Source organism: Cydia fagiglandana, chromosome 2 (assembly GCF_963556715.1).
Source record: "Cydia fagiglandana chromosome 2, ilCydFagi1.1, whole genome shotgun sequence".
In the NCBI taxonomy this organism is placed as follows: Eukaryota; Metazoa; Arthropoda; class Insecta; order Lepidoptera; family Tortricidae; genus Cydia; species Cydia fagiglandana.
The window spans coordinates 20,378,770-20,450,858 of record NC_085933.1 but is presented as its reverse complement, the minus strand read 5'-3'; the positions used below and the strand labels follow the sequence as shown (position 1 = coordinate 20,450,858).

The window sequence follows — 72,089 nt, the reverse complement described above, 5'->3', positions numbered from 1 at the left end:
TGAGCTAATAAATTAAAATGACATGATTTAAAATATTTGAACTGAAATTTTATTTCCTCGGGTATGATAGTGTCGAGCTGGGTTAAATCCCTTTTATTTTATAGATTTACTTCCCCTTTATATTTATTTTATGACTGATATTTAAGTCTTAAATACCTCTTATTTTTGTTGCGAGCGTTTTGCGAGTGAAGTGCGACTGTCGGAGTTTGACTATCATTTCCGACTTTTGTATTGCTTTAATGCAATGGGTCCCATATATCACGATCGATGGATACCATAAATGAAAATTTGTCATCTAGCCTATAGGTACTCGTATCTATGATCATGCAGATTCATTGAGTGAGAGTGTACCTACACACATGTAGGTACACTTATTGGCTGTCAAAGTAAAGCTGAGTCACATGGCAGGTCTGTCATTACTCTGCGGTACTTTGGCGGGGAAATGACAGTCGCAGGTGCTCCCGTCGCAGCTGCTAATAGCTTTTAGACAGCAGCCTTTTGATAGTGATGTCATGGCTTTTTATCGATACTTTTTTAGGTACTTATAATTTTTGTATAAAAAATATATGAAAAATGCTTTTGCTCGATGGACAACAGGATCTTTTATCGTTGAGATTTTTGTAACATTGTTTTATACAAAATAATTTGTTATGTTGTAAGTTAAACAAGCGTTATTTATTAAACAGCGGTTTAATAACAATATTTATTTTTAATTATTGTATGTTTCCATATTTATAACAGTCACATAACTTAGGTTAGTAATTACACTTGCGTCAAAATAAACCACAGTTACAAATTCAGCTTTCACAAGCATAACACTACTGTCATCAACATACAGACAGATAAAAGAAGAAGTGAAAAAAATTACAGCTTAAGCAAATAATTAAGCTTGTAATTTTTTCGTTCGAATGAGGTGTTCTTGCTACAAAATGAAAGTTTTTTCCGATCTATAACTGTATGTACCCGGACCAATATTTTTTGAAATACAACAGTGTAATTGTCGACAAAATAGCATCTAAAAATTGTGTGATCTGTAATTAAGCACGTTATAGTTTTATCGATATTTTTATCTTAGAAATGTATCGATAAAAATACAACCCCCTGCCTATGCGATTACAAAGATGATGTACAGTAATGGCGTACCAGCTGCTGCAACACACGAGAATTAGCTAACGCGTGGCATCTCGCTAAACTCCCTACCCTACTCTCTACAACGTTACACTGTAGCACAGGCAAAATTCCATATTGTTTTTATAGTCTCTGACATCGCATGCTTGTTAAGTATCACTGATATTTGTCTCTTTTAGCTTTTATACAAATTAAGAAAATTAATAAAGATGGTATGAATATTCTGATCAGGGCTGTAAAAAGTGTTTTTTATTGAACACGATAGATTAGGAGAATAAAATAAAATGAAACAATAATATCTAAATAAAAACTAAACTAGCATTCAATATAACTACTTAAAAATTACACTAATTCTAAATACCTAAAACGAATACTAAAAGATATAAGTACTATGAGCTGTAAAAAGAATACCCCTTCTAAAGGGGCCCACTGATTAACAGTCCGCCGGACGGTATCGGCCTGTCAGCTAGAACAAAATTTTGACAGTTCCGAACAACTGACAGAACGATACCGTCCGGCGGACTGTTAATCAGTGGGCCCCTTAAAAGATCCGCATGCGGCATTGACCCCATGACGCTGGCAGTAATTACATTTTTTAAAGTCCAAAGTAGAGAAATTATAGTTTTATTATTTATATTGGTCGGCGCGGCTGGTTGACACCACAGGGGACCCCAGGGCTGGTGCGTACCTCTCTCAACGTATTTCCCTTGCGATACAGAGAGGTAAAGCCGCCAGTGTCATGGGGTCCATGCCGCAGTCCGACCTGTTGGACGGGGTGTTCTTTTTATAGTTTGGTTTTTTGTAGGTAAGTATATTTTATAGTTTGTATTTTTTATTTTATTTCTAGTTCTAACTTTAGTTTTAATTATAGTTGGTTGTCAGAAGGTAAGTTATTATCAAATTACAGAGTAATTTGAAGCAAAAATCATTGAGAAGGACAACCAAAATAATATGTCATAGAAAGATAGCTGACAAAGAGAAATAGCCTATGGGATCAAGGACCCAGGTACGAGATGTAATGTTTATAGTCGCCATATCTCACGCTGGTTTTGAATCCACTTGAATTGAGCTCCGTAATGCTACGGAAGTACCGAAAGCGATGTAATTAAATTTTATATTAATTTCCTGCAGAAATTGTGTTGAGCGTGTGAGAATTGATGTAAATATGACTCTAGGAAGAGCTTAAAACCATTTCTACAAAATACATTCATGGATACACACTACACTAGAACTATTGGACAATAAAATTACAATGGTAATAGGTATTACTTTACTGTTCGAAAATATTATATCTAATTTAATTCGGTCAAGTTATGTCCTAATGTCCCATACATTAGGACGTAACTTGACCGAATCAAAGTGGGAAGACAAATATTTATAGACAGCATGAAATGAATGTACATAGTCACAGAATAAATAATAGCACTAGGTACAGAAGACGCACTCCCTAACAAAACGCGTCTGTTATGATCAGCAAGCCTATTATGAATCGCTTTATCCACATTTATCCACGTGATAAAACAACTGTCACTTTTTAACTCTGCGGGATAGAAAGAGACGGACACCGTTTTATCACGCTGTCACGTAGACAAATACGACCATCATATCCGTACAGCACAGATATGGCCGCTAGGTGGCGACAGCGCCACTCGCGGCTTATGGCCAACCCCAAAATTGGGGCCGAACGGATGTACTTTTTGCTACCTGTAGCAAAGCGATGAAATCGCGGAGTGAGCCACGTCTGACATAGTATGATACCTTTGTGTATGGTACTAGCGTCTCCTCCCCTTGACGAAACGACACATAATCGTCACTCCTATGTATACTTGTATAGTAAAGAATTGATAATAAAATGGAAGATCATTCTAACAAAAATATACACTTAATATTAAAATTAAGCGTACTTAGCTGAATTAAATATTTTACCTAGTTAGCTTACTTTTATTCAACACGAGCGTAAAAGAAGGTCCGAACAGTTTTCAATTAAGGATCTAAATGTTTTTTTTAGGGTTCCGTACCCAAAGGGTAAAAACGGGACCCTATCGTCCGTCTATCTGTCTGTCTGTGGCAACCGTGACTAACTATCACGGTTCATGAGTTACAGTCTGGTTGAAATTTGTTGAAAGTTGAAATTTACAAAGATGATGTTTTTTGCGCTCTTATTGCGCTCCAAATAAGAACGTGTCACATATTTTTGCGGCCCTAGTCGTGTAAGATACTATTGCTGATGACTGTACCTACGGAACCCTTTGTGCGCGAGTCCGACTCGCACTTGGCCTGTTTTTAAAACATCAAAGCGCTCCTCGAGTTGCGACGTCGCCGTCGAAACATGGCATCTTGAGCAGTAACACGATCTCTTTACTTGAGTGCTGTAATCTACGTGTTACCTTCGCATAAATCCTAGTTATCTAACTAAAAAATACATATAAACTATTATTATAAGAATAAAATCCACATTTGGTTCTTATTCGTCCTCTACACTCTACACGATGGGCCAACGCCGGCCACTCCAAGGGACGCATTTATGCTTATAGTTAGAGGAACAAGTGATATTGCTATCTCATTCTACCATATGGCTGCGTCCCTTGGAGTGGCCGGCGTTGGCCCATCGTGTAGAGGAGCCATAACGAATGTTAATTCGATAACTCATTCAATTGTTCACCAAACCCTATTCTGAGTTTAAACTGATTATCCGATGTCAACTGACGGTTGATATGCGTGGTTGGCTGTTCTATTATGCCGGGGTCACACTAACGGGAAACGCCGTTGATTATAGCGATAATCGCATCATCATCATCATAATTTAAGAGCCAACAGGAGTAATCATTTCTCCATACAAACGTACTCGACTGTTTCCTCCGTAGGTTTTGACGCTAGAGCAATGATTTTTCCAACACAGATTAATATTATCAATATCTGTGTCGGACCCTTTTGCTTTTTTTGATATTTTTGTTTTCTAAGGCGCTAGAGCCCTTCAAAAATGGACAAAATGGCCTCATTGACTATGCCGCAATGAGAGGCGTAGTATTCAAAACTGATATCAATTAGACAAAAAAGCAAAACGGTCCGACACAGATAATTTCATAATCATTTAGATTTCCAAGTTACGATTGGTTAAGTTTTGGTGGAGGAAACAGTCGAGTATGAAACCTCGATTTTTGAGATTTTTACGTAGGATTTTTCGCCTTGTCCTTATCGCACTAGTTTTAGGAGCCGCTTCCGTTAGCGAGACGGGTATATTTACTTTAAATATTTAAAACTCAGCTCCTGTTTCGTCTTAAGAGCATGGCTCTTTTCGGTGGAGAATGCGGAAGTTTTCGCGGTCCTCGGCCAGGTTCTTTACCTCCCTGTAAGACAAGACCACCAATGCGTTGGTCAGACCTAGTCAAAAGTGCATTCAATGAACCACTCCATGAATGTACAAGAAGGGCTACAGTACGGGAGGAATGGCGACGGATTGTGAAGCTTGCCACCGGCCCTGACATGACGACCACGACCACTCTGACAAGAGTGTGACGACAAAGAAGAAGAAGAAGACACGACACCTGCTTTTGTTTTTAGTTGTTGTGTATAGCTTGCTCGTGGTTTTCCTCTTCCTCTCCTAGCTTCGATCTTGCCTTCTAATATAGTTTTAAAGAATGTGTCGTGTCTTATCATCTTATCAAGTGACCTATCATTTTGTCTCGTCTATTCTCTCTGGTCCTCAGTAGGTTCGTTTTTTTCTCCGTCCAACATATACATATGATAGATTATATATTATATATAATCATCAATACATACCTTTTTATGCACATGACAATTAACGCTATATTGAATAAATAACTAAATGACCTATGTACCTATACTCAAAAGTTAAGATAGCAAAAACTTCAATATAAAGTGACCGTTTTTATTGCTCTTAAGTGTATAATTAATTTACCGCCTTATTTAGCTGGACATAATTATTCGGCACCATCTTACACATGTAACAATCACCTTTCAGGTAAACATTTCAATTAGTTACTGCTATCACCAAATAAAACTGAAATTCGTAAATTGTTAAGCTAGGTACGTTTGTTTCCGAGAGAATGGCAATGAATGTGTTAAACGAAGTAATAATAAATAATCTCCTAACCGGAACAAGCAATTACCATTAGCGGCAAAGGCGGTTACCACCAAATTAAATCACGCCATCAAGCGGAATTCCATTTTCAAACATTAAAAAAACACGCTCGTGGGAAAGCTTCAGAGGTTTCAGTGCCCTCAGTTCGCTCCCAACCGCCAGGGGGACCGCGCGCGCGCTCTCACCAAAAACGCGGGAATTTTCTTGACGTGAAACTTAAACTTTCTCAACGTTATGTGACATTGATTATTATGATTATGATAGTTCGGGCGTGAGTGTAATTTGAACAAAATGGATGTACGCTTCTGGATTCTGTTTTCGTTTGTTTTGTTTACTGGTGAGTTGAAGAAAATTTTTGTTTTTTTGTTTAGCAACAAGCAGCGTTGTTTTGACACGTTCTTTGATATTTTTGAGACGAGAAATTTGTTGTATAGGGTTCCGTAGTCGATTGGAAACCTTTATAGATTCAACGTGTCCGTCTGTTCGTCCGTCCGTGGCCTAGCTCCGTGATCAATAATAGTAAAAAGCTGCTATTTAACCAGGTTACCTACCTGTACATATACCTACATATATATCAGGGCAAAAACCCATTTATAATTAACCTCTAGCCGCCCAGAGACCTATAAGGTCTTCTGTTACATTCTAATTTGAACTTTGTTTTGACAAAATAAAATTTATATTTGCTTGGCAAGGTTTGACGTATGGGCGGCTAGAGGTTAAAACTGTCTGTTACCTGCAACTCTTTGGTGTCAGCGCATTTTCATTAGTAAAATTAGTTTTCCGAAATTTCTTACTTAAAATTACTTTTTTACTGAGAATATCAGTCAAAAGTAATTTTCGCAAAAGTGCTTTGGTGAAAACTAGCTTTGACTAGCAACTCCGTGGTGTGTAATGTCGTTAAATGTGTTCTCCCTCCTCAAACTTATAAAAAAAAATGATAAGATGGAGAATTAAATAAAACCCCTCTTCAAAGTATTGTCAAATATTCGCTTTACAGACTATTATTCACTTACTAAGTATTTTTATTATTCCTTTATTACGAAGATTCTTTAGTTAAAAGAATGTCAATAGCAATGTTTAATTGTTTGCCTTTTTGTACCTAATGCTATAGGGGCTGTATCTAAGTTTTTGACCTGTAACTTGTTGATTCTATTATGAGCTCGTAATATACAAAGTGGGGGTAAATATCCTAATGGGGTTGTTTACGCCTCGTTACGGTCTCTGGGGCGAAAAGAACTGGCACTCTTCCAACGTATGAACTTCAAAATATATCTGGAATGAAAAAACATTTTTTACAGTTTATGAGTCTAAAAATGAAATGTTTAAAAAATGAATTTTAATAGATGAAAAACAACATAGTGTAAACTAACAATAAAAAGTAACCTAAAATTAAAACTGCCTACAAAACTAAAACTAATACTTAAAAAACTAAAAATCTGTCTAAGGCCCCTGGGGCATAGTGCCAAGGATACTATGTGTAAAAAATAGTTTTTCCAAGAGGAATTCCACTTTTTCGTTTGTGAAACCATAGAGAAAAAACTACATAAGAGTGCTCACTCCGTACATCAGTTTTCGTACCAAAACGACTATTATTTTCCTAGTCGACATCTAGCATTGAGTAGCGGAATTATCAGTACTGCTACTTTACAATAAAAGTTGCAACAACCGAAAAGTCTTTCTCAATAATTTTCAGCTAATATTTATAACCGGATTAACCGGAACTCTATTTTCAACTCCTTCTGCTTTTAAATAAGTTGTAAATTGTTGTTCTATACAATTTTCCTGAGTCTCGACACTCGAGAATTCTAGTATCAAGTAGCGGTACTGATAATTCCGTTATTCGATGCAGTCGACATCTATGTCGACTGCGAAAATAGTAGTCATTTTGGTAGCAAAACTGATATATGGAGTGAGCACTCTATTCTTACTATATTTATCTATGCTAAAACTAGAGTTTGCACGACGGATCCGAAATGTATGGGAGGATCCGCGGATTCGGATGCAGATCCGGATAATTTTATACATTTCGGATCCGGATTGCAAACCTTAGCCAAGACCAAACAACTTGAAATATTCTACCCCAAAATGTGTCCCACATTCTAGCCGCATGCTCAGTGTTTCTCAAACTGCTGCCAAGACATGCACACAAGTTTGGCTGCCATTGAATTCGCGTTGAATGGCCGCGGGACAGATGTAGCCTAGATAGCTTTTTTAATCTTCTCAGACGATGTTTCTTTGATATTTACGGTGTTTTGGTATTCTCTTTTAGGTTACTGCTGATTTTAGTAAAAGAATGGATTGGTTTATATACTTATATAGCAATGCAGATCTATAGGCCTACCACTTAACTGGTATTGGTAAAGAAGTAGCGCGGTGATTTCTAGTAATTGTCTAGTAATTTCCTAGTATTAATAATTTTGCCTAATATCCCATGAGTAATCTGTCACAAACAGAAAAGTATATTATTCCTATATTATCATAAATTACACCATAGGTATATAGTAGAACTAATATACGGTGAACTTTTCAGCTAAGGCCAGTGGAGTGACAAAGTCCGCTTGATATTCCTATTTACTACGTTATTCCCTAAAATCAGCGGTATCACGATTCACTAATAAGACATCTTAAATAGGTCCCTGGAAGTTTCCTGAAACGAGTACCTAATCTAAACTCAAGTACTAGGGCGGAGACATATAAAAACCACCACTAAGCGTAATACGCCATAAAACACAGGGCCGCACTCGAACCATAATGAGGCGAGTTTAACCGATTGAGCCAACTTGGCGACGTCATTAAAACTTGGCCAATTACCAACTTGGCAAGAACGTCACATGTCATGGATGCTAGTGATGTGGAAACTGTTGACTTAGGTAACTAGAGCGTTCGCAGGTATAGGCTTTATAAGCTTTCAGAATGGTATACTTTAGTAGTCACCAATTTAATCAGAAATATGACATTCTAAGAGGCCAATGTATAAAAAGCTTGAATATTATTGAGGTTAGGCATTAGATTGTGAGATTTGATTTCAGAGAAAGCCGTTGCAAACAATGTGATTTATTTTATTATAACAGTATATTCTAGTAATTGGTACTTCTACAAGCCTGAGACCAGTTTATAACATACACCTAACCAATTTTTATAAGGTCGAATTTCTTAAATTTAGACTAAATTATTTTTTGTTAATATTTCTCCATAGTGTTAACCGTACCTAATGACCTAGTATAATATATTTGATACTATTATACCGCTTCTTGGAGGACCCAAGTTTTAAAATCGAGTCGAAACTCGTAGCGTCCTCGCGACTTAAGCCACTCGAGTTGAATATACTCGTAACATAGGGCCGCCATTGCTAAGAGGCAAAGTTTTATTATTATGTTTGATTCCGTAAGTTGACTTTATAAAGTTATTCACTTAGGGATGGGACTTATATTTAAGTCTACGAAAGTTTAATGGTATATTTATTATATTTGTGGTCCTAAACAAAATGTTATTCAGTGTTACTTACATATTTATCTAGCAAAAAATACCCTATACCTATCAAAGAAACAGGTTCTGGGTAAGTATATAAGCCATTTCAAAGGCGAGTATTATCGAAAACACAGCCGTTGAGCAACACTGCAGCCATGTGAATACAGCGTGAAAATAACGATGCTCTGAGTCCGTTTCTGTTGAAGATATCTTGTTTACGAGTCCTACCACTACCACTTGGTGCTTTACTATATTAAAAATGTTTATTGCCAAAAAATATAACGGCGTTATAATCTATACTGACACCCACACTAAAGAAAGGACGCTTAGCGCGAGGAATTTCGTAGACTGACCTGCCCCTGTTCCTAATATCTCTATCGCACGCGCAGTGTTATATTAATGTCGCGCTCGCTCAGTCAGTGGCGGTACTTCCATACAAGCCCAAAAGCCGGGCTTGCCTTAATATTTGCCTTAACGAAATTACGTAGTGATAAGATCAATATAGATTATTTCTAAACCGCGCGCCAAATGAACCCGTATTATCAAGCAACAGCGCGCGGACCGCGGCGCCAGCGTATTGCAAATTTTTGCCGCTGTGGCGCCTCGTCCGCGCGAAAGAAATCAGGCGTAGAATGTTCTAGCTATCCTGCTCGCACTCGTTGGCTTGCAACCGGACTTGCTTTTTCGTCCCGCTCTAGGCGCTCTTAGCCTACAAACCGCCATAAAACGATGTAACTATTTGTTGGCATGTATAGCCATTTTATATGGCGATTTAAGCCTGGCTTTTGGTGTGAAGTTTGCTGCATAAGTTCGCACGGGCACGCGTTTACTTCAAGTGTATTATTATTTAGTAGAGTCGGAAGTAACGAAAGCTCAATTTATTTAAGTGAATTTGAATTAAGTAGCGAATGTGGATTTGTTTGTTTGTTGTGACGTTTATAAGTGATAACAATTGATGAAGTTGTTCCTTGTGACGGTATGAGATGCGTCCACGTATTACTCAACGAAGGCAAGGTAAAATCGTTAAACTTTGTAGAAAAACGGGATATCATGTCAGCGCCAAAACCAACACCAGACTTGTGTATTCTCAGAAAAGTCAGTCGCATTGAGAGAAAATTTTGTACAGCCGTTTATAAAACACAAGGATTGTTGGTTTACTCCAATTAAGGCGTAATTAGAGTAACAGAGAAAGCAGGTACGCCCTCTGATATGTTTGTAAAATTATATCTAGTAGTTATAGTAGTACCTAGTATGCCTAGCTCGCCGCGATACTTACGCTAGCAAATCCATTCATTCTTCATTTGAGTTCAAAGTGAGATTGGACATTTATTACGAAAACATATCTTTCGGCTTGCCTTACTCCGAAACCGTAGGCACGCCGCTGCGCTCAGTGTCATTAATCGCCGACATCATGGGCGAGACAGCATTTAAATTACGCGTGTGCGATAGAGATAGATAGGTCAATGTACGAAATTCCTCCTTAGCCCGTCCCGTGAGGAATATAATAATTACGAACTACAGAAAGCCATTCGCGGCTTTGGCATTGCCAGTAATCGAGGACAATATTTAAGTATTTATTTAAAAATCCCTCTTCCGCTTTGGTCAAACTGCATATTATTACAACAAGCTATTGTCTTCTGTTACAGATGTCACCTCTTCTACGAAGAAGTACTCCTATCTAAGCCAATATCCGGAAACCTTTACTTTTCAGAGGTAAGTCGGTAATGACGAATAACTAATACACGGTGGCCAAAAAATTAGTGCATTCTCGTTGCCAGGGAGGTTTTGGGTAACATTCCATTTCCAACGACAACTGCACTACTGTCAATTTTACTATGGAAATTGACAATAACAGCGACGCGTTTAGTACCGGTAGTGCAGCTGCGGTTAGAAATGGAATGTTACCATTTGGGATTATACTGAGCAACTTTTACTATGGGACCAGCCCCGAAACCGCGAATTGACGACTACTGATCTGTATGTCATGTTTTTTTAATGTGTTTGTTTAATGTGTTTGTTTAATGTGTTTGTTTACTTTCAGGTACATTTACTAGTTTCAATTACACTGTATTATTTTAGCCACGATTAAACGAGTACGAGCCCCGATGCAAATGATTTCGTCTAGTTCCGCGCAACAATTTTGTTTATTTTAATAAATTTTACACATGAACATATAATGAGTTAATGACCCAGTAATGGGAACCATAATAGCAATGTTTAATGTAGTTTATTTTGATCGTATAATAAAATTGCATGAGACTTTTATTGCTGAAAAAAAGGAGTTTTCAAAAACGTTGTCCAAATCATATTGTCCTCTCTTACAGCACTGCTGCATGCATGGGCTCGAAACAAAATTTTCAGTACATTGGCAGAGCCTTACTGCTTTCCCTGGTAATAGCCCTTTTCACATATGTTGTAATCCTACCCGTCAAAAAATAAATAAAAAATCATTATTTTTTTTCTTTCAGTACAAACTGTATTTCTTGTATTTGGATTTAGTTATTGCAGAGTATTACCATATAAAATTAAATTACATTAGTATAAGCATTAAATATTAGTAATTTTTAAACAAAAACATTATTTTTGAACAAACGCGAGAACCTCAAAAAATGGGGTCACCTGACGAAAACATATGCATCAGGGCTCGTATTATTACAAAAAGGGCTTTGATCATTTACGACTTGAGTTGCAATGCAAAGAGCCTTGTAAACTATTTAGCATAGTTTCTGAAGTATGTTGTAGTTTGAGCAAAATTGGTGACTGAGTAGAAACTAATTTCGTTGGCGATGGCGCTGACAGTTTGGAAACTTCCTTCTGGCTGGGAACTACTAATGAGCTTGTAAGTAGGACGGCAAATACATGCATTTGAAAGCAAAACGATGATCTTTGAAGGTGACATTTGGATGAAGACTGCAAAAGCAGTACTAAGTACTTATTGCAACGATGCTGCAGTATTGACGCTGATATAAAATATCTGTAATTGGCATAATCTATACCAACAGATATTATAAATTACTTCAAAAATCTGTTTCTATTTTGGTCAATCCATCTAATTTAATTTAAAGATTACACGTGTATCAAACCTTAGAAAGCAAGTCAGTTTTCCAGTTATTAATGTCGTGATTAATTAAGTAGTAAACCCTATTAAAGCCCTTAATATTCTTGACATTATTACCCAATTTCTGAATATACAATTAATTAAGGATAAAATTAAGAACGTCCACTGATGATTTTATTTGATTGCTAGTATGTTTGATTCTAGGTTATAACTATGACTAATTTGGGGTCAAAATTGTAGGTAAATATCTATCAATAGGCGTTATATATTACTAGCACTCATTTCGAACCTAGAAATGTGTCTGTGCGAACGTTCACTAGGAAATAGGTCAAACCTGCAGAATGCGCACCTGAAAAACCGAAATGTAGGTATAGTTCCACTGGCTGAATATTCGGCGGCCGGATACCGGATATTCGGCTGATTGTCAGGCCGAATATCCGGTATCCGGCCAAACAACTATCCGTTGCATCTCTAGTGGAAACGCATGTCTGCCATATAATTTCAAAGAAAGGCAACTGGTTTCACATAATTATATGCAATGAAATAGCTCATAATTACGACGTTTTACGATTCCTAACACTTGATGCTGGAAAGTCAATAAAGGGCAATCATCCGCCTCGCAATGATAAGTGGTCGTAAAGGAAAGTACGAACCCCCTCGGGGTTATAACTTCCACCCCTACCACGGGGCGTTGGTAAAACTTTACGACCGTGAATTCTATTTATAAACGTTTACATAGTCGTAACTTTGCAGGTATTTCAAATTAAACAATGTTAAGTGTAACGGCGGTTTTAAAGGCGCCTTTGGTAAAAAAATATACTAAAAGAAAATTAAGTATCCATAATAAATAAATTTAAGGCGCCTTTGCTAAAAAAATATACTAAAAAAAATTTAAGTATCCATAATAAATAAATTTCCATATATTTAAATAGAATTAAAACTGCCGTGAGACATACCTACTAACATTTAGCTAATTTTACGGCTACCTACTTTTTTACAATGTAAATTAAACTTTGCCACAATCTGGTAAACAAAAATACAACGATAAATGTAGAAAGTAATTCAAATTAAAATCAGAGTTAATTCACAACCCTTTCTCGTGGTAAGGGTGCCGGGAAAATAACGACAGACGTACAGAAGTTTTATCACAACAATAAAACAAGTCACGTGAACCACACTTCCCAACATAAATATTGCGAAGTAACTTCTATATCTGCTTATACGAGAATACTTAGGAACACAAGCTCTGTTTCTTACACGATGGCTCATTGTTATTCAGGTTGAGCTAGATTAGTGACGTAACTCAAGACTTGTCTTTATTTTTCTTTGGTAAAATACCAAAATCAGGTACCTAATTATAGTCCTTAAGGACTATAGTATAGCAAAGCTCAACGTTACAAGCAAGAATGAACGTTAAAAAGTGGAACGTTTGGTTTTAGGTTAATTTTGAAAACTTGATAGCATGACGTCATGCCGTCGATCGTCGTCGAATGTTTGTTCGTAAATATTTTGAACGCATTCAGCAGTCTCAACACTTGTAATTGTCAATTTGCGCTGCAGATATTTTGGCGATTTTTTCGAGTTATTCCCATTCTTAAAAATAGAAAAAAAGTACGTATGTGTAAACACATACGTACTTTTCTAAGTAAAAGCTTGTTTAAGTAAAAGCGTGGCCGGGGTGAATGTATAAAAGACAAAAAAAATAGTAGTTAGAGAGTACGTTCCTAAGACTATAGTAAAGTCCGTTCAGGGCAAACTTTCCCCATAATCTTATTCCTTTGAAAAAACGTTCTTGAAACCTCAGCTAAGTCCTTTCATAATCTCCGTTTTGTCGCTTCACTCGGTCCTTTGATGACTATTTCCATACTTCAACCGTTTGTCTTTATCCTCGGAACTTACTTCAAAGGCTGCGAAGTAAGTTGCCGAGTCACTGAATATCCGATAAGTTATTTGGGATAGGGCATTTAATAGCAATTGAAGATTATTTTGGGCCTACTTTAATATCGCGAATAAGTGATTTAAGTCGCAAGATGGACAAAATGTTTATTGAAATATACCTAATATATTGTTGTTTTTCATATGGTCTTCTACATACTTAGGTAGAATAGAACACACTTTAGTGAATATGTACCTATGTAAGTGTCAAACACGAAGGAAGACTACAGTAATTCGTGAAGGTATCACTTTCAAAACAAACGATTTAGTTTTATAGAAATGTACCTACCATTGTAACTTTCTTTGAGTAAAATTGAATATCGTTTAAATTATAGGAGTTGCTCATTTAACCATGTTATTTTTCAAGTTAATAACTATAAAGTAAATGTTCAAAATAACTAGGTACATTTTAAATAAATATGCGATTAATTATTGTCATAAATAATGCCAATTAATGTTTCTGGGTATATGTTACTTGTACGGTAACAAACGACGCCTCGTTAATTGTTAGAGAAGGGTATGTTTCAGAGAAGCGCAATTTCTATGAAATTTATCATCACTGTAAAATATATTAAACTGTACTTTAGAAAAGAAGGAAATTTAAAATTTTGCTCTATATATCTGTTTCTGAATGTTTATATTATACCGGTCTTGTCAGTTTTACTCGCTTGTTATTCATTTACAGTTGAGTATTGTTTCATTACAAATTCTCTGACCCGTTTCATTGCGATTTAATCGATTACGCTTTTGTACTGATTAACTACCGTAAAATGGGAAAATGGGGTGAATAGGGATTACGAGGGCAGTTGGGTTATGAACGGGATGAGGAGGGATGGTACCGGTGAGATGGTATTTTTAGACCAGAGTTATCACATACCTAGCTGATATGACGAAAAGTATAAGCGAATGTCAATTGTTTATGCCTTTACACCTGTGTTTTGCTATTTCATAAGTAAGTCATACTCATATGATCACATTTTTATAGAATATTTTTTGTTACAGATCATTATTTAACCCGTCTACAGTTGGTAAGTCATATAATAAAAGTTTTGAAAGGCTGAAGAAGGTTAAGTGATGCTATTACTGTTGACAGTGTAAAATAGAGTCCAAGCACGCTAAGTTTTCATGCAAGTCAAACGTCAAGTATGATGCTCTTATGGAATAAGAATACATTGTCTCTGCCAAGTCAGTGCATACTTAGCGTGGTCCAAGTCTAGTAATATTTTTTGGACTTTGAACAATTGGATTGCAAAGAATACATGACAAGATTTACCTACTAATAGAAATAGAAATAGAAAATATTAAAATACTTTATTCATTTAATTTTAGATTTAAGCTAGTTATTAATTTCGTTTAGTTGTACCACTGTATATATACAGGGTGATTCATGAGACGTGAGCAGGACTAATCCTGCATACTCAGTAACTGATAATTGATCGATCACCGTCGTATTTAGGTGAAACAACCACACTTTTTCCAATTTTTTAACTTTTTGGCGAGGGCAAATTTAATTCTCTACAATCATGGTCACCCCACAAGACCTAATTAATAATAATAAAACCTCTTTAACCGTAATGACAGCATTATGATTACAAAGAAATAAACTGTCAAATTTGAGTGAGATACGAGTTTTCAAAAGTAACCAGACCGTGATGACATTCAATTTGACACAGAATATCGGTAGTTTAGTATTCTAATTGCAGGGTGACCATGCATGTCGTAAATAAATTAATAAGTTTTTTTTTCAACACGACTAGAAAATTAACGTTAACCCCACTAATACTGATACGAAACAGTTGCTTATAATTTACGAAATGCGTAGTGTTAGTCCTGCTCACGTCTCCTGAATCACCCTGTATATTGTATGTATGAAAATATTTATTTGGCGTAAAATTAAAATTTCATTATTTGCCTCTCTACTATTTGAATATGCAAGAGCGATATAGAGGCAGCTAGAGACAGACCAAGCTAAGTCGGCAGCGATTTTGATAGTGATGTGTAAGTGTTAAGGATGACTCACGCTAAACCGGGACATGTCATTTTCTATTACAGCTGATCGGTGATCACGTGGTGCTTTCCATTGAAATGGAAGCTACGGACCGGCCACGGCCCGGTCTAACGTGAGCCATCCTTTAAGCAAACGCCATAACTTCCTAGAAATTTGATATTTAATAATGAAATTACGATTTTTGATTTTTGCGGTAGGCCCTATGAGCGGCAATATTTGCACTGCTTAGTTCTGTTTATATTTTCTCATCCAAAATTTTCCGCAGACTCGAGAACAATGAGAATTCGTAGGAGCATTTCCATGACCATGTCGCAGCACTTCGGTGAAACCACTGTGATGCCAGGAGCTGACGTAAGTCGACTTTGTTAGGAGTTTGTTTATCCAGATACTTACTAGATACTATGTACTTACGTTATTCTTAGTAAAATGTAATTAATTGACAACTGTTATTAGCCATTTTTTATGTAAGCATTCCTATGAAAAACTTTTATTTGCGGCGGTTCTTGTCCTAAATATCAATAAAAAAAAATAAAAAAAACCCACATCGTGCGATGGCCAGGGTTAGGGGGATGGTTAGGGTTTAGCTACAGACAATTTTGGTTTAACCTTTTTTTCCTATTAAGACTGCGTTTCGACCTGAGCTGTGTGAGGATGCGTTGCGAGGGATGTGTTTGTTAAGAACAATATAATTACTTCATTTGTTTTTCTCGCTCAGCGTACAGTGATTCTATTGGTTCTTAAAAACATATCCCTCGTACATCTCTGGTTGAAACGCAGCTTAAAACCCAAACAGAACTTGATAGAATCAACATGCGATTAAATAAAGAGTTGATATGATGTGGATGATAAATCTCTGACAGTTTTACATCTCAAATAAGGTCCCTGATTTAACTAATAAACAAACAGCATTTGAACAGAGAAAAAAAAACAAGTGACACAATATAAACAGGGGTGGCCTGTCGGCTCAAAGTAACATGAATTATTTACGATACAAGTCCCTAAGGGGTTAATTTGGGAAAAGAATTTGCTGGCATTACCAATTTATCACCTTTCTTTTTGGGCCCTGGTACATTTTTTCCTTGTCTTGTCGTTGTCTTGTTGTGAAACTGTGTAATATGCTTTAATAAGTTGTCCTACAAAAACTAGAGGGTAAAATGTAAGAAGATAAAGTTAAAGTTTATCTACATTTAGCTTTAGAAACTTTTTAGTAAGTACCTTAGTTACGTTGCGTTACTTTACCGTAAGTCCGAATATACTTTTAGTTCGGATTCGGACTAATAAGATAGGTTACCTATACGTTTTGAAAACTACGGTAGTTACTTCAATTCATAAACGAATAATATAAGCTATTCAATTTCTTTGAATATTATAAATTACACAAAAACATTTAATTATTTTCTAGTTTTTAACAAGCAGAAACATCTGCGAACGATGCTATTAAGATATGAATAAATTTAAAAGTGGGAAAAATTACTGTCTTGGGTGAGACTTGAACTCACGATCACTGGATCGATACTCCAGCGCTTTGCCATCTGAGCCACCAAGACCATCCATAGCCAGTTACAATTCAAGACATTAAAAATAAAAAATTAAAATATTTTCAAGTTTTTAATTAATATTAACGTTACCTAATGAATGCTAATTACTTACCTCTTTTTATCGAAGCAGTAGATAATAATAGTAAAACGTTTATGTACAGATACACCTCCAGTGCACCGTGAACGGACAGCATCCGGGGAAATTCATCTGGGAGAGGGACGGCATACTCATCTCGTCAAATACAGACTCGAGGTGAAGTTTGCATGAGCTTTTAACCTTTTCTGTTAACGTATGTAATGTAAGGTGACATTATGTACAGAGGACTACACAAAAATGAACCCTATTTCAAAGCCTAAAATTATAAAGACTGGCGCCCTTAAGACTTAACAAAAATAATCACTGTACTGTGCTCCAATAGGTTTTTTTAAACGGTTTAAACTGATAATACAAAGAAGAGAAAGAAAAAAAGTCAATTAAATATAGTATATTATGCAAATGTGTGCAAATGAAAACTAACTTTTAAAACATTAAAATTATTCTACTGTAGTTTCTCGGTAGGAAGAAATATTTACCTGATACATTATATCAAATTGTATCCAGTTACTAACTAGCTGAATTACAGTCCGTTTTTTTAGCATTAGAAAGAACTTCACAGAAGTAAGCTTGTGGTTCCAAATCCGGCACTTTTAGCGGTAATAATTTGAAGTAAATTATATGTATTGACCTACATTAGTTAATTCAATAATTATTAACAATTAAAGAGCCTGATAAAAACTGCACGCTTGCTTCTGTGGAGTTCTTTCTAATGCTAAAAAAACGAACTATAGACAACCTAAGTTATTTCAGTTATTTGGCGTCATTACTTTGTAGTCCCGAAGGTACATTAGGTAGGTACATACTAACTAACTTTATTACGTAAATCTTCAATCACATCAACCGGACGTTCATTTAATATTAAGAGAACTGCACTAGAAGTTAATTTGAAACTTTTTCATTTTTCTTATTTAATCCGCCGTCGCTCCAACGTTCATTTGTTTCTAGTGGCAATTTAGTCTTGTCTTGCGTCGAGCAAGTCTCGGTACCTACTCTCAGTCGCGCTGCGAAATGCTGCCAGTTGTGGCACAATTTATGGGAGACATTTGTATTTGTTTATTTTCAAATTCAAGGACAAAGATAAATTGATAAAAAATAGGACAGTGTCCATGACTTTAGCTCGTAAAATTACCTACTGATGTCCATGTTTACTGTTAGCAACAATTTATGGTGACTGGTAAATGATCTAAGTTGCGTTATAAGGATTGGAAGTCTGGGGAAAGGCTTTGCACAGCAGACATCCTCTGTATTGGGATACTTTACAGGCCCCAAAGAATCAAATTTTAAGAAACATCAAAGCAATATTATAAAGAACTTCACTTACAAGAAAAGGTACCTCACTTATGATGATAATATCATAAAATTTTTAGCTTACATCAATTTCATGATCATAAGTTCACCGCGGAAAATTTCTTATTTCTATTTGTTAAAAATAGTTACCAATAATAATATAATTATTGCAAGGGCCGCCGTGTTCTTCTCTTACATTTTGTAACACGCTCATTATTAATTTATTTATTGTAACTCATTGGATTAAAATGAATGAAATTAGAACTTTACATGGTAAATATTCCGTGCTCTATGTAACTGTAGTCATACGAAACCAAACCCGAAATAAACGAAACAATCCTATTATAACGAGACTATCTTTCACACGAAACACATAAATAAACCCACACATCTCAAAGCCTTATAGTGTCACATTTTTCTTGTGAGTGATGGTAAATTTTGTTGCCTCCCCTATAGGCCAGTCAAATTAATTTTTTTCCAGGAATTAATTCCCAGCAAGCTGGAAATTTGTGTAATCCGAGTTTGCTCCATTCTAGGAGTTGTGGAAAAATATTTGCTGTTTTTCAGTTCCTTGCTTGTAGTTCAAAAATGGTACGTTCGACGGAAAATTTGCTCTAATCATGATAAAAATTGACATCTAATTCGTTGTCAAAGATTGTAAAAAATGGCCGCTACTTTGAATTTTTTTTTGGTTAAATCGTGTTAAAATCTGAAAAATAAACTATCAGTGTCTGATCCACAATAACCTTTCTTGGAGTGACATTGTAATTGACGGTAGATTCTTCCTACATCGAATAGTTTTGTCAATCCAAGATAAAATAATATTTTAAAAATACATCTTCCAAGGCTCCCAAAATTTATCCACACCTCCTCGGATGGGGCAAACTCAGATTTTACGCATTTAGGACCAAATGAAGGTATTAAAATGATTTCTAGCTTGCTGGGAATTAATTCCTCAAACCGCTATTTTTATCAATTTGAATGGCCTATGCCTACTATATCAAAGCGTCCTATTATATTGCCACGGAGATGCAACCGTCCGTAAATCAGAGTAGGTACGCCGCGCTACGTAAAGAGATTTAATGCATGTATAAAAGCGCTAATAGGATCTTGGTTGCATTTTAAAGTACAAAGAGAGTAAAATGCTGACTGTTTTGTAAATGCAAGCGATTTAAAATGCTTGTGCATATTTGCAAAACCCTCGTTTTGTTATGTTACATAGCATAAAATATATTATGTACCTACTACCTATTTTGTGCGATTGTTTTAGTACTAACTAAAAGGAACCTAAATTAAAACTAAAAACTAAAACTAAATAAAATAAAATATAATTAAAAAAGGTTTAGGTTTATTTTATAGATAAGTTAGTTTATTTTTATTTTTAACGTTTGTATCTGCCTTATAAATAAATAAGTATATCACTAAAAGGAACATTATATTTATTGTATTAGATATGTAAAGTCGAAACAAAAACTCATGATTTCAATTCGGCAGTTAGTTAATGTAATGTTTGGCACTTATAATGGACGCTGGACGGCTTTACCTATACATTTCGATAAGCAGTAACTTTCCATCAATGAATTTTTAGTTTTGAGTTATAAACAATCTATTTCTTCTATATATATAAATGCAAGTGTCCTGACTGACTGACTGACTGATTCATCAACGCAGAGCCGAAACTACAAAAGCCAGAGAGTTGAAATTTGCACACCAGATTGCATTTATAAAGTGTACAAGAGATAAGAAGCGATTTTGAGAAATTCAACCCCTAAGGGGGTTAAAAAGGGGATGAAACTTTGTATGGGGTTAAAGTTTTCTTTTAAGCTAGGAATTTGAAACTTCGTAAAAAGATATATTATTAAAATACAAGTAAACTAATTTCAGCGTTTTTGAAAATTCATCCCCTAAGGTGGTGAAATAGGGGTTGAAAGTTTGTATGGATATCAAAAAAAATTTCAAGTGGTGGACTTGAATCTTTGTATTTAGGGATATTATTAGAAGACAGGAAAAGTAATTTCAGCGTTTTGTAAAATTCATCCCCTAACAGGGTTAAAAAGGGTTTGAAAAATTTAATCAATTACAAATGCTTTGAAACTTCGTAGAAAGGCATAATAGCCGATTACAAAAAAAGTGATTGCAACGTTTTTGGAAATACAACCCCTAAGGGGGTTAAAAAGGGGATGAAAGTTCGTCTTCCGGTGCAAATTTTATTTTAAGCTAGGAACTTGAAACTTTGTAAAAAAGTATCAAATTCAAATACAAGAAAACTAATTTCAGTGTTTTAGAAAATTCATCCCCCAAGGTGGTGAAAAAGGGGTTGAAAGGTTGTATGGATATCAAAAAATTTTTCGAGCGCGGGACTGGAATCTTTGTATTTGGGGATATTCTTAGAAGACAATAAAAGTGATTTCAGCGTTTTGTAAAATTCATCCCCTAACAGGGTTAAAAAGGGGATGAAAGTTGGTATGGGGTTAAAGTTTTCTTTTGAGCTACGAATTTGAAACTTTGTTAAAAGATATATTATTAAAATACAAGAAAACTTATTTCAGCGTTTTTGAAAATGCAATCCCTAAGGTGGTGAAAAAGGGGTTGAAAATTTGTATGGATATCAAACATTTTTTCGAGTGTGGGACTTGAATCTTTGTATTTAGGGATATTATTAGAAGACAGGAAAAGTAATTTCAGCGTTTTGTAAAATTCATCCCCTAACAGGGTTAAAAAGGGGTTGAAAGTTTGAATCCATTACAAATGGTTTTGAAACTTCTTAGAAAGGCATAATAGCCGATTACAAAGAAAAGTGATTGCAACGTTCTTGGAATTTCAACCCCTAAGGGGGTTAAAAAGGGGATGGAAGTTCGTCTGCGGGTGCAAATTTTATTTTAAGCAAGGAACTTGAAACTTTGTAAAAACGTTTTAGATTAAAATACAAGAAAACTCATTTTAGCGTTTTTGAAAATTCATCCCCTAAGGTGGTGAAAAAGGGATTGAAAGTTTGTATGGATATCAAACATTTTTTCGAGCGCGGGACTTGAATCTTTGTATTTGGGGATACTATTAGAAGAAAATAAAAGTAATTTCAGCGTTTTGTAAAATTCATCCCCTAACAGGGTTAAAATAGGTTTCAAAGTTTAAATCCATTACAAATGCTTTGATAATTCTTAGAAAGGCATAATAGCCGATTACAAAAAAAAAAGTAATTGCAACGTTCTTGGAAATTCAACCCCTAAGGGGGTTAAAAAGGGGATGAAAGTTCGTCTTCAGGTGCAAATTTTATTTGAAGCTAGGAACTTGAGACTTTGTAAAAAGGTATTATATTAAAATACAAGAAAACTAATTTCAGCGTTTTTGAAAATTCATGAAAACGGGGTTGAAAGTTTGTATGGATATCATGCATTTTTTCGATTTGAATCTTTGTATTTGAGGATATTATTAGAAGACAATAAAAGTGATTTCAGCGATTTGTAAAATTCATCCCCTAACAGGGTTAAAATGGGGTTCAAAGTTTGAATCCATTACAAATGCTTTGAAACTTCTTAGAAAGACATAATAGCCGATTACAAAAAAAAGTAATTGCAACGTTTTTGGAAATTCAATCCCTAAGGGGGCTAAAAAGGGGATGAAAATTCGTCTTGGGGTGTAAATTTAATTTTAAGCTAGGAAGGTAATAAATTAAAAAACATGAAAACGAATTCAAGCATTTTTGAAAATCATCTCCCAAGGTGGTGAGAAAGGGGTTGAAAGTTTGTATCAGGTATTTTGTGAGTGCGGAATGCGGAACTTGAGTCTTTGTATAAGGGCATAGATACCTATTATGAGCATACATCGTTATCGCGGGAGCAAATATAAATTTATTAAAGAAGTGGTAAAACAGACTGCCCGTTTAGTAAAAACAGACCTTTCTGCCTACACATTATAAGCCTCCAAGAAGTTCATCATACATAGCACGAAGTTTTTGTTGCATAATGTTCATAAATCTTGCTTTACACTCTGTTAGTAAATAATGACCCGGAATCGACATATCAAATAAATATTCATGATTTATTTTGTACAACATTATTTAATTTTTGTTGATCTTAAGTGATTTTCGTAATATACGACATAAATTTTCTCTATGTTTTCTACTCTTAATCTGCGGCGTCGTGCAGTAAATATCCATTTTAATTGGCTAAATGATCTTTCGACTGCTACTGTTGTAATGGGTGCGTTTTTAAAACGACGGAAGTAATCAAATGTAGAACGATATATCGTTGAATCTAGTACTATCTCCTTCTCCGATATCAGTTCACACATTTTTTTCATAACTTCATATCCGGCATTTTTCTGCAAAACCACTTTGAACTTTTTTAAAATCTGTTTTCCATCTTTATTCAAAATTAATTTGGATATATGTTTGTATGTATTTTGTACTATGGTCAAACTTTCACTAAGAGATAGATTTTGGCACTGCAGTTTATTTATAGCATCTGGTATTACTTGCAGATACTTTGCTATGAAATTTACATCTTTTCGAACTTTTGCACTGAGTAAAGATTTTTTTGCTTTGACGATGCACTGTGCGTCTGAATTACGAAATGTGTCTATAACGCTTTTTATTTCATCAAAATACTTGTTGTAGTAAGTGGTAGCCTCGATCCATGTTTCCCAGCGAATAATTGTTGGGTTTGGAGGCAAAGGAATTCCATTAAACATTTCTCTTAATGCTTTTACTCTTTTCGGAGATTTGCGAAATACTTTCTTTACATTTGAAATTAATAGGTTAACTTCTGGAAAAAGAACACGAACTTGATCGGCAACTCTGTTAAGAGCATGGGCTAAACATGTAACATGGACAATGTTCGGAAAAAGTGTTTTCAAATTTCTGCCAGCTTTCAACATATACCCCACACCATCAGTCAATAACAACAACACCTTGTCATGCTTATTGTGACCAGGGCCCCACAAATCATCCAGGGCATTTTTTACAGTATTAGTTATACTGATATTGTTCGTTTCATTTAAACATTTGCTTGACAGCACGTGTGGAGTTCCAACATCATCTTCAAGCATAGCACCTACTATAACGTTAGCGATTTGATGACCTATAGCATCTGTGGTTTCATCAACACTTACATATATATACGCGTCTTTTAATTCGTCTCTAATTATATCCATCTCTTTGTCGTATAATTCATTCACGCAAGTCTGCCTCAGCAAACATTCTGAAGGGACCTGAACAGTTTTTTCAAATTTTCCAGATACACAATCTTCAATGAAATTTTTAAATACAGGGTTCTCTATTTGAGACCACGGTATGTTACAGCTTACTAGAAATTTTGTCAGTTCCAACCTAAAATCTTTTTTGAGAGAAGTGTGTCTTTCAGAGTTAAAATGACGTTTCACGGAAGATTTAGTTTTACAAAAACTAATATTGCACTTCGAGCAAAATAGATTTGTATCGCGAGCCTCTAGCTCAGGATAATCCTGTATAAACAACCCCACAAATTCATCACATGTTATTTTCCTTCGAGGCATTTTAAAGGCAACTTCTATTTGATTATGTTGTTACAAATAAAGATCAGTCAAGATTGACAAATGTCTAAATTGACTGATAAGGTTGCGTACCTAATAGGTAATCTTTTTAAGTACCAATCAAGTCAAGTATGGAGGTAAGATAGCATTGATATTCAATAAAATAATTATACATTTTAAGGTCGTAGGTATAAACGTTTCTCTATACGAATGTCATTTCTGTTTTTGACTGTTTTTTATAATCTTTCAGTATTGTCAAATCGTATTTGCTCCCGCGATAACGATGTATGATTATGAGAATACAAGAAAAGTAATTTCAGCAACCAACATCAATCCACTTGACTTAAAATTTCATACAACTTCCAAAAAAAGAAAAGTACTTAATTTCAACATTGCTTGGATATGAAAATTATAGGTACTACAGATGTAAAATGTTGAAGATTAGATTCCACGCGGACGAAGTCGCGGGCAACAGCTAGTCTATATATATATATGCAAGTGTCCTGACTGACTGACTGATTCATCAACGCAGAGCCGAAACTACAAAAGCCAGAAAGTTGAAATTTGCACACCAGATTGCATTTATAAAGTGTACAAGAGATAAGAAGCGATTTTGAGAAATTCAACCCCTAAGGGGGTTAAAAAGGGGATGAAAGTTTGTATGGGGTTAAAGTTTTCTTTTGAGCTAGGAATTTGAAACTTCGTAAAAAGATATATTATTAAAATACAAGAAAGCTCATTTCAGAGTTTTCGAAAATTCATCCCCTAAGGTGGTGAAAACGGGGTTGAAAGTTTGTATGGATATCAAAAATTTTATCGAGTGGTAGACTTTAATCTTTGTACCTAGGGATATTTTTAGAAGACAGGAAAACCAATTTCAGCGTTTTCTAAAATTCATCCCCTAACAGAGTTAAAAAGGGGTTGAAAATTTTAATCCATTATAGAATAGAATAGAATATCATTTATTTCAGTAAGTATAAGTACACAGTTATACAATACATACACAGAAAGAAAGGAAAATAAAAAATAACACTTATAACTAACTTGTACACTGTAACTATACCTACACTGAAAAAGGTGAACACTCAGCATAATGCCGGGTCCTACTGAAGTAGTACCTGACGCTGGTCTTCCGTGAACACCTGTAGGGAGCGTAGTTGGGCGCAGCTACCGGCTACAGTAGAGTTATTAAGATAAAACTATAGGTAACTAATAATTACGACAATAAATAGCGAAGCGACAATGAAGCAGTTGACATCAAGGGATAGTATGACTAGCATGGCCTACAAAGTGTTTCTTATATACATAATACAAATAAATAATATATACTCATCCTATTATAAATGCTTTGAAATTTCTTAGAAAGGCATAATAGCCGATTACAAAAAAAAGTAATTGCAACGTTCTTGGAAATTCAACCCCTAAGGGGTTACAACTTTCTCAACCGTTTTTGGAGCAACTTTCGCAACAGTTTAATATAGAGAGCCTTTACAAGCTGGTGTGGTGCAGAACTGCAGATATTAACCATACGTACAATTGTACATTATATCGTTAGATATATGTATACCTTCATGTCTACCCAGTTCCTTCCACGTATATCCCTGGGGAGTGGGGACAAGTACGGAGTATGTTCGTGCCACAATGCTGTGAATATTCGAGCGCTTTATCCGAGACTCCTTCTCCTAATCCACGACTGACTGAGTCGTAAAATTATAATTTTATGATGAAGTCGGCATCAGATATATTATCTGTGTTTTATTAATGCATAAAATATCTGGACATGTACCTACTGCAAGGCTTTGATAATTGAGATGCGACTATCTGTTGCTAGTGCATAAAAGGGATATTAATAATTATTTTATTTTGTCGTTTTTGAAGTCTGTTTTTTATCCACAGATACGGCATCAGCCAAACGTTGTCTCCCAATGGCGGGGTGACGTCACAACTGAACATATCACATATTCGGGTAGACGATGGAGGCCTGTACGCGTGTGTTGCTCACCATGGAGAAACTCAGTTGGCGCACCATGACCGGATAAATGTATATGGTCAGTATATCTATTTATCTTAAACTATTCCACCTAAAACAAAGTATCTATCTTTGAACGATGGCCCTCGACGGTGTAGTGACGTCGAGATTGAATACCAATACTAGTATGGTCAACATTGCGTTGCTCATTATGAAGAGCTATTACAGACAGTTGATCCATCATGACGGCATTTATTACCGTAGGTATTGATACCGAACCGAGCCTTCTCTTGGAACTGAACATGTCCCTATTAATGTTGTATAATTAAGTAAATATGTGTGTATGACGAAAGCTTGTTTACGTACTTACCTATATGTGGCTTTCCATAGATACCCAAGTTCTGATAACTGACAAAAAAAAGACGACTTTTTTTTTACTTTTTTTTTTGAAAAGACTTTTTGCGTCAACATGCCTCACAGATTTCAAAATATGGTAGTCAGAACTATGCATAGATAGTTGTAGATAGACTATTGTACGAAAGTTTCCCTTCCCAGGCAAACTTACTTCACAAGATAAATAAACCTAAAACTTGCAGTATAACTACAAGGCACGATCGATCATTCTCGATAACATAGGGAAAGCAACACAAAATCACCTTTGTATGCGTGATATAAAGTCTAAATTCAAGCGTACGAAGTTTAGATTTGTGCTATTTTACTGCAACTGGTGACGCTGAAGATTGAATATTTTAGACGCGGAATGCGAAATGTGCCTGTTTGTTGCAGATAAAATGTACCACGCATACCCATATTATTGCGATATATTCAAAATAATCTAAATCGTTTTATCGTAGATAGACCATCTATATTTATAAAGAAATGAAACTATATTTATAAAGAGATAATGACGCACTCGGGAATACCTAGGTACTACTGTAAAAGCATTCACAGAAAGTTGTGTTTCTGTTGCTTGTCATTTCCAGTGGTCATTTCATAACTGCACTCGAGTAAACTGATTTAAGTACTTACCTTCTAGTTGTCTATTATTAACGAAACTCCTGATTTATTTTATTTATAAATTCGTAGGTTAGTAACGTGTTTAATATTAAGCCGTCAAATTATAGGTACCTATATTACCCTTGCAATGCTCAGGGTCGCCTGAACTACACCGCAAACAGACCTACAACGGATAGTCATGGGTCATGATGGCACTATTCTGTTACCTGTTGAATCCTTTACGGATATGATGGTCGTTCTTGTCTACGTGACAGCGTGATAAAACGGTGTCCGTCACTTTCTATCCCACGGTGTTAAAACGTGACAGTTATTTTATCACGTGGATAAAGATGGATAAAGCTATTCATAATACGCCGGATGTTGTGTCTATTATTAGCCACGGAACGTTAAAAATAAAAAATAGATCTTGTACAACACATGTTTGTTACAGGTCCCCCGTATATCCGTACGTTGCCCCCATTCAAGGTTCAAAGCGGGCAGAGTGTCACTCTCAGGTGCCCTTACTACGGCTACCCCGTGAGGTACCTTTTATCATGTATTTCATTTGTAAAAAAGGTTTCTGGGTTGTATAACGACAACGAGAAAAGGGTCGTACATTTGAAGTATAAAAACATTCTAATTTGCCATATATATCTGATGTAACTTAATGTGATCATGTGATAAAATTTCACTAATGGTGAAATATTAATATTTTTGATTTCCGTTAATTTCAAGGGTGCATTCCTGAGCTTAAATCAAGTAACTTTCTCAAAGACACCGATATTCTAATTAACTCCATTTCGGAGATAATCAATAATTTATTTTTTTCCTATAAGGCCTCTACAAGCGTGTACACTTGCCTTAGGGCCGGTTTACATATTGATTAGTGTTTAGAATGAGTTCATACATTTGCTACTAAACTTAAGTACAATCTCGGTCGATCAATGTTCGAAATAACATTGATATGTCACAGATTTCAATTGTTTGGTTGAGTTAAATGTAATGCCCGTGTTACAGCAACGCTATTTTAGGTATGCTACATTTAATTAATTTATAAACTTATTTTTTTTTTCACAAAAAAAAAGAAAAAAAATATTTTTTTTTGAAAATTAATTACCTATGCCATTTAGTTCTCTTAAACGTACTTAACCATACCCCGAAGTTAACGGAATTCAATAAAAACACGGTGTATAAGTAAATAGGTACTTAAACTCATTTTGATTCCAGAGAAATCACGTGGGAATACAAGGGCAAAGAAATCAAGCCCGACATATCACAGTCCAGTCGCTACCGACGCTCCGTGCCCTCCAGCATAGAAATATTTGGCAGAAAACCCAAGTTAAGAATCAAAAGAGACGCTACAGTAACAACCGATGGTGTATTAAACATAGCTAAAGTAAACAAGAATGATAATGGTGGTAGCTATGCTTGCGTCGTGAGGAGCCCTTCAGGGGAGATGGCTAAGAGATCTTTTGAATTACAAGTCGTGGAAGCACCTCAGCTGGAAGAGATTTTGCTGGCATCTGACTTGCAAGAAGGACAAATAGTGCAGATACATTGTAATTTGAAGAGCGGGGATTCTCCTGTGTATTACTCGTGGTTAAAGGATGGGAAGAAAATACCGAATCACCTAAAGGTGATGTTATATTTTATAACACATTTAAACTGTGTTACCTACCTATTTCATCGTTTATATCATATTCCTGATAAGGAAAGCCCTTGAAATTATTTCATAATAATAGTTCTGCTTTTTATTACAAGTTTTTATTTAGTTTCACCTGACCGTTGTCTGTCTGTATGTAATCAAATCTTGCAAGTTAAATTTGATCCACTTCCCGGTTTCCGATTGAGCTGAAATTTTGGATGCATGTATAAATCCACATATAAATCGGATGACAATGCAATATTATGGTACCATCGAGCTGATCTGTGATGAAACAACGCAACTTAATTGTGTTTGGGGTTTTTAGAATTGTCTCGATGAGTATTAGTTGTCTGTCGTAAGAAAAGTACAATCAGCGATAATAGCTTGCACCAAAAATGAAATTTATGCCAAAAAATTTTGCTTGATAAAAATGTTAATGGAACAAATAAAAACAAACGAATTCATAAACTTCCTCAAAACATAGCTTAACCGAGTTGATTAGCTCGCTATTTACTATTGTCTTCTCTTTTTATAACACAAATGCTGTGCACTTTACGACAACTAGAGAGGTTTGCCAAGATTTAGTAGCACCCAGAGTAACTTTATTAAAATAATAGCTTCAGACAAATTTTATACTTATTCCGCACTTCTGGTGCCAAGAGATAAAACTCAGAGCCCTTTGAATACTCGTAACACCCCTGCTTCTTTGATAACAAGTCACAATCAACCTACAAAATAAAGTATGCAGTATACCTATATCACTATCAGTATTCAAACTTTTAAAATCTAATTTTGATATGAATATATTACTCAGATACGGTTATTTCGTTCGCATTGCGCTCAAATCTACGATATCTACATGTAGTCTTGGAGAAAAGTATCTAGCCCATTTCATGCAAATCTCGAGATTTTATTCGGCTAGATAAGTAACTATATTAATATCTATATTAAATATATTAAGAACGGGTCACTCACGTATTTTAAGTCGAAAAACGTCGTCATCCGAATTTTAACCGTGATTGTGGTTGGTCAGTGCCTACAAGCTGGAAAACTGTTTTGGGTACTACGTCGGTGGACAGTATGGACGAACCATTAGCGAATGACGTAGTGAGTGTTGTGTGCAACCCATCATTTGACAATAATGCCATAAACGAGGGTAGTTCCTCGCTCCCCCTGCCGCCACCGGCGCCTGCGCCGAGTCATCGGGCGCGGAGAGCTGCGGCCCGCAGTCTGCGCCGGTCCGTCACCGTAAACGCAAGCTCCTGATGACACTCCTCGGTACGGAGTGAAACATGTCGAGCGTTTTTCGACTTAAAATACGTGAGTGACCCGTTCTTAATATATTTAATATGTCTGTGTCTCACGGAAGTTTTGTTATTATATTAATATCTGTTTATCATCATATAACTTAGATTCATTCGTCGCTTTGTTCACTTGATTACCTACCTATGTAATAAAATAAATTTACAGTTTATTACAATTATCTGTTGATAATAGTGACGTATATTTGCATAATAATGTTAAAACAACAAAACCGAGCCAAACAAATAATTATTATTGATGATTGGAGTTGAAAACAGCTTTTACTTAGCAGTATTACGGGTTAATTTCCATTTCAATAATTATTCGAGAGCAGGTACAATCAGCTTCAATATTAACGGACGAAATAGCCCGCCAAAAGTTCCTGCCACCCTGTAATATTTTTCCAAACAGATATGTATCTCTACAGTTTGCATTTAAAAGTATCTGCCAGTGTAATTGTTCTATATACAATCATGATAGCTAAAAAATAACTGCATTACCGTTGCCAGGGAGGTTTTGAAATTGTATTGAGCAACTTTTACAACCGTCGCAAATCGCGGATATTTTTTTGTGGTTTCATACATTTTGGCTGGTCTATTTTCTATGGAAGGGTAAATTTTTTTCGCGTTTTCGGGGTTGGTCCCATACTAAAAGTTGCTCAGTATAATCCCAAAACCTCCCTGGCTACAGGAATGCAGTTATTTTTTAGCCACCCTGTATACAGAGGCATAGCTTTTCTTGTTGAACTCTATGGTAGATATATTTGACGCGCAGCTGATCCGCTGTTTTCGATGCTGACTGTACTATTTGTAGAAGTATTATTAATATTATTGGATATTAAATAGTTTTGCAATGATGTTTGCATTGATGCAATTTACATTTACTTCAGTATTTACTTTGTATTTCATTAACTGTAACTTTTAGGAGATTTCTGTAATGGCTCCTCTACACGATGGGCCAACGCCGGCCACTCCAAAGGAAGGAGCAAGTGATATTGCTATCTCATTCTACCGCATGGCTACGTCCCTTGGAGTGGCCGGCGTTGGCAACCAAACCATTTTGTTCTGAAATATTACTCGATTTTGACATTACAAAACTAGGTACTTAAAACACTAATACAATCCGAAACATAACCTCTTAAAAATTCTGTTCTTAAAACAACATGTATTTTTATTTACTCCATTAATAAAAGTAAATTGTTTATAAATATGTAACCTACATTTTACAACGCCTTTAGATTATTATCATCATTATCTTCATATCTCACTAAGAATCGCCACAATGACTGTCGGTTAATCTTGTTGGGGGTCTTGTGTCTTAAGGTACCATCGCCCACACTGGTAACTGTACATCGGTGGACCTTATGCCTTTTGTACAATGGTCCGCCTATGTACACTTGTACAGTTAGGATTGCTGCTGTTTGTACGTGGTCACTTGGAATCCTGGTACTAATTGTGTGTCATTTTCAGATAGTGGAGAGGAGTCTTGAAGTGTTCAGCGTGCTGATAATTAAGAACGTCTCGTTGGATCACTGCGGCACATACACTTGCGTGGCCGCAAACCACGTGGCCAAAGTCAACCGGACAGTCAACCTCTACATTAAAGGTAGGCCTTGCAAATGACTGGCGCGACAGGATCTCGCCCGCGAGATGGACTACCTGTCGGCCCGATTCGAACTCTAAGATACGTCAAATAATAATTCTAGAAACGATATGGATTAGATCTGTAAGTGTCAAATGTGACGTTTCTTCAAACAAAAACGTCACTTTCTTCGTTTCTAGATCTATTAAGGGGCTCCCCCACGCCAATGACCTTCGATCTGAATCCCTTGGTTTTCTAATGTTTTTTGTAGCTTATCATTTTAACAGCAACGGCTTTAAGCAATATAGCCCATATTTACTTTAATGTTCATTGTCTTCGAGATATTTGGCATCAAAGTTGAACAATTTTAGGCTAAAAAACTGGTTTTCTGGCCATAACTTTTGTGTTAATTAGTTTAAAATTAAAACCTTGGACACGATTTTCGAGACTTCGAAGACGAACCCAAATATGTAGATTTCGTACATGTAAGATCCTTCACTGCAAACTAGATACGAAAAAAGTGTTTTTTTAGACATTGTTTAAAAAATTCATAAAAAAATAAGAATTCATTTTTTTCAAAATCCGGTGGACAAAACCGGAGATAAAAGATTGAAGAACCGATAACCGTTTGTCTTATAATTCTATCTGTAGTACAAAAAAAGGAGATACGATTCAAAACTTGTCAAAAATCGATGAAAACCTCGGGTAGCCCCTTAATTGACGTACCTATCTTAAAGTTCGAAGCAGGCAGTTTATTTTTCTAACTGTTCATCATCATCATCATCATCATCATCAGGCTATATTAGTCCACTGCTGGACATAGCCCTCCCCTAAAGAGCGCCATAGCGCCCTGTCTTCAGCTTGCCGCATCCAGCATCTGCCTGCAGTCTTTCACAGATCGTCATCCCACCTGGCCGAAGGGCGTCCTACACTACGTTTGCCGAGTCGCGGTCTCCACTCAAGAACACGTTTCCCCCAGCGGTTGTCGGTTCTTCGTGCGATATGGCCAGCCCACTGCCACTTCAGCTTGCTAATTCTTTGAGCTATGTCGATAACTTTGGTTCTCTGTCGAATGTATTCGTTACGAATCTTATCCTTCAGAGAAACTCCGAGCATAGCTCTCTCCATAGCTCGCTGAGCGACTTTGAACTGGTGGACCAACCCTACCGTGAGTGTCCATGTCTCGGCTCCGTAGGTCATGACGGGTAGGACGCACTGATTGAAAACTTTTGTTTTCAAGCATTGCGGTATGGATGACGAGAAGACTCGGCGTAGTTTCCCAAACGCTGCCCAGCCCAGCTGGATCCTCCTCTTGGCCTCCTTCTCGAAATTGTTTTTACCTAACTGTAGAATCTGCCCGAGGTAAGTATATTCCGAAACGATTTCGAGAAGGTGGCCATTTACGACTATCGGTATTGGATCAATGTGGCCATTGATCATGACTTTAGTTTTATCCAAATTCATGCCAAGACCGATGCGTCGCGAGGCCGCAGCTAGGCTGTCCAGCATCCGGTTCAGCTCCTCTAGCGACTCCGCCACTATGACTATGTCATCTGCGAATCGTAGGTGTGAGATGTAGTCGCCGTTTATGTTAATGCCCTTACCTTTCCAGTCCAGCGTCTTAAACATATCTTCCAACGCGCTTGTGAACAGTTTCGGGGATATAACATCCCCCTGTCTCACCCCTCTGCGCAATTGGATAGGTTTAGACTGCTGACCCTGTACTTGGACACTCATGGTGGCGGCTTCGTAGAGACATCTCAACACCTCGATATAACGATAGTCTATTTGGCATCGCTGTAAGGATTCCAGAACAGCCCAGGTCTCGACAGAGTCAAAGGCCTTCTCATAGTCCACAAAGGCTAGACACAGGGGCTGATTATATTCTTCGCACTTTTGTATAATCTGCCTCACTGTGTGAATGTGGTCTATGGTGCCATATCCTCCGCGAAACCCTGCCTGCTCTGGCGGCTGGAACTCGTCGAGTCTCCTGGCGAGACGGTTTGTGACCACTCGTGAGAACAGCTTATAGACGTGACTCAGGAGCGAGATGGGTCTGTAATTTTTAAGGAGGGTTTTGTCCCCCTTCTTAAAGAAGAGCACCACCAAACTCCCGCTCCACGCCTTTGGAGTTCTCCCACTGTGAAGGACGGCGTTGAAGAGGTTCTGTAATTCCTGTATAACAGGGGTTCCTCCAGCTTTCAAAAGCTCTGATGTTATTCCGTCCTCACCGGGGGCTTTTCCATTTTTAAGCTGCCTCAGAGCTAACACGATCTCGTCTTGACTGATGTCTGGCAGTTCGTCGGTGTAATGGCGTGTCAGGGTGGCTCTGGAATCATGATCGTCTCGTTGGGAATGAGGGGCATGTGCAGCATATAACCGGTCATAGAAATCCTCAATCTCGGCGGAGATCTCCGGCTTCGACTAACTGTTGTATTAATTAAATACGGACGCCAGTATATCACACGGGCGAGATACTGTCGCGACAATCATGTGCTAGCCCGGCTGGTACCTTATACATTTCAATAGAAAATACAGTTATTTTTACTTTCTCCTAGAAATTTATCTAGACAAATTGCTGAAGTTCCTTTCAGTAAGTGTGGATTTTATGACGGCTCTTGGCTTGGTTTATATTCTGACAGAAATAAATTATCCAGGCTGACCTTGATAATAACAACGGTTTTGTAACCAAAATGGCTGATTTTACATAGTAATTAGCCAGAAATCCGGTATAGTGTTTCTAAATTAATTATTATCTTACACAACAAAGCCACAGTTAGCAAAACTAAATACAATGAATATTAAATTGATTTATGAAATATGTGCTAAAGCCGCGAAAGCAATACAGGAGCAACATCAATTTATTTAAATGAATCCTTATTATCCTAATAGAATTCGGGCCGTTTAAAGTATCTTGGATTCCGCTCTAACTTTTGTTAATTAAGTATAATTTAATTTGAGAGTATATAATTGGATGAAACTTGGCTTGGTAATGGAGTTGCCTCTTCTGCAAGGTCGTATATATCTGATTTAACTGGCTAGCCGCGACCACGACCAGTGAAACCTGTGTCGAAACGTCGGTAAATAAAGCTAATTGAATAAATTTCGCGATAGTCCCGTCTGTAAATGTGAGTTAATAACATAATATATATTTACAGACATATAAGATTATAATGACAATAATTAATTTAAAAAGTCTCATTCATTTTTCTTGTAACAGTGGCCCCTAAGTGGAGCGAAGAGCCTCAGAATACGTCATTGCTCTTGGGACGGAACGGTCACATTTCCTGCAGTGCTAACGGCTATCCTCAGCCTCAAACTCACTGGCTAAAGAAAGATGGTAAGTTTAACCTTTACTATCTCACATTCAGAAGTTCTGTTAGAACTAAAGGAAAAAATTATTGTAATAAGAATTAGAGATGTCTATAAAAATATATATTATAGAGAAGCAAATATCCTTTTCAAATTGACACCTTCATCTATCAGGCTTTGCCAGCATGTCTCCAGTAGGTACGGTTGACCTGATTTGTGCTAAGTATAAGTATTAGTAGTCTAATGCCAATTTAATACTTGAGTTGTAGTTGTATGTAGTACCTATCTAGCTTATTAGATGTGTCTACAAAATTATCTCAACATCTGAATATATAAATGAATTTTCCGAACGTCGGTAGTTATGGACCTACTTTACTGCCACTGCTGACATAAGATGCTTTCAAAGACATCTTATGGTTTAAGTTGTTAAAAAGCTGAGTTGCTAATGTTTCAAGTTGCAGGCTAATTATATGGGTATTTATCCCGTTGTTAGCCATTATATTTGGCATTAGGTGTATTAACTCACATCTGCCTAATGTTGCGTAATATTGTGGATACGCCGAACTCTAATAGCCAGTTGCAACAACCACATTTGACAAACTGATCAACGTCAGCCGGCGCGCCCCGGCGCTTTACTATGAAACTTTCCATACATAAAACTCTAGCGAACTCTTTAACGATACGAACAGTTTGGAGCAACCGACCCTAAATCCGTTTAACTATTATTCTGGTAATTAATTATCGTTAGTGTTTGGGCTGATTTCATTATTAATGCCTTCTACTGACGTTGCATAGCGATTTTATCTACGTGATTTGCATAAGATTCGTTTAGACACGGATTTACGCTGATGGTATTAGGTACATAAATACTATAGCCATGTAGTCAAAGGTTTAGACACGTATTGAAATGTAACAAACACTAAACGTTACGTGCATTGTATGTTGAACCAGTGGGGAGACACTCCTCCTTTCGGCCAAGCTCGGCTCCATTCGGCTCAGCATTGCTCCGAGCAATTATTAGGGTTGGCACGCCTTGACGTCCTTTTGTGTGCACGACCACAGATAAGATAAAGACTTGAATTTTGACAACCCTAAATAGCCGAAAGGGACAGTGCCATACATTAGAAAGGGATAGTATGATTCGACCCTGATTCGCTGTCAAACTTCGGTTTTGTAGGAAGTGTCCTTTCTGTACGATAGTACTATTATTTATTCTGTGGTTGAACATAATATTTAAACTCAAAGACTGAAACTAGACAGACACTAAATTAAGTCACTTTGCATAATGTTGACGTTGATATTTTAATCAGAAACTATGTTTAGTATCTCAATTAAATAACGTGACTAAATAGCAACGTGTTGTAATTTCCGAGCGTTAGCGTACCTATTTGATGAAAACTAAACTAGCGTGGATAAACTTTTACTCTACGGGCGCCAGGCGTAAACATCGAACACCCCGTATTTGCTTAAAGCTTCAAAATAGGTTTTCAGAAAACATGTATAAATCGCTTTGGTGGGAGCAATCTGTAAAAGTAAATAAAATACTTTGTGAATCCATCGGCGAGCAAATAAAATTCATTGAACTGGAACAGGATCCAACCCAATTTTAGTTCGTTATTATGACGAGTCTGACGTGTGATCAAACTGTGGTAATTTATTTATGAAGCGGAAAATGTGGTTACTTTTCGAACCACGAATGCGTGGAAATGTCACTAATCTTCTCAAAAGAACACATTAAAGAGTGGATAAGTCCGGTTCGATGCACGAAATGCTTACAGTAAGAAAATTACAGCATTACCAATAAATGCGATAAAAAAAAAACACAATAAGTCTAAGCCCCTTTGGATATGTAATAATAATATATCATCTCCCTTAGAACCACAAAAAAACAAATTTCATATTTTCTGAGTTAGCAATAAACAAAACCTTACTATAACATGTAACATCAATTAAATAGTACATATTTGTATAAGTACTTACTGTGTTTATTTTTGTGCTTTTTTGAATCTGAAGAAGATTGCTGTTTATTTTGTAATCATTAACTTGTGCCAGTCTCACTCACTTCTTACTTATTACATATTTGAATCAAAACATGTTAAGTGTGTAAGTATAATTTTATTATTTATAATTATTCAGTCGTATCGGAGACATGGCGTCCAGTTCTCGAGGTGGCCGGAGGTGGGGTCCTGAGTTTGTCGAACGGTTCCTTGATGTTTGACACCGTGGCGCTGTCAGACGCTGGTCTTTACACTTGCCATGTTGAAAATGGAGTCGGGGAGGCGCTTAGCAAGACTATATGGATATCTGTTAACAGTAAGTACCTAGTTAATTATGTATCATTTTCCACTGTTCAGGTTAAGTTAACATCTTATGAAAAAAATTAAATATTTGCGGTTGAAATCCTCGGGCCGCAAATGCACTTTTTTGTAACATTTATTATTATTATTTAAGTCACAATGAAATGATGTTACAGGGTGTCTTAAGTAGGTAATCGTATAATAGACTAAAATGAAAGAACGTCCCTACTTTATCCTCTAACCGCCCATACGTCAAACCTTGCCAAGCAAAATGAAATTTTATTTTCTCAACACAAAGTTCAAATTAGAATGGAACAGGAGACCTTTTTATAGGTCTCTGGGCGGCTAGAGGTTATACAATTATTTTTTTTCTACAGAACCCGTTACTTTTGATTCCGTACTAAGGAATATGACAGCAAAACTCGGCCAACAAGTCACTATAGAATGCCAAGCAAAAGGTGACGATCCTATAAGGATCATGTGGACTAGGAATGAGAAGCCAATTAACCCATTGACACAAAGGTAAGTTATTTTTTTTAACAAATTACGTTAATAAAAAGTATGTTTGGAAACTAATGAATACCTATGAATCGATCGGCTGTTTACATTAAATACTAATGTTTACACGAGTTTGATATTATTTGAAGCAAAATACCTCACAAATGATATCTTTTCTCATAATATTTGTATAGTTGATATATATGAGCTGGTAAATAAAAATATACATATATTTGCGTTTAATACCTGTCAATATTTCAGAGTTAAAATATCAGAAGCAAAAACAGACGAAGGTATAACCAGTGTGCTGGAACTTCTGCAGACGGAAACAAGCGATGCCGCCCTGTACCAGTGCAGGGCAGGCAACCCTTTCGGCGCTGACGTTTACAGCGTCTATCTCAATATTTTGGGTAAACAGTTAAACAACTCAGTAATTAATGAGTTTCTCACTTAAAGTAAACGTTAACTCAAAACTTGTTAGTCACTGTTTTCAAATACTGATGTTCGTTCAGCCCCTGTATTTAAACTTTGTTAAACGTTTTTGACACATAGGGATACTACAGGGATATGAGCGATACCTATTAATGTATTAGTTAAATATTTAAGTCAGACTCTTTGGAAATAAATCACTCAGATAAATCACAAAATGTTCTCTAGTTTTAGATTAGGTGGGAGTAATGGTAACATTCCATTTCTAACCGCAGCTGCACTACCGGTACTGAACGCGTCGCTGTCATTGTCAATTTCCATAGTAAAATCAACAGTAATGCAGCTGTCGTTGGAAATGGACTGTCACCTTAAGTCTTCAGTTTTTTAATAGTCGTTTGCATTTTTTGGTTTTCAACTGTTTTTGATTTTTTTAGAGCCACCATCTCCTCCGACGGACTTATCAGTAGATTCGATAAAAAGTCGGTCAGTGAAACTATCGTGGCGCGACATGGCCCGGTCTCTGGCACAATATTACACAGTGCAGATCACTAATAGTCAAAGACTCTCATGGAGTACTGCAAGGGCGATCAACGTCTCCAGGTATATATTGTTTTTAAAATAATTTTGACATCACGTTATATTTTTAACAATTTAATACATAAAAAGACCAATTTTATATAATGTAAAATTGTTTCTTGGTAAATATTTTAATGACACCTTATAAATGTAATATACAAGATAAAATTAAAATCGAGTACCTAACTGTATGAAATTGCCTACCTTGTTAATTTATATTTCGCTTAGCTGCAACATTTCAGATTAATTCTGGGAAAAGATTTTTAATTACTTAGTGCTTCCGTTTAAACCTTATTTCGAATGAAATGGAAATTCTATCATCGTGTGAGTGACGTTACGTATTGCATAAGCATTTTAACATGGACACCAACTTACGGCGAAAAACTATACGCCATGTAAACCCTGACCAGGAATATATGATCATGCGCCATGTTGCGGAATTTCATTGGAACCAATTTTTTCATACTATTCTGAACTGTAACCCAGACACAACATGACGATCACAGCGCAGAGATTCAGAAATTGAACATTATTTATTCTGTTTAATAGAACAGATGAAATTCGCCATGTCGTGGAAATAGAAGATCTTCAGCCGTCAACAGGATACACGGCTAGAGTAGCTGGCGGCAACCAGGCCGATTTGAGTCTGTTTTCAACGCCAGTACGCCTCACAACTACAGAAGAAGGTAATACCTGTAGTAATACGTAATACTTACTTAATACAAATAAAATGAGTGCACCCTACTCATAGTGTTGTGTTTCTGCCGGTGAGCAAGGTTGCCAGAGCTTAATAAGGGTGTGGAGTGTTAGGTTCGGTAACGCGCATGTAACACCTCTGGAGTTGTAAGCGTCGATAGGCTACGGAGACTGCTTTAGGCGGGCCATATGCTTGTTTGCAACCGACCTAGAATAAAAAAAATATTCAACAGTTTTTAGTGTTTTTTTTTTCCCTTGTAGCTCCAACCTCCCCTCCGTTGGCGGTTCAGCTGGAACAGACGGAGTCTCCAGGGGAGATCAGGGTGCGATGGCTACCGCCGCCAGCCGATGCACACAATGGACTTATACTTGGTTATAGACTTAGGGCGGTCCCACAGTTGAGTGGAATTAAAGGTAGGTACTCAATAACTTAAATATTATTTACAAAGCAATAATGCATAAAATGTAATATCAAAGTGAATAAATTTTTCTCTATAGTAAATTTTAACCTGTTGGGAAAATAGCTTCATCTTAACCAAGCACAGAATTATATTGAAGCATTTATTCATTTTGAATAATAATTAATGTACAAAGAACAATTTTGGGCTAAAACGTGATATTTGTTTAACAGAAACCCAAGAGCCAAGCGATAAGATCATCAAAACAGCTTCATTGTACTCAAAACAAGAAAACACAATAACAGGACTGTTGAAAGGCGTCAGGTAAAAGCAACTTTTCAAAATAATCTTATTTCGATATCAGCTTAAAACTTCAAGATGCAATAACTTACAGATGGTTAAATTGAGCGTTTATGTTGCTGGGGTGCAAAGATTCCATATCAGTCACGCTCCCTGTATAATGCAAAATTTTTGTAGCTTTTCTATATTTACCCGACATCACGACGCAAAGGAGGCCAGGAGGGTAATTTGTTTATCAGTGTATGTATGTAGGTTTGTTTCTTTATTTGGCACCCTAGAACCCAACGGGTATTTGATGATTCTTACGTCTATTGATTCGGCTTAATTGTCCGAGTGTCACTGAAGATAACACACATAATGGCACCTATCTGACGCCGTGAAAAAAAGAAACCGACGTGTCAAGTGGGGTACCTATCATATTTTTTTAATTTTGCTAGGTTTTTTGATAATTTAACAAATTGACAGATCTTTTTATATCTACTAGTATATTGATTGAAAGTTGGTTAGCAACCGTTTTGACTTAAATAATTTATTATTCTTACCTACGCTGTAAAACTTTCTGTATTTTTTATATTTGCTTGTTTAGGTATGCTGTGTCAGTGGCGGCCTTTAATAGTGCTGGGACTGGGCCGTTTTCAATTCCTTTATTTCAAGATACCAGGGAAGGTGGTGAGTTTAAGCAACCTTGATATCCATAGTTTTGAACTTGTACAATGTAACCTATTCAAGCATTAGCATGGTTTTTAAATTGTGTATTGCTTGACATTTGTATAATTATAATCAATTGTTATTTTCCTACTAGACGATCATTATATAAATTCGTATAGATTAGTGTAAAATAATTTATATTGTAATTTAATATTATGAAATAAATAAATCTAAATCATTTGTCAGGATTTTAGAAATCTGGAATAGTAAAACTTACTAGACTTTCTAACTTAAGCTATTTTTATTAGTTTAAAAGATTAAAACTATCGACTGAAATGGGTCAGAAATAGACGTGAAGTAATATATATTTATTAATTGAAGGAAATCTATCCGATGCTTTATAAAATTTCAATTTATAGCTATTTTATGATATTCAACGATAGGTTTGCACTGAAGTAGCATATTCGTTACATAGGTTGGACTTCTACCGTCATGAAATGGTTATTTCCGTTATTAATTTTTTGTACAATTGATGATTAGGTACGTTTACGTGAATATTTGATACCAGCATTTTTTTAATTTATGATTTAACGTCACTGAAAAACTACAGATTCAAAATCGACCTATCCCGTAGCGTTACTAAAACAATATCAAGTTAGCAAAAGCATTTGAACGGTCACCCATAACCACATTGTGGTTATGTTTTATGGCCGACCCGCCTTAATCTGAGATTCGATCGTATTCATGAAACTTTGTAACAGTCGTAATATGTAACAATTGGAATACGTAACAATTGTTATGGGTGAATTAACAATGATCCCACTTTGTGAACTCCCCTCGTAAAGCTTTATTGGCGTCATTAAAATTACCGCCCAAAAGTTTCTTATTGCTTTTATAATTGCTTCTCACCTTGCCCGTTTTTTGGAGTCGGATTCGGAAAATTCGTACTTATAGGTATATATATATATCATCATCATCATCATCATCATCATCATCATCATCATCATCATCATCTTCATCATCATCATATTTATATTATTTTTTATCTACCTTTATGTATTGTTGTACTTGTATTGTCCGTCATATAGACATTGAAAATTTTCTTCTGTAAGTACCCGAAAGTTATATTTATCTAGAGTTAGACCAAGAAAAATCTGCAATGATTTTGATAGCACACGCAGTGCAAGTGTTACTTTTATACGTCAAACTTCTATGAAATTGTTTTTGTCTAACTCTATTTACCTAACGGAACTTTTTTAATAAGCTTCTTAGGAATCATCAAATCGAATTAGAGAGGCGGAGGACTTTTGCCCTCGTTAGGAGTTTTGTTTGTGCAACTTATTTATAAAAGAATGTATACATTATCATTTTGTTTACATAAACATGAAGTTGGGATGGGTTGGGACACAAATGAAGTTGGGATTAATAATAAGGGCAGGAAGAAGAAACATGTTCAACTTTCATATAACAAGACTAAAAGAATGAACGACGCTGCGTCGTGTAACTGATATGGTTTTGTAATATGTGCGGCACATATTACAAAACCATATCAGTTACACGCTGCATATTAAAATCAGTGAGATAAATCCATCTTACTTTTTATAGGGAAAAGCTTTGTTCGAGTTTAAAATACCAGAATCTGCAACTGGGAATAATTAACGTTGGAAAAGCTGGAAATATAATTTAAAATTCCCTTTATTTTTGTTGTGAACACGTTAAGTTTGTTGAAAATTTCTGAGAAGTTTCAAGTACGATAAATCTAGGCTATTGTTGTGAACACAAAAAGTAAACATGCCTCCGAGGCTGTTGGTTTAGACATTTAAATCATTTAAGTTAACGGCCTAGTTAGGAACTTTGTACTCGTGTAATGAAATGACTTTTGTTTTATTATTTCTTGCAAACTTTCCAATCTCTATGTTAATTTCTTCGTTCTTCTCAAAAACGTAATTATGAGGGTTTTACGAAGTCGGTTATTTCTACGCTTAGCTAAATTTGAATAGCAAGTATGGCAACACGAGTTTTATAATTCTAGGGTTTATACATTAAATACTTTTACAAACATTGCGGACATTTGGCTGTACATATGTGTTACTCCCACATAATAAATCGTGGGCTGAGCCCATTGGCCCAGCCTGCTTGATGGACTGATATGCAACTCTGTCGTTACAGTCAGAGTTGCATCTTAAAATACAGTTCTTATTTCCACCAATTCCGTTCGCTTACAGCACCGGAAGAAGGACCGTCGTCAGTGGAATGTGGTGGTATGACATCGTCGGCTCTGCGAGTGAGCTGGCAGCCCATTCCACCCCACAAACAGGCAGGAGCACTCATCGGATATACAGTGTTATATGCAGCGCAAGGTTTGTTATAATTCAGTTTCATTTTTAATAGACCTGTGCAGTTTTTTTGTTCGATTCAGGAGACAAGTGCTAATCGAATTTAAACTGTTGTGAGACATACTAACATTGAATAATTTTACGGTTTAGACTCACTTGACCTTCACTTGACTGTTAGTGCTTGAGAAAGGAGACCTAGGCTCTCCGAAACATGTCGCGCGAGTGACTAAAAACAGGTGAGTCTAAACCGTAAAATTATTCAATCAAGACTAGTGCTAACTCCGAATTCATGTCTTTGTTTTCAAAAAACTAAGACAAAATCGTAAAAAAGCGATGACATGAGATCGACATGATATATATGCAAGGTATAGCTCTCCGGTAGGCCTTAACATAGACCTGCTTCTACGGGCGCAAAACAGGGTGTGTAGCCAACGTGCCAACGTAACGTACCTAGTCATCTTTCTCTATTACTTGTCCCCACTAGTGCGACAGTGACAGTTGCACGCACCGAGGTTGACAAGTTTATGGACTATATAGGTGCACAGACAGTGCAAGAAGGTAAATAGGTTTTAGTAACAGAAGAAGAATCGTGTTCAATAGATCATACCAAACCCTTTGTAATGTAATAGAAATCGCATGCAAGTTCTCGCTTAATAAACCATTGACCTATTCGCTATCCGGAAATATTATGACAAAATTGGTGCAATGTTTTGGGCATTGATCCGATTTACGGAAAAATAGGCACGTGCCTGAACACCATAAAAATGTATAGTACCCACCAATAATGTTACTTAGTTATACGAGAAATAAATTCTTTGTGTAAGCACGTAATCCTGTCAAACAACATTTCTCCGAAAACATTATTAAGCAGGATTTGTCAGGAAGGAGTAGGTATTTCGCTGGACTGGTACTATTATCCTCCGGGAATGTTTAGGTATCCTTGTATAATGGCGTTTATAAACAATATTATCAGTAAAATACCCACGAAAACAAAACCACATTTTAATGTAGCTTCGTTTAGATTTCAAACCGCACGGCACGCAAGAAAATTGTAGTATATTTTAAACCTAAATTAAATTTTATAAGTTTGTTCTTATAATAGTAGTTAATTGAAAATATTAATGTAGCTATGCGTTGGATAAATTTGTGAAAATATACGGCACGACCCTTTGCTGAAAGCTGTGCTTTCGGCTTTGTACGATGCTTTTGAGAGCGGTTACTCCATGTCAGATGTTATTGCAGATATACTTTCCCGCATACATCACAGTCTATTTTATAGATGAAGTTTTTCCGACGTCTAGGTATACTCTGCAAAGTGAATATGTAGGTACTAAAAGCTTTCAGCTATGGGATCATCCAAAGAAGGATAAGAATACAAATTTTAGCTATATTCGATCACAAAATTTTCTACGTTTATAGTATGGTTACTTCAGGCTAAGCCCCATGGTGAAAGTCATTCAATTTCAATTCATGACCTACATAATTAATTCAGCTCTTGGTCAGAACATGGTTTAGAAAAAAAATTTATTTACACTAAACTTGATACATATTATAATGGTAGGTACTCGTTAAAACATACTATGTAGTTTTACATTCGTATAACTGCTTACTTATAATGCGAAAGAGAGTTAAGAAGAGAATTTAGAGATAGGTACTTAGTAAATGTAGTCGCATGGCCGTAAAGGAAAGTTTTGACATAGGTATTCAATATTCATGGAACATTGTGATATTAGAATACTTATTTTCTTATTTCGCAGGTCGCCAGTGGCACAATGCAACAACTCTAGTCACGGAGCTTAGACTCCAAGGCCTTTCCAAGTTTACCAACTACACAATCAAAGTAGCGGGCTTCTCGAACTACGGCCTCGGCCCGTTCTCTTTCCCTATTGTTTGTGCCACATTACAGGACGGTAAGTTACACTGGACGGCAACTTAGGGATTGCTTTGACAAAGTTTTGCTTTGTTCAAGTTATTGACTGGGTAATTCTTGGAGACACCTTTGTAATTTTATGTGGTAACAATAAGCGTATTTATATTATTGTTTATTTCAACTTTATTTGATTCATTGGAATATTTGCAAAGTAACATCAAAACATATAACCTTACAGTAGTTTTAATTTTAGGTTACTTTTTATTGTAAGTTTGTTGTTAAAATAAATAACTACACTTAATAACACTATCGCAATAATTCGATATTTGTATAAAATGTAAGAACATAATTAATGAGACTTAAACTTGTAAGTCCCCCAAAAGGGGGAGGCCTGTGTTCAGCAGTGGACGTCTTATGGCTGAGATGATGATGATGATGATGAAACTTGTAATTTTCAATTTCGTTTAACATTTTGTTTCGTAGAAGCTTTTTATTTAAATTTCTTATTTAGAAAACCAACCGAGCTCAGCCTTATTATTAGCACACAATTAACCATTCTGAGAATTAACTGTCTCTAAAATTATACCTACGAATACCTATGAATACCATAAAGACTACATAATTATGTAATACTTAGGTACTCATATTTTCAGTACCCGAAGCACCAGCCGAAATCAAACTTCTATCACAATCGTCCAATGCATTGCTGGTCAGTTGGAAAAAACCAAACCAACCCAATGGGAGATTACTTCACTATACCGTTTACTGCAAGCCTGCATCAAGGTAAAAATATACATTTAGGGCTTGAAAATAGGTTTACTATAGACCGACCGCTTAACTGAGTCCTTGCCTGCGCGGTATGGGGGCGACGGGGTGGGACGACTAAGGGCGGCGGGGAAGGTGCGGGCGCCGTACGCCTTGGTCGTCCCACCCCGTCGCGCGTCGCCCCCGTACCGCGCAGACGAGGACTCAGTTAAGCGGTCGGTCTATAAATACTAATGTCGATATTTGCAGCAATGATGGCCCACAATCATACCGTGTGGACACTCAGCCTAATACTGATGCGTACGAAAGAACTCAGACCATGGAGCTCAAAGGGCTTACAGAAGGAAGACAGTACGATGTTTGGGTTACCGCCAGTACTTCTATAGGAGAAGGTCCAGAGAGCAGGCGGGTTACCAACACGCCTTCTCAAAGAGGTAATTCAATGGTTTGACAAATATTTTTAAATCAATCTACATTGTCCGCCAAGGTTGAAAACATTTAATTAAAGTTTTCAAATCCTCTCTTCTCTTAACAGTAGTTGCAGGCGTGGCATCGTTAGGCGGAGAGGTATCTGTCGCGGTTAGGAACTCCCTCCTGTTGGAGTGCAAGAGCGTTGGAGCTCCGCCGCCGAGGACTGTTTGGTACCACAACCAAAACATCATCACACATCATCCGAGGTTCACCAGAAATAGAGATGATAGTTTGCTGATCAAAAGTAAGTGCATCTAGATTAATGGTCATTTAATTTCAATACGTATTATTATTATTAAAAAAAACCTCATTTTTTTACTAGGTATTGATCAAGCTCTCAGCGGCAACTACACATGCCTAGCCAAAAACCTCTACGGATCTGACTCCGTGGTCTATCAAGTCAAAGTTTTACCCTTGCCTGACCCACCAAGTTTGAGAGCCACGCCTTACAAGGATTCAGTTGTAGTTCAGTGGGACGAAATAAGAGTCTATAGCAATGAGTCATTGGCTTATGGTATCAGTAAGTACTTATTAAATTAATAAAACAATTTGAACGCTGGCTGGCATAAATTAAATTTTGAAAGTGTTCCATTACTTGGTACGTGTAAATAAAATTGTTGATGCAATTAATATAATAGTACTGTAAATACATACATATTACAGATTACAACCTAACCTGGAGGGAAGGTGATGGCCCGTGGCAAGAGGCTTGGCCGGTGGCTAGAGAGTCGCGACTACCAGGAGTTCAACAGCATACTCTTATTGGTCTTAAGTGCGGGACTAAATATTCAGTCAGGGTAACTGCCACGGATTCAGTTGGAACGTCTATTCCTGCTCAAGCCGATGTTATGACCTTGGGAGGAGGTAAGTTCCAGTGTACGTTAGGTGTATTGCACTTGGCTTGTAAATAGTTTTAATCAAAGATGTGCTTTAATAGCGCCAGTCCCCCCTCCCTCCACCGACTGGTTATGGAGCAACGCGTCTCATATCTACATCCAACTCAGCGGCTGGGATGATGGCGGCTGCGATGTCACAAAATGGGACGTGGAATATCGGCCTCTGGGCTCCAACCTATGGCACAGAGCGGAGAATAAAGCAGTAAGTTTACGATATTAAATTATTATCTGCTGTTGTTCGCAGATAGTCTTCGATATTTTCTATTGGCTGGCAAAATATATTACAAGTTGTAAAATTCCTAAGCCTATGTTGATGACCTGTATGGATTGTAACAATCCAGAATTTGTTTCACAGCCTGTTGATATGAATATGGGCTAGACATTCTACGAAGGCCTGTACCAAACTCCTCCCATTGATGTTGACGTTGATGACCTGTATGGGTTGTAACAATCCATAATTTGTTTCACAGCCTGTTGATATGAATATGGGCTGGAGTTTCTACGAAGGCCTGTACCAAGGTCCTCCCATTCGTGCAATGCCGACGTCTTTTGCAATTGGACCTCTATCTCCTGCGAATTGGTATCAGCTGAAAGTGACGGCTACGAATGATGCTGGAGTTGCATCCACCGTTTATACATTTGCCACGAAGAATGTGGATGGAGGTTAGTAGGTTGTGATGGATAACATTTTTGAAGCATTAGTATACGATATAGGTACACATACCAATATATGTTTCTTTCTTGACAGGTGAACAAAATAAATATACTGACAAATAAATACAACGTTTACCTAAAATATGGAAGAAGGATCTCGATTATGTAAACTCTTAAATGTGCCCTAAAGTTAGTACAAACAGCCCCTAACTACTGAATATTAGCGAATCCTAAATCAACCCCAAAATCTTTGAACTCAAACATAATTAATAGAGGTAAATCCAATTTCGCGAAGTCGAATTTGCCAATAATTTCGCTTTAACTTTAATTAAAAACCTGACAAGCGCAGACTTTATCATCTAGCAGCTTCTTATATGTACAGAAGCGGCAAAAATCTATCGTACTACTGTTTTTCGCTCATTCGAAAATTCGTGAAATTAGACTTTATACGTATTATGAAAACAATGATTATCACCACGACCATATGAGTACATTACGTCCAATTTATCGCTACTCGTTGCGAATTTCCTACTTTTCACACTTGTATCGTAATGATTACGATACGATATGTATCGTAATGAACACGGCCGAAGGGAGTGTTTTAAATCGACACGAGTTAAGCAAAAATACGTTAATATCAATATCCATATAGGAAAATGGGCACTACGTTTGTAAGGAGAAGCGGCCATCCCCTTTCCTCGGTGAGATCACGCTGGTAATCTTTTATTCTTTTTGCAGAAGAAATTGGCCCGCCGTCGGACATGTTTGATCTAAACATGCTTGTCATCATATGCAGCTCCGTTCTCCTCGTCGTCTGCGTTTTCGCCTTTATCTGCATCCTCTTCAGGAGAAGGCAAGGAATATCAAATTGTTTATTATAAGAGTTTTAATCCTCAATTGATTATTTACGTTAAATAACTGCATATCTATCAGTCTACATTTTTGAGGATTGGTATGTCAATCACGAGTAATGTAAAATTATTGCAATATAAATAAACCGTAATTAACATAATTGTACTATTACTTAAATTATGAAATATTTAAATCTCCTCTTGAGTAGATAACTTCCAAAATTAAAGAATGAACGTTCTGGTTGATAAACAGTAGGTTTATTTACTGAACCCATGGACCTATCCATTATTTTATCAAGATTCCACCTGCATCTTTGGCATTTATATTGACTGAATGTACATTACAATGTACATAATCATGCAATTTAATTTGAACCTTTCATGAACCAAATAAAGTTGCATTTCTTTTGTTTAATGGCTTTTTAAAACAAACGAGATTCATTCCAATTTACTTATAGAATAAGGTTCAAATTAAAAATATGATAACTTTATATGCTGGGTCTTACGAGGTTAAACTTGCTTTCTCCATAGACAAAACTTCTCGTCCCAATACCGTCACTCCATAGCCGAGGACGTGAAATCCCGCAACGAGAGCGTGACGTCACAGTCGGAGCACAAGGAGCGGTATGCGCACACGCCGCGGATATACACGTCGCCCGTTCACAACAGGAAGACCAGTAAGAATGGTAAGAATTTGTTCAATTAGTACCTACCACATGTACATAACAACAAGCTGAAAGCTGCAAGCTGGCCGATACTAACGGTGACCAGAGAGCTGGCAGCTTTCTCTCGCAGCGCATTAGTATTGCCCTTCAGCGAGGGAATGCTGCCAACATGTTTGGCACAATGCCGCGGGTGCCTTTTTTAGATTTATTTAAATTTAGATTATTTTAGTTTTTAATGTTTAGTTTTTAATATTTTTGATGTTACTCGTTAGACTGTATTATTTATGGCAAATTAAATTATTTACAAGAATTTAGAAAGTCTTCGTTTATCAATTGCATTTTTGTTTTGGTTTGTAATAATTATACTATGTATTTTCTTAAAAACCAAGTACCTATACTAGAGGGTTATGCTTTTTGCAGTCTATAATTATGCTTATGTTTGTATGTATGAATTTTCTTATTCTTATTTCAACTAACTTTAAAAAAAATCTGGTCTGTAATATCAGAGAGGCTTAGACTACCAATAATACTTGCATGCAATTTACACTACATTGCCGACTACCTACTAAGGTAAACTGGATTTAAAAGTTTGGTCAGATACCGCAATATTGCATACAAATTCTTGCTAGTCTAAACCTTGCTTTAAGCAGGTTATAAAAACAAAGTTTTAAACCCTGTTGTTGATAATAAAGATTTTGGACAGATTTTCTAAGTATTCTCTTTTCAAACAGAAATGTTCGAAATAAGTCCCTATGCCGAGTTTGCACTGGGTTTCCGAACATTTGATCATGTGGAGAATCAAGACTTGCCAAGCCGGCTTCCTGGGCGCCCACGATTTGACACAGGTAAAATGTGTAATATTAAAAAATACATTGAAATGTCAATTAGATAGGTACACTCAAAAGGTGTCTAATTAAAATAAAAAAATGTAGCTTACATACGATTGCAGCAACGAATTTGCCTAGCGATTTTTTATACTGCCTTGTTTAACTTAATGTTTATTTAATATAGGTATTTAATTGTTAATAATGAAAGTCTCATTTGCCCTTATTCTTCCTTCAAAATGTCAAATTATTACGGAGCTCCCGCACGAGGCATTATTAATAATTTGAGTATAATTTGCCTCTAAAGAGGTCCTATTTATAACTTTTCCACTTTTACCTCCGATATAGACGAATCACATGTTTATCTTGATTTAATCCATTTGTATTTCTCTATGATTACTATTTGATGTTTTGCGTTATTTTGCTATTAGGAACATTATAATTGAAATGAGTATATATGTATTATCTACCATGCCTAATAAAATCTTACTAGAACCTAGAACCTATGTTAAAATAATATCATCTCGGATTTCGAGAAGGTAAAGTAAAACAAGCGAAAGCTAATTAGCTTAAAACGAAAAACTACGAACCAAATTTCCTGAAAAGATAAATTCCCCAAAATAAACCGACTGTCAATTATTCTTAAATTAAAACTGTTCAGAAGTCCAACTCTAATTGCAGAAAGAAAATTTATTTTGCTTAAAAAGTTGATTTAATTAACATAAAGTCCGGTTCAGATCTGTGCCAACTCGGAGAGGAAACATGCCGAGATAAATCTCACTGAATGTCTCTCTGTTGCTTTTAAACACGCTTATTCTGCTTGTGATTTAAATTGGTAACAGCAATGAGAATTTGAACTTAATCGGTACCCTAATTTGTGATTCATGAAAATTATAAATTTTTAGACTTTCTGTAATATAATTTGGTTTCGTATTTATGCTGCCTGTTCAATTTAAAGCTACTTTTCCGGAATAACGTGTTGTTGATAATATGTCTCAGTTTTTAATAGTCACACGACTCATTTTATTGAACCGTTACAAAGACGTGATAGGTACGGCATTAAGAAAAAAATATACCTATGTTTCACCAACGGACGAAGTTGTAATACCTTTGCTCCGATTTCTAGCTGTATGCAATCTTTTCTAAAATATTTCCCCAGGGATACCTACGTCAGGGCTCTCTTGTTGGCAGAGTGAGCAATGATCATAGTAACTGAAACGATAGTGGCTACCTCCTGTCAAAAAGTGGAAATAGCTTATCATTACAAATATTGAAACAAATAACAAAGTAATAGCCTACGGGCGATAGTTCGTTTTTTTAGGATTAGAAAAAAGGGAAAAAATCTTAACATATCTTTTTATTGAAAAACACATTTGAAAAATATGTCACGGCAAATATGTAACAATTATGAATCATATACGATTATTTATATTCTTTTGCTTTCATTAGTAATAGTTACTGATTTTTAAAAAGCGTTTTTCAATTAAAAGACATGTTAAGTTCGCGCAGTCTTTTTCTAATGCCAAAAAAACGAACGCGGTGCATGATACCTAGAACTTTTACCTTTTTTAGTTTTATACAATTTTTGCTAGAATATACCCACAGAGCTGAGTCAGGACTGTCCTGCCAGCAGAGTGAGCAACGCTCGCAGTAACTGGGACGGAATTGATCGCGGCTAGCGGCTGTAACTTCAGATGTCGAAATGTTTATTCGAATCTTATTTAGATTTCGCAACACTGCCCAGTTTTAATTGAATATAAATTTCTTAACACAAACAAGACAATTTACATATCAGAAAAATGTAGAAAAGATTAAAGTGCAACGAAATGGTCTCATCACAGCATGTAGCTGGCAACAATATAAAAACTGGCAGCAATTACATTTTAGTAATACAAATTGATGTGCATTAATCATTCACACGAATATTGCTTGAAAATGAGTTCGAATAAATCAAAAACAGATTTAAATAAAATTGTAATGTGCAGATAGTTTTAAAAGTATGCTAAACTTGGTCTAAATTATTTCCCACTACTCATAACAAGTATAACCGTAAAGTGCTTAACGTATTCTCGCGCAATGAGTTCCAAATTTATAATTATTGTCAGATAAGGTCTGTTTTCACACTGATTAGTGTGAAGTGCGCGTTCATAATATAAGGTGCTAACAAATTAGTCACGGATATTTTTACCCTCCCTCACATGAGCCCTGTGCCCTCTCGCACATGAGAGGAGGCCTGTGCCCAGCAGTGGGACGTATATAGGCTGAGATGATGATGATTTTTATAGCTGATAGTCCTTGGTTCTCGGAGTACATTTAAGTATGAAACCAATGATGGTTTTGTTATGTTTTTTGGAGAAAACTAGGAAACAAATTTGCTACGTTAAAACACCCTGTTAATAAGACATTCTAGAACCTCTTTAAACTTGAAGTGGCGTGACATGACAGACAGTGTTAAACATCTTGACAGGTATTACATTTTAGGGGTGATTATTTTAAAAATTAATTATAATCTTTTTTTTTTGTTCGGTAAATGAAAACAAAAAAAATGATATACAAAGGTTCCTTAATTACAGTTAAAAGTTAATTGTTTTAATGTAATGTATTATCGCTTAAAATATCCGTGACTAATTTATTAGCACCTATATATTTGCCACTAAACGCATTGAAAATGTATGAACTCGCACTTATTACTACCAAATTAATGTAACTATAAACATACCCTTACGTCTGTTATTCCTACGTGGTGGGGTGGATTAGAAGAGGATATTAATTTCGCTTGGGTATACGAAACAATTCACTGTAACAGGAAATTAAAGGACTTCGCTAATCAGCTCGATGTACCCGGCATATTCAATATTAGGTTCTCTTTGTCATTTCAAATTGACTCTTAAATAAGTCTTTGTTTTAACGATCAGTAACATTATTTATTAACACGTTCGCTGCGATATAAGGCTTAAAAACCCGATGCATGTACTCCCACTCTGTGCGGAGGCGAGAAACGGTGAACTTCCCCTGGTGCGGCGGCTGTATAAGGAGCATTTCTGTATGTACAAAAGAGACAAGTATAGGTTTGAGTTCACGACCTTAAGGGCTACTCAAAAAAGCATGAAAATTGTGCTAAGGCTTTCCGGCCTGATAACACACTAAGTAATTCTTTTTTCGATTCCTTGCGGGTAACGGGCCGGAAGGCCCGTCATAGAACACAAGGTCACTCCACCCCTTCCCGCACTGTTATAGGTGATTGAATTAGTTACTTACGATTAGTGTTGTGTCGTAATTAGCGGGAACAGACGTAAATAGTGCATAGTGCATTATTCGAGTGTTTGTTTACGTTTTTACATGGTGTTATTGAAGTTTAATTGTGTATTATGTCTCCGCCAAATAAACGATGTAGAAAAATGCTGGAACTATCGTTTCAGCAGGATACAAATCTTGAAAGTGAACTTTCTGATACAGACAAATCAAAGTGGAGAAAGGTGTTTGTGAAAAATGATTTAAAAAAGAATGACTCGTAGCAAAATCGCACCGAAATTAATATCACCAATCCTTGATATTAAAAATATTATGTCGATAATTTATTTCCCAACACTAATACTTCCTGAAATAAACCTGTAATTCGGTGCGGTTTCGGGTTACAAGACCTTACATATACTTTGGCATATATCTTTCAAGTAAACAGTAGGAACCCGGGGCGAAGCCAGCACTATGACCACCAACTCGTCGACTTTAGATATTGATAGGTGGGTATCCATTTTTTTACGTTTTCGCTTAGTTATAGTCATTTATATCAGTCGATACCTTTCTAGGTCAATAAGCCTCATATCGCCGCGGCGGAGAGTCTAAGAACCAGGCCAATCGGCCAGTTAACGCACCATATAAAAAACCGCCAGTTTTGATCCCGCAGCGAACGTGTTAAAATAAAGTCTTGCATGATCGTAGTAAAATAGTTATTAAAAAAAACTTATATCATTATGAAATAAGGGAGCATGTAGGGGCCGTGTCATACCAGAGCGAAAACCGATATTCGCAAATTGCGGGGATCTTTCTCTTTTACTCCAACGAAGGCGTAATTAGAGTGACAGAGAAAAATCCCTGCAATTTGCGAACTTCGATTTTCGCGGTTATAGCCCAGGACACTAAAGTGCTGGCTTCGGACCGACCAAGGTGGAGACAACTTCATCACGCTGCACCGACAAGAGCCCAGCTCTTAAATTGAATGAATGATCATTATGAAATGTTGTGACTGTGGGTGATGACTTAATTCTTGAATTTCAACAATTATGTACTTTAATTTACCGTCATCAAAAACTCTCTGGTACCGAAACTTTTGCATTGTCAACACATTCAGGGACAACAACGTCCAAACTTTTATTCATCAACCCGAAATATTATAATAATCTACTTACACAGGAACTCGGAATTTAATTACCGGGCGTGAAGTCTGAAATTCGTACGGTCATTATATCCAAAAAACCGACCCTACCCGTGAATAATTAGTTCTTGGATTTTTTTTTCGTAGGTCCCTCGGGGGGGTCACTGAGAGTGTAAATTCAAAAAGTAGGCTGAATCAGGCTCCTGCGTATATTCGAAAAATGGTTTTTTTTTCCAAAAAAATGGTTTTTCTTCAATAACTCGGCCATTTTTGATTTTACAGTAAAACCGTAAGGACAAAAATTGTAGGAAATTTGATTCTCTACAAGTTAGTCTAGTCATTATATCCAAAAAACCGACCCTTCTCGTGAATAATCAGTTCTTGGATTTTTTTTTCGTACGTCCCTCGGGGGAATCACTGGGAGTGTAAATTCAAAAAGTAGACTGAATCAGGGTCCTGTGTATATTCGAAAAACGGTTTTTCTTTAATAACTCGGTCATTTTTGATTTTACAGTAAAACCGTGAGGCCAAAAATTTTAGAAAATTTAATTTTCTACAAGTTTGGTCCTCACAATTCTAAGATCCTAATTCTAGGATCGATAGTTTGGAAATAAAATTTGAAAAAAGCGACAAATTCAAAATATTTTCAACATCTCGTTTATTTTCAACTTTACGACATAAATGAAGAGGACTAAACTTGTAGAGAATCAAATTCTGAACAATTTTGGTTCCCACCTTTTCTCCCCCCAAAATCGATATTTTAGAAATTAAACCTGAAAAACGCGACAAATTCAAAATATTATCATTATCTCCTATGTTCCACGCTTTACGGCATAAATGAAGGGAAACAAAGTTGTAGAGAATCAAATTCTGAACAATTTTTGTCCTCACGGTTTTACTGTAAAATCAAAAATGACCGGGTTATTCAAGAAAAACCGTTTTTCGAATATACACAGGACCCTGATTCAGTCTACTTTTTGAATTTACACTCCCAGTGATTCCCCCGAGGGACGTACAAAAAAAATCCAAGAACTGATTATTCACGGGAAGGGTCGGTTTTTGGATATAATGACTGGACTAACTTGTAGAGAATCAAATTTCCTACAGTTTTTGTCCTTACGGTTTTACTGTAAAATCAAAAATGGCCGAGTTATTGAAGAAAAACCGTTTTTTTAGAAAAAAACCATTTTTCGAATATACGCAGGAGCCTTATTCAGCCTACTTTTTGAATTTACACTCCCAGTGACCCCCCCGAGGGACCTACGAAAAAAAAATCCAAGAACTAATTATTCACGGGTCAAAATCTATAATGACTTTTGGATGACGGGTATAAATTCGGTTCGTCTAATATTTCAAGAGCTGGTAACAGTAGTCGAGGCTGAGTCGGCTCTTTTGTCACTTAGGCACAGAATAAATAATAGTACTAAGTACAGAAGACTCACTCTCTAACAAAACGCGTCTGTTACGATCAGCGCAGATATGGCCGCTAGATGGCGACAGCGCCATGCGCGGCTCATGGCAAACCCCAAAATTGAGGCCGAACGGATGCACTTTTAGCTACCTGTAGCAAAGCGACGAAATCGCAGAGTGAGACACGCCTGACTTAGGAGAGCTAGATATGATTATATATAGTACTTATGTAGGTAGTTATATGAGTTGTACTATTTCGGTTCAGTTCTATTGTGGTAAGGTAAATAAGAGACATTGCAACAGCAACGCTATTGCAGTCGTTATCCGAATTTATGGAGTATAATGAGTATATACCGCTGAAGGAGGATTAATGCATGCGAGAGTAAACAATACGATATCTAAAATACTAGACATACCTAACCTTTGACATTCTTTTTACAAGCTTTTATTTATTTTAACCTGACCGTTGTCTGTAATTAAATCTTGCAAGTTTGATCCTGATGAAATTTGATCCACTTCCCGGTTTCCGATTGAGCTGAAATTTTGCATACATACGTAAGTCGGGTGACAATGCAATATTATAGTGTCATCGAGCTGATCTGATTATGGAGACCGGAGGTGGCCATAGGAACTCTGTGATAAAACAACGAAACCTAATTGTGTTTGGGGTTTTTAGAATTGTCTCGATGAGTATTAATTGCCTGTGGAAAGAAAAGTACAGTCAGCGATAAAAGCTTGTACCAAAAATGAAATTTTTGCCAAAAACTTATTATATTTTACACGACTCATGTTTGTATGCATAATATGTATGTATGTGAGTTTTTTTATTCCACTATAACTTTTTTTCTCGTTAATACTAATACTGAGTGGCGACGAGATTTGAATAAACGACCTTCAGTTCGATTTATACCAAGTATTCCTAAGCACAAGTACGAAATGCGCTGCGAATACGAGTCAAATTGCTATTATTCGAATGCTATTCTAAGCTTAGTTCTGTCTCCTCCAATTTCATACAATCTGCACAAAACTAGAGTGACAACGCTGCATTTGGGACTCCATTGTTATAGTTGCTGGTTCGACCAATCGGGATGCGGGTGGCAACTGCCAGGCGGAGGCTGCCAATCACTTTGATTTGCGTTCTGTCCTATCCATACTAATGCGGCTATTGTTAGGTATATGATGTGATTGATGTGCTTTGAGGATGATCACTACCTTTTATACACTATTTTGTCTTATCTAGTTATGTATCTAAGAGCCACTTGCACCATTCTACTAACCCGGGGCTAACCTGTTAAACCTGAAGTTAACATGGTTACTAGTACAATTTGACTCTAGGTTATCGGTTTAACCGGTTAACCCCGGGTTAGAGGGATGGTGCAAGTGGCCCTTAGTCATTTATTATATCCAATAGGATGTTTATTTTGAGAAATATTGAATGTACGCTATGATATTATAGCAAATGACTTATATTTTTACCTTAACTGTGTAAGAAAGGAAAAATAATGGATAAAATAAAATTATTTTATCCATAACCATTACAAATGTAAATAAAAGTGATAAAACAAATTTGTCACAAAAAAAGTAAAAGAAAACTGTTGCTCTTTCGTGTGTTTTGGCTGATCAGATTTGATGTCGATATTTTTTAGGACAGCCATTGTATTTCAGAGTTGGTCCTGTAGTCAATGATTAGGTTAGTATGACTTACCTACTCAAATTTACATTCAACTCTACGAGTGCTCAGGGTAGAAAAAAAAACCTTTCATTTTTTAGTATTTCGTAGCCTTCAAACGCTTTTTACCACATTGTAGTAAAATGGTGATATTACTGTGTCAGAAAATTTGATGAACTTAAGTGCTGTTTAAAAACCACATTCATTACATTTTAAACAACATGATTGTGGTAAAATAGATTACATTACTTCATAACACCAATTACAAATGTTAAACATTAATATTAATTTACCCAAAGCCTCTTAAATTTAATACTGTCTATTAATCTTGATTAATGAAAAGATAAAATTAATGACTGTTTCTTCCATTTAAGTAAGTTTTTCGTAGAGGAGGTTCGTTTAATGAATCTGTCTCGTAGATCCCTGGGGCTCGGTAATTGATTGATCGTTTTGTTTGCACCATTAACCTTTTTGTTAGATAGCTTTGGCTGCCCACTTTAGGTCACTAATATCGTTTATTAGGGATAAGTGGTTAAAAACGTATCTTTTTTTGGCTTCAAAATAAAATAGGTCATCGGGTCACTTTTATTTCTGTGACCGAACGTAAATAATTCATTAAGGCTAAAAAATAATGAGGATTTTTATTGCCTGCATAGAAGAACCCCATTTTGACCTTCTTAATAGGGATATCTTATAATATATGTAACTTTCGCGTTTTGAACACATATTGTGTTCAAAACGGTGTAGAGTTATACTGTAGGTCTGTCAGTATAACGAAATGGTTTCATATAACATAGCCAACATAGGTAGGTACCTATACATATGTAGGCTCTCGAACACTAATTTGCGTCATGCTCATGTTGGCCGCACCATCAAGCAAACGCTTTAAGTTTGTTTTCAAATTCACGTATACAGGGTGATTCAGGACACGTGAGCAGGACTAACACTGCGCATTTCGTAAATTATAAGCAACTGTTTCGTATCAGTATTAGTGAGGTTAACGTTAATTTTCTAGTCGTGTTGAAAAAAAAAGTTATTAATTTATTTACGACATGCATGGTCACCCTACAATTAGAATACTAAACTACCGATATTCTGTGTCAAATTGAATGTCATCACGGTCTGGTTACTTTTGAAAACTCGTATCTCACTCAAGTTTGACAGTTTATTTTCTTCGTAATCATAATGCTGTCATTACGGTTAAAGAGGTTTTATGTTTATTAATTAGGTCTTGTAGGGTGTAGATAATTAAATTTGCCCTCGCCAAAAAGTTAAAAAATAGGGAAAAGTGTGGTTGTTTCACCTAAATACGACGTTGATCGATCAATTATCAGTTACTGAGTGTGCAGGATTAGTCCTGCTCGCGTCTCATGAATCACCCTGTATAGGTAATTATTTTTTGTTAAATTAGGCTTTTGTGGTCGAAAACTTTTTCTGTTTACAAATCCACGATAGATGACTTAACTGAAATGACTTAACAAATCCCATTTTTGTCAACAGAGACCAGCTTTCAGGCTCGCTCTGAGTCGGACGACAGTGACAGCACTTCGAAAGCTACTATGTCAGCGATTCCGCGAAGTAAGATTCTGTTCAACGGCCCGCTATGTTAAACTATTAGTGTTTGCTTTCTGTTCAAATAGGAAATCACCTTCACCCATCTACACCCTACACCCTGCACCCATCTTACTTCCATTACACCCATTTCTTAGAACCAATCATAATCAATTTCCACCTTACATTTATTACATTAAGATACTATATAAATTAGGGTTAAAAGTTGTTGCTTTAATTTAAATAACAGAAAAGCTACTTCACATGAAGAATTCTGAAAATAATTTTTAACTACGTTTTACTACTAAAGTTCAGTACTTTAACTCATCTTGTTGGTATTAAAGAAGAACCTTCTTCATATTTCCCAGAAACACACATGTAATGATGTGAGTGAATGTGACAGAAATGATGCGAAATTGTCAAACTTGGAAGAAGACGCACAAAGGCCTATGTGTAATTTCGCAATCTGACAAACTTCGCCTCTAATCTAAGTCACCTTTTGCCCTCCATCGAGTCAAATAGGCCCCTAGGTGTTGCCTATTACTTCACCTTGTCATTAATTACGCTCGGTATACTCACGCTGTACACAACTGTCTCGTTGGTGCCAAATTGGGTAACAGGTCAATTAGCGGTCATTAGTGCTAGAGGTTGGCGTTGGCGCTGCCAGAGCGCCTCGTAAAATTTAATGAGCTACCATGAAATATTGGCATGAAGACAGCAAAATTTTTGAATGATGTGACGTAAGAACATAAATTGCTGTTTTGTAAATTTTCTCTAATGGAGTTAGACCAAGAAAAGTCGACAGGAATGTTATATAGCCCACGCAGTGCAAGTGTTATTTATACGTCATAATTTCATAGAAGTTTGACGTTTAAACACTTATTATCGCACTGAATTAACGGCCAGATACTTAGTTCATTACGGTTTCTCGTCATACATATATGTAAGTATATTGTTTGCTTTATTTTCAGGACACTGCCGCACTCCACATCACAGATAACAACTGAAACATTAAATTATAGCCAAAAAATCATGTGGTTTTCCGAAGGAAGACTCTGTAAAGAAAAATGCAAATGTACTAAGTAGGTACTACATAAATAAGTACGTAAATAGAACAACCGAACTGACATATCAAAATGATGCTTATATAAGGGACAGAAATCATGGGCGCAACCTTAATTCCCTTTGTTGTTGTCCCTATATGGCCAAAAGAATACCTTTGAATAGCAAAATGTTGCATGATACCTCAATATCTGTGTGACACCAAAGACGTTTAGACGAATTAAAAACCACTTCGAATAACTTCATTGTTTGCGCCAGAAATTATGGATCTAACAAAATCTCTTATGTTACCTTTGCTTTCATAAGTAGATTTACTTTCGTGGAAATATTATATTAAACACTATAATTTTACTATACATTTGTTAAATATGAATAAACTCATTGGTGAATTGATGATTGATTATTGATTGTTGCGAAATTTTTAAAATGCTCGTTGGATTTTATTTGATCTATACTTTCTGAGGAGAGATACATATTATAATATTAAATTACTGTTGGCAAAGATGTTTTTTCATCTGAAAAAACTCTTAATGGAATTTGAGTACAGTGAGCATCAAAAGTAGCGGGTCAAACGAAGTATTATCTATTAAAATGAACAAATCTAACGATGTTGACTGTACCTAGATCGTGATGTGCCAATACTTAAATGACAAATCAAACGACAATCACGACAATGTAAAACTTAATGTTTAGAATTAATTTATAGTGTTGATCTCAATCATTATAAAAATATAGACGTTTATATTTACTTAAATTATCTTTATTGAAAGACTGATGTTTCAATTAGCATAAGATAGGTAAAACCAAGGTGTTTGTGTCAAATAGTTGTACTGTAAATACTTACATAGTCAAAGTCCTGGGATCCATTCCAGGATCGTTGCAAGTTTTTGATACAAGTGTGCAGCTGTAGCCACTTATACTTAAGGACAGTAAAAGCTCTTGTAAGACTAGACTTGTACATATCGCGGATTAAGAATAGGATTGAGTCCCAGGAATTCTCTCTGTGTTTATACTAGACGAGTATAAGGTTCAAAATGCGAACGAAATGTTAAGTTTCGTTTCTGATTTCAAGCAAATAATCTGAGGCTCTGTCTCCGTATTTTTGATTTTATTAAGGTACGTTGGGATAAGATGGAATTGTTTATTGATGAGATGAGGATATGATGGTCGTATTTGTCTACGTGACAACAAACTGTGTCCGTCTCTTTCTATCCCGCAGAGTTAAAAAGTGACAGTTGTTTTATCACGTGGATAAATGATGATAAAGCGATCCATAATAGGCTTGCTGCACTAGCAAATAACAGACTTACCTATTTCATCGATAACACTCCGATAATGGGGTACCAATGGGTATAAAATACCTTCTAAAAATAGTTTTCTGCTATAAAAAGATTGGAAAAAAGTTCAAATGGTGGCGGAATACGATTGATATACTTTCTAAAACCGTGTTCTTACATGCTATGCATTATTGATATTATAAAGATGGAGGACAGTTTATTTCTTCACCAGATTCTGTACCTATTCCTATTTCCTGTGTTTTGAGTATGAAGAAGTATGTTAATTTTTCCGCGTAACTGTCCATTTACATATAAGTACTATGATTAACACTGCCAATTATAACATTTCATGAAATCAGCCGTATTGTATGATTTTGACATAAAATTTATTCAACAGCGATGAATGTGGATTATATTAATAATAGCTGTCTTTAGAAAAATGTTTCCGTAATAGGTACTATTGTGTATTTCTGATTACGTATTTCTGAACGGGAAATTTTAATAGCAGTTTTGTTACTGACTTGTAATGTAAGTACGTGAAATATTATTAAAATGTTCCAAGTATCAATTATAAGTGGTTATTTTTTAGTTAGCCTATTTTTTACCCATGTGTACGTATAATTCTTTTGTAAACCTCTCATTTTTTACCACGGTTGGTGGCAATATGTCTTCGGGATACTCGTGATTCTCCTATGGTGCTTGTGTATGCACAAACAAAATAATCACATTGAATCACTCGTCCTAGTATGCAAGCCCTGACAGAGTCAGAAATCATTGGAGTAATCACATTAAGCCAGCCGGTAGCCTCATAAACGCAGCTTCATTGATGTGGTCGCATCCGCTCCGGAACAGAATTCGATTTGAATGTCAAACATATCCAGGCATCCGAGGACCCTTTGTGTGATAGACACAAGGCCACAAAGGATAACATTTAGATGTGCAGCACATCTCAACATAAGTTACTGCCCTATTCGAATTTTAAGATACGTCAAATGCTACGATAAGATACGATATGGATTAGATAGTTATGTCAGTGTCAATAGTGACGTATCTTCAAACAAAAACGCCAGTTTTGACACTGACATATCTAATCTATATCGTATCTTGTCGTAAAAGTTGACGTATCTTAAAGTTAGAATCGGGCCGTTAGAACAGGCTGGGGTTACTTTGAATCGCAGGGAAACAATCGATCTAACAACATATACCTCGAACGCATAACTAAGTAGGCTGAGATTTAAAAGCTTTACAAAAGTGTTTGCTTTGTTTCAGTTAAATACGAATCGCATACTCGGCTAACGAAGTAAATTCTTTGATAGTTTAATTTTGGAAGTGAGCCAAAGGGGTCAATCCGATACCCAATATGCTAGTTGAATCTACGCTACGAACTGAAACTATCTCGTTACAGTTGTTACTAAGCCTTTATTTATTTAGGTTTTTTTTTATTTTAGAACGGTATTACCTATTTTCTGTGATGTAGAAGCTAATACCTACGCTTGCCTGTACCTGTACCTGTTTGGTATTCTTTTAAGGCATGTCTATAATCTCGTAAGACCCAATGTGTATTACAATGTACTCTTTGTTTTAATCACGAAAGTCACCCGAATGTATTATACAAAAAAGGGCTCATTTGGACGGTGCGAGAACTCGCATGCGGGTTTCATTACATCGCGTTATTTGATCGGTCGGCTGAGTTGATGTAACCTCAGTGGTCCGCAATGTAACTAAAATCGCATGAGAGTTCGCGCGCCGTCTAAATGAGCCTTAAGGCTCAAATTAAATATAGGCGATAGGCGTAGGAAGGTAGGATGGAGGCATAAGCAGAGAATGAGACGACTTTTCTTAATGATTGGCCAAGAGAAGCTTCAAATCGGAAGTCCTGGAGATCAATGGTCCTTTGCACAGCAGTGTGATTCTCAAATAAGCTTGTAACAAAAGAAAAAATAGAATAAAATAAACCATTGTGTAGTATAATAAAATAACCATGCACCTAGACTCCTAAAGTGTCATTCTATGGAACTTGCTAATTATGTAAACAAAAGTCCTTAGTAAAATTCATCATTTTTGACAGTTTCAATATGGCGGTTTGTTTACATATTTAGCAAGTTCCATAGACTGACACTTTAGAGGCTACGGACGACGGGGGATTGGCGGCAGCGGTAAGTACAACCTATCTTTATCGAATTGTGGCAAAGCCAGATTAATGGTTATAAATTTAGAACTCTCGCGGTATCTAAAACTAAGTTCAAGGAATAAGAACCAGCGGCGCAGCAATTGTGTATTAAACAATACCAGTGCATGAGTGCAGTGGTCTCGGCGAATTTGATACCGCCCCAGTCAATAAATCTCATAATTTTCGAATTCCGTCATATGTTTATTACTTTATTTACTCCTCTTAGACTAAGTATTAACCCAAATTTCATGAATACGGCCAAAGCGATTATTGATATTTGGCGATTGATTATTCGATGTTTTTATTGGAAATTCACACCACTTCTTTTTCATAAGTTCACTAAAACATCGATCGATTCATTAGAGCAGTTGGAATAAACGATAGTTTCGGCACAGAATAACTAATAGTATAGTTCGTAGGTTCGTAACTGAGCCCGAGCTAATCCTATTGTCTATTGTTAAGTAGAACCGCTCGTGCCACGTGCCACCACCACCTGCATAAAAACCTGCGTACTTCGGTTACTGAGTGCCGGCGAGTCGAACGCTACAGAACCAGTCTAAAATGTGTCATCGAGATGCGTAACAAAGGCGCGTTATCGGAGAGCGCAACTACACTGGTTTTTTGAGCGTTGGACTAGCCTGCGCTCAGGTGCCAAATAGAATAAGGATGACCCTTGTAACAACAAAATTTTAATTCTTCATTTTTCAATACTGTTTAGTATGGGACCCATCTTCGTTTGATACCCTTATCGCCATCTAGTGAGCGCAGGCGTATTCACCCAGCGCCCTATCGAACTAAGCTTGGTCCGGTTGCTATATTAAAAATTAATTTAGGCTTCTTCCTACATTTTTGGTTTTCTTTTAATCGAAAGGGGTTTGTAAATTAAAATTGTCTTCAAATATTGTTTTTTCTTTCTATTTAATATTAGTCCAAGTAAATTAAAAAAAGAAAGGTAATGTTTTTTTTCCAAAGTCACCTCGAACTCACGAATCCAGTTCGGGCTGTGGCAACTCTGCCATTTGGTCTGTCATTATTCCTGTCAAAATGGAGATCGAGGATCGTTTTCTTTTGCGGTGTTTCGCCGTATGAAAGCTGTTTTATGGCTATAATAACTTCCATCGGGAGACATCTCCTTTTTGAGTGAGTATTTTGGTGATTTCTGCAGTGGGTTTTGTGCATAAGATTCCATTTAATAGCGTGGTGAATTTTATTTCACAGTCCCGGATTTTTATCCTATATGGAAGTCGTGTGAGACGATGGTGTGTTGGTGGAGGCCTCATCGAGTCGACATGCTGGTCAATCCCGGCCACGTATGCCGCTTCTCCTCGATGGGTAAGTTAATTACTTGTTTTTGAATTCGTAATCCTTACGCCCATGGGGGGGTCCGCTCTTTAAATCATGAACCGATTTTTTCTCCTTTATTTAGGTTCCAGCTTGTCAAAAGTCTGTGAACCCTGTCTTACTACCTGTAACTCGTTACAGGGCCTACCACTTAGTCTACAGTTTGGCTGTAAGGCAGCCCCCAGCCAGCTTGGTGTACCGGCGGTCGGGGCCTGTTCGCTATTACTACAACTACCATGGATGCAGAGGCACTGCGACATGAGTCTCCATTAGTGTGTCGGCAGTGGTACCTTCCTTCTAATGTCACTACTTAAAAGGTCAGAGACAACCAATTTATTATATTCTCCAAGGCGCCCAACTTACTTTAAATAATTTTCCTTATTTTTTATACCACGTACCCAGAGTGCCCAACCATAAGAAATGTAGCCGCCAAACCCACATTTGCTCTCATATTTTTAGTTAAGTCTGTAGTAAGCTAGCCGAGGCTATTTAATATATTATAATGTCATAAGTTAACATTTGACACTTCTAAACTTAGATATTTGTCGTTTAGTCAAATAAATGTATTATAAGTAATGTACTAGTTTCCTTTATTCCATTTTAATTAGCCCCCTAAAATAATAATGGTAACACCCTTTTTTGCAGGTAAGTAGCACGTGCGGTTTTACTTAAGACTGCATCGAGCAAAATCAGCGAAAAAGGCAGTCACCGTTTAGTCGCTAGCGTTCACATCTCTTGATAAAAAAAATTATAATTAATGTCATTATTATGCCAAAGAGTGTGTTTACAACGAATCACCCTTGAAAATCTGAAATATTTTACAATATAATAAATACACTTATGCAAAGTTGTACCTAAAACGAGATGAACGAGTGTCAGCGTTTAGTAAAATTTGTATAAAAAAATCGATGCTCATGCTATAAAATCGAGTGATTTCGAAAGCCAGATAACTGGACTACAACGAATCAGGCTTTTCCTATTTTTCCTCTTAAAGGCTACAGAGAAATTCAATCGCAAACGTAAACTTTCGTAAAATTTCCATACATCCGCCATATCTGTCAAATTCTCCTTTCAACAGATGCCCGCTGGGCTTGGTTCGAAGCGGACGCGTACCAGGATCTCCCAGTTTGACATTTCGTTTTGGAATATATATTGACAGAAATTCATATCCGTATACGAATGATGATACCAGTGAAAAACTGTGTTCAAAATAAATAGGGTAAATAAATAACGTCACACGGAGATCTAGAGTCATTAAAATTTCGATTTCTTTTTATTCACAAGTCATAATACTTAAAAAATATAACAAATTATTTAATAAAATATATGAATTCAACCAAATCAGTGTAATTAGCTTCTTCCTAATTCACTTAAAATGAAAAAAGTTTGAAGATTTGTTATTTCTTATTGGAATAAATTTTCATTGTGCTGGTATTCATGTTACGTCATTTTAAAAACAATATGACATAATGTCAATATACTAGATAAACAATTTATCAACAAAATTCTTCACATTTTAGCCTAAGCAATATAAATTATTAAAATTTTATTTATGAAGACAGAGCAATGTTGTTCACATAATTTCAGCAATAAAATTCTTAGTTTCAACTAGTTCTGTTGCTATTCTAAGAGCTATCACGAGCTCTGAAAGTTAATTCAATGATATATCATCAAGAAATTGAAATCAAGACTCGACCTGCAGTCTCAGCGAGTTTTCGTGGCTATATTATCAGTTGGAAGAACGATATTTAAAGCCAATACCAGCAGTGATCTGGTTTACGAGTACCTATATTGGTTTCATGTGACGATGTTTATACCGGGTGTGGCCTGTAACATGAGCAAAAAATTTAACTGTAGGCTACACTCCTCATACTGACCAACATTTGTTCAGCGACTTTTAAAAATAACTTGAGGTTTGATTCTTAATACACTTTAAAGTTTATTCTAAGACGCAATGTATTGCGAATTTTGTTACGTTTAACGCGTGACAAGCAACGTCAATCACAATGTTATGGCGTGGCGATGGCGTCCATTGAAGATAATATTTATTTTGTATGAAAAATAGGGAGTCTAAATACTTCATAATTTTTAAAAGTTGTTGAACAAAAGTGTCATCGTTTGAGAAGTACAATCTATGTTTTAATTATTTGCTCATGGTTCAGGCCACACCCGGTATAAATGTATCTATCAAACAACAACGTGCTTTTATTTCATTGATATTCGGTGCAAAACGATAACTCAGTAACGAAATAAAATTATGAGAAATGCCTTTGGTTTTTTTCAGTGAACGTTTATATTTATGAGGTCGTTTATACGGTCTTATGTCTTATCAGCGTGGCTTTGGCCTTTGGACATTTTTGTAATGCTTTGTAATAAGATAGGTGAGGTATCTACTTATATCCCTAATTGTAATAACCTTTTTTGAAATTAATTACAATTTAATTATTTAAATAAAAAAGTGGTCCACAAAAATATACATCCGCTCGGTCCGCTAAAATAATATAAGTGCCCTTCATAATATTAAGTAGGTATATTTAAGATTAACAATCAGTAAACATCATTAATTACGCTCAAATGCTTATGTTTCAGTACAAATTGGGTGAGATATTTCCGACATAAAACCTAAAGGTAAAAGTACAATTTGCTAAGTAAACTGTCAATCTACATTAATTATTATAATAGATAGACTCTTAGAGGTCAGCTTACTGAAGATTATGAACAACATATTGGTACTTTCTAAATAAAATACAATTTGTTTTTCCATGACTCATGTAGGCCTTATTTTACTAGACCATTTAAATTGAAGATGAAATTAATTCATGATAAAAGGTAATAAGGCCCGGTAATATTCTCTGTTATTCTTGAACTTGTACTATGACTAAGAAGGCCCACTGACAGTGCAAGTAACAAGGCCCGGTTCCGAACCAACATGGTATGGTTTTTTTATAAAACGTGTATTTTTCAAAAGCGCCGGAATATTTTTATAACTATTTTGGTATATGAAGAAACATGAACAAATGAGAAATCTATATTGAATTGAATTGGTAATAATATCCTGATTATTTAAAAAACTATTTCAGTTAAAATAAAGGTGGGCCTTATATGCCTCACCTAACCCTATTCGTTCACATTTGGATCCTATAGCTATATTTGGTCACTTTGGCCGTCACTATCTATTTGATACCGATTGTACTAACAATTAAAAGTACAGCTCATACGTACTTTTTCTTGTACTGAAACTTATAAGGTATGCCCACCAAATACGCTCATAAGAACGATATATTCTATAGATATAGGCTATGAACTATCTAATGATATACATGGTGTAATCGTTAAGTGTAGCCAGGCTATAATTCCGTAAATATAACAGATATCAGAAAACTTCAAATTGATATCGAAAGTGCGTTACCCAAGGGGTCATCCATTAATTACATCACACGTTTGGGGGGAGGGAGGGGGTCAAGAAAATGTGACATATTGTGACATGGGGGAGGGGGGAGACAAAAAGTTTGTGACGTCACTTTAACTTCATCAGTAACCGAAAATTTTATTTAAATTATTTTATTCGCTGTACATTTAAATAACAAGTTTTTAAAACGATAATCGTTTTTATTCGTTTAATTTTCTTTCCTAAGCAGTTTTGGGTTATAAAATTACTAATATTTATATAGTCAAAAATATTTTGATAAAATATTAATAATATTTAGGTACTTACTTAATTCGATTTGGCGATTTCGTAGAAAAAATGTGACGTCACACTAGGGGGGAGGGGTTTGCCAAATGTGACTAAGTGTGACAAGGAGGGGGGGAGGGGTCAAAAAACCTAGAAATTCGTGTGACGTAATTCATGGATGACCCCCAATGAGTAAAATTACATTAATAACTTTTTTAAAATAAAAACAGTAATATCCCAGAAATTAACTCTACTCTAAGACATTAACTCACAAACCCTCCCATACATTTAGTACGACGACTCACCCTTCAAAGAACGTTGGTGTCGTAAGAGATAAAACTGCTTGAGATTCATTATTTGCGATGATAAACTGTAATAAAATAATAAAACTACCGTTTATGAAATAATAATTCTATTATTTCATAAATAATATTTTATTATTTAATGAGGGGTGAGTCGTCGTACTAAATGTATGGGAGGGTTTGAAGTTAATGTTTGGGATATTTCTGCTTTTATTTAAAAAAGTTATTAGGAATCATCCATTAATTACGTCACATGAATTTATAGGTTTTTTGACCCCCCCCCCCCTCCTTGTCACACTTGGTCACATTTTGCAACTCCCTCCCCACCTGGTGTGACGTCACATTTTAGGTAATTTTGTTTTCAATGAAATCGGCAGTACTAACTCGGTATTATTTAAAAAAAAATATTTTTGGTAAAATAAATATATATAATTTTATAACACAAAACCAATTAGGAACGAAAATTACCTACATACTTCCAAAACCTCATTATTTAAATGTACTGCGAATAAAAAAATATAAATTAATTTTCGGTTACTGATGAATAGTGAGGAAGTTAAAGTGACGTCACAGTGTTTGTGACTCTCCCTCCCCACGTCACAACATGTCACATTTTCTTTACCCCCTCCCCCCAAACGTGTGACGTAATTAATGGATGACCCCTTAATGTAATTTTACTCATTGGGTAACGCACTTTCGATATCAATTTGAAGTTTTCTGATATCTGTTATATTTACGGAATTCTAGCCTGGCTACACTTAACGATTACGCCCTGTATAAGTTACTTCGGGACGCGTCATGGTCATGGCCCAGAACCCATACTATCCGGGACACAGTTCTTTAATATTATGTGGGGCTAAAAAGGCCCTCTGTGCAGTGCAGGTGACGAGGCCCGATCCCGGGCCTTATTGAACGTATGAGATGGAATAGTAAATTTAAATATTTTAATATAGGTAATTATGAGTTTTTTGATTTCCCGATAAGTTTTAAGTAAGCATCACTTACTGACTTACAAAAGTATAAGCATAGTACCTGCATTCTATTAGATGTTTTTTAAAGCCTTATTATCAATAGAGCTTTAAAAATTAAGTTATAAGTAAAATATAATAAGCGTGTTTAGTTGTAAAAAATATGTTACAAGACCTATATATAACTAATAAAGGGATAATTTTAGATATAAGTAGTTCACTTCGAGTAGGTAAAATAGACGATTTCTTATATCTTTAATAATAAAACTCCTAGTTTTAATTTGGTCTATGTCTACAAACCGCATACCTACCATCGCACACCACCACACTGTTTACTGACAGTTCGTAAACCTTATTACAAAAGGCATAAGGTCTACCGATGGACAGTTAAGAGCGTCGCCGTTTGTACCTATCTTAATACAAAAATCAACAACGAAAATAAATAATTACCTAATACGTCACATACCTATGACATGACATGAACAAACAAGGAAAGCTATATATAAAAAGTGTTTTTTCTCTGTCTTCTGACAAAGGAAAGTTTGACAGTTTTAATTCCTCAAAGGAGGTCAGTAGTTAACACTAAACTCGAAACAGCACCTTTAAAAAAACATTAGGGGTCACTGACCTGTCCCAGTAAATTGAGGTAGTGTGCGTGAGCTGCGTTTGTGCGTGAAATGGGGTAATTTGACAGAATCTGAAAATTTACCCTCCTCTACGCCCTCTTAACAATAGACAATAGGATTAGCCGCCGGGCTCAGTTACGAATCTACGAACTATACTACGTATCGGTGACTAGCTCGACATAAGTTATCACCATCATCTGATACACGATGAGCCAGCGCCGGCCACTCTAAGGGACGCAGCCATGCGGTATAATGAGATAGCAATATCACTTGCTCCCTCTAACGCATAAATGCGTCCCTTGGAGTGGCGGCGCTGGCCCATCGTGTAGAGGAGCCATGAGGCATTACAACCGCGGGTGGGCCTTAGCCTGGTCAAGCAAATCTCTCCAGTCCGAATTATTTGTGGCTTTCCTTCTCGGCTTAAGTAACATTTTTTATTCAATATGTTTTACATACTTTGCAATGTTTACGTAGATGCTCATCGAATCGAATACATTAGATAAAATATCTAACTTACATATCGTTCAATAATGAATTAGGTAAGTTTCGATTTTTTTTCAATCTCATAATTCTCCGCTAGTGAGCCATAACTCAAACCCGACCGCGTAGCCCTACATCATCCCTTAAAGTTCATAAATAAACAAACCAGGGCCCGATTGTAAATTTCACTTAAAACTAACAATTTATTCCCCATTGAATAAAATTTCCATCCGACTCGTTTTCAATTTTACCTATTCCTGTTCGGTGGTTGGTCCAAGTAAAAAAATTTTTTCTTTCACATTTGCATTACCTAATGCGGGCTAAATATTTAATGTAAGTTCACAAGCACATTACGGATTAAAAGTAAGTATTATGGGTATATAAAATTCGGAGTCGGTAGATCTTGGAGCTGTTTAGGTTGCGCACTGTGCGGTTTGAGAGAAATTTCCTCCCGCGGACGCCCTTCTTCCCTTCTGTGTGTGTGTGTGAATGAGCTCCCTGCTGAGGTTTTCACGAGGGACTACAACATTGGGCTTTCCAAAAGGACTATAATGAGCATTTCACGGGCTGTTCCGTACAGAAGCATTTTATTTCTTGTGTTCCGAGTTTTTTTCGGCATTTAAAGCAGGCGATTATTTTTCTGTGTATATTTTTGACCATTTGTCATAAGAAAAGAAAACTCTTATGTATACCTACAAGTCTTCAGAATTTCGCGTTTGTTCGGGATAGCGGTAGACAATTTCATGGAATGTACCATGATACGTTGTTGAAGCGTCGACAAAGCGCGTTTTACACCGCCGAAATTGCAGGTGTCATAGGCTACAATTAAATTACTTTCAGAAAATATTTTACTTGTTTTTATTTCGAATAGGTTCCTACTACTATATAAATTATAAACTGAAATAAATGTCATTATACCAAGAAAAAGTGACTAAGGTCCAAGACTGGAATCACCTGCCGCGATAGCAAGACGCTGTTCCAGCCTTAGGCACTGGAGGCCTTGCTCACTTTTTCTTAGTATGTATATAACATTTATTTCAGTACTTGTTATTTTTATTGTTGATTTTTCGTGAAAGAAGA

General features: G+C 36.2%; 1 protein-coding gene across 1 annotated transcript; it reads left to right on the top strand.

Annotated features, from left to right (window-relative positions):
• Positions 1-15,969: 15,969 nt before the first annotated feature.
• Positions 15,970-60,592, top strand: LOC134678121 (cell adhesion molecule Dscam2-like). The gene is made up of 29 exons (XM_063536572.1): positions 15,970-16,050; positions 17,399-17,490; positions 26,026-26,177; positions 27,546-27,636; positions 28,322-28,730; positions 31,511-31,646; positions 34,843-34,962; positions 37,071-37,247; positions 37,609-37,753; positions 37,991-38,139; positions 38,593-38,758; positions 39,284-39,420; positions 39,692-39,844; positions 40,062-40,152; positions 40,715-40,797; positions 43,002-43,136; positions 44,870-45,022; positions 45,636-45,765; positions 45,997-46,181; positions 46,283-46,462; positions 46,541-46,738; positions 46,882-47,082; positions 47,156-47,316; positions 47,585-47,777; positions 48,507-48,619; positions 49,146-49,305; positions 50,016-50,129; positions 59,060-59,137; positions 60,082-60,592. The coding sequence occupies exons 1-29, from the start codon at positions 15,976-15,978 to the stop codon at positions 60,108-60,110; spliced, it is 4,206 nt and encodes a 1,401-aa protein (XP_063392642.1). The 5' UTR covers positions 15,970-15,975; the 3' UTR covers positions 60,111-60,592.
• The last annotated feature ends 11,497 nt before the right edge of the window (positions 60,593-72,089 follow it).

Coding starts and splice junctions, on each gene's coding strand:
- LOC134678121 (XM_063536572.1), top strand. CDS start 15,976: ATGAGAATTCGTAGGAGCATTTCCATGACCATGTCGCAGCACTTCGGT. Junction 37,248..37,608: donor TATATGGATATCTGTTAACA/GTAAGTACCTAG, acceptor TTTTTTCTACAG/AACCCGTTACTTTTGATTCC. Junction 45,766..45,996: donor TACTGCAAGCCTGCATCAAG/GTAAAAATATAC, acceptor CGATATTTGCAG/CAATGATGGCCCACAATCAT.